The sequence below is a fragment of the Cryptomeria japonica genome, chromosome 11 (assembly GCF_030272615.1).
Source record: "Cryptomeria japonica chromosome 11, Sugi_1.0, whole genome shotgun sequence".
NCBI lineage: Eukaryota > Viridiplantae > Streptophyta > Pinopsida > Cupressales > Cupressaceae > Cryptomeria > Cryptomeria japonica.
In genome coordinates this window covers 553,639,131-553,711,219 of record NC_081415.1, presented here as the reverse complement: position 1 = coordinate 553,711,219, position 72,089 = coordinate 553,639,131, and positions in this window count along the sequence as shown.

Genomic DNA, 72,089 nt, shown 5'->3' with positions numbered 1-72,089 from the left:
AGGAATTAATGCTATCAGGAAGAACGCAACCCTGATTTGGAGGCTTCAAGCTCTTTTGAAGAGCATTTTAGAAATCTTAAATAGCCTGGATCTCTATGAGGCAAAACATATTTGTAGAGAAGCAAACACAGAGGCGAACGCTCTATCAAAAGTTGTAGCTCAAGGAACCTCTATTCACTGGTGGGCACAGGGATATTAGTCTTTTGCTATGTTAGATCGCCCTAGCTAATATGATTGAACAAATAAGGTTTGAGTCTCAGCGCACCAGTGGAATGGAGGAATGCAAAAATCAAATTCAAAAATTCAAAATCTTACCCTCCATTTGGCGGTGAACACCAACGGTTATTTTTTCTTTCCAGACTAACCACTCTTCTAATTTGGGTTGCAAGGTGGGTCTGGGAAGCTGACTAGACTAACTGGCAACATTAATACCAGACCAATGAAAGCCTAGCTGGTGAGCGCTGCCTCTCTGTCCTTGCATGAGCTGTCCGCAGGCTAATCTTTCCATACGCTTTCCTAGGGATTTGGTTTGATATGAGCATTTATTCTCTGCTACCTTCGCATCAGGTTTAATTGCTCGCGTTTTTCCATCTTTGCTCATTGAGTTGTGTGCCTACCTTTCTGAAGAAGACCATTTTTGCTTCTCCTTTTTCTTTGGCTCAACTGGTTGCAGTTTAGCTCTCCTCTTGCTAGTCCTTGCCTTCAGTCGCCATGAATTTAGAACCCCCTTTCAGCTTTACCATGAGCGTCTATCCTAGGCCCGTGTCTTGTTTTGGAGCGGACACCCCCATCTCTCTTGGAGCCTTGACTTGGCAAGTCTCCTTCAGAAAGATCATAGACCTGAGACTCAAGCCTCTCCTCATTCACTCGAACCCTCTGGTTCTTTTGGCAGTCAAATTGATCTAGGGAGTGCGCATCTGAGTAGAGATGAATACCCAAGAGACAACACCTCTATTTCATCCAGATTTGTTGCATCACTGCTAGACCAGAAGCTTTCTAAGCAACTAATTTGGAATCTCACTAGGGAAGTCTTCCCAGCTGAAATCCTTCTAGAGCTCCAGGAAATACTAAATAAGGCCAATCATGACTCTGGTGCGCCCAGACCTAGTGACATAATCCTTTTTAATGCTCATGGTGCCCTCATCAATTGTTACCCATTTCTTCTGGACTTGAAGGATAAAGATTTGAATAGGAATAGGAAGTTTGCTAGTGCAAGGCTGAGCTACCTCAAATGGCATTTTCTAGGGGAAAATCCGGAGGCTGAAGGGCAAGAGGAAATTCTGTTCCTCTTTGCAAGAATGAATGGCTTCCTGCCTATGCTTGTGGAAGATAGAGAACCTAAGCCTGAACAAAGGTGCAGAGGTAGCACCAGCAGTGGTCGCAGGGGCAAGGGTCGTGGTCGAGGTGCTCCAGCAAGTAGGGGATGAGGCCGCCCAAGAAAGCAACATCCTCAACTAGATATTCCATCCACAAGCTAGGCTCTCTATGGATTCCCTTTTGCTTTTTGAATATATAGTTATCCTTGTAAATTTTTATCAGTCTTTATTTTCAGTTTAAAAAACTCTGAATTCAGGTTGATGAACCTGGATATAATTAGTACTTATGCATAAGTTCTGGTTCCAGATTAAAACCCTAAATGGTTCAAGAAATGGCTGAACTCTAAGCTTCTAGGCTATGTTTTTGAAGGGCCCTCTATGATCAAAGGAATAGAGGTTTTTGGAATTTTTTTGAAATGCAGTGATAATCATATGTATTTTCTCAAAATTAATATAAAATTTGGCTCTGCCTTTACCGACCAAAAATAAATAAAATATGTCTTGCAGATAGCTAGAACTAAAAAAACTGAAGATAAAAAATAAATTGACAAAAGACTACAACATAACTAAAGGCAAGTTGTCACAATTGGTTCTTGGACTGATGTTGAGTGTCATTTAGCAATAACATAACTGGAAGTAAAAAAATTTATTTTTGTTTTGGAAGTCTACAAGATTCATGGATAACAAGACTACAACATTGTTGTTGACCTAACAGATTCTATAACATGACATAATTTTTGTAAATCATTGCTACTTCTTAAAAACTTAAATTATGAAAGATAAAAATAATATTGCAAAATATTTCAATTTAATTTAATGAAATCCACAATATTGATCATGACAACATGTCTAGGTGGGATATATAATGCACCAGAGATGTATAAATGCTACTTAGACATATCAATTCTTTTATGCTAGTTTATAATATTTTCTAAAGAATCATATATCTTTATAAATCTACATTTTTTTATGACTTGAATTGAATCTATGGATTATCATAAATTACATTCATATGGCCTTGTTTGTCATTGTTCATTCATTGTGATAGTCATATAAACATTTATCAACCATTATTTGAAACGTCTTTGGTAGATTTAAAACCATTATGCTCCCATTGTGTTGTATAATATATCCTTCCACAACTTGTAAAATTACTAACAAAGAGAACTTTAGCCTCAAATAGGCTCCCTTATTATAGTTAATGAATATACAAGAACTATTCAAACTCTAAACTTGAGAAAGGTGGAGTGAGAACACTAAAAATAGTAGAATAGGAGAGATATAGAGAGAGGAAGAAGTAGAGAGAGATTGAGAGAGATATAGATATATATGGATAGAGAGATGGGTGGGGAAAAATAAAGATATATAGAAATGAATAAATTGTATAAGATACTGAAATTTAAAAAATAACAATGTATTAACAAAGTAAGGTAGACGTGGTACACAATAATATTATTTTGATTATTTATTAGAAATAAACTTGTATGTTTAGATTGAGGATTAAAGCTATTAAATCAATATTTATTTTCTTAAAAAATGAGTAATTTTAAGTCTTATTATTGAAACAATTTAAAGAATCTAAAGCCAAGCTATTGGTAATAGACTACTAAGAATCAAGGAGCTGACACAGTTGATTTTTACTTGTTCCACTTCTATTTCCTAAGCTGCTACTATTTTCCTAGCCTTCAATTTTTCTAACGAAGAATATGAAAATCCTTGGTATTCGAGTTAGCAAAGATGAGAAAGTTGTTTTTATATTATTTTTTTGTTAGTTTTGAGTTGATGTTGTTGATGTAGTAGTGAATGTGGGAGGACATCCCCACTAAAAATGGAAAGAGAGCATGGTTTATAGTCAAAGGTTTGAGTTATTTGGGGCTTAAATTTCTATTGGCAATATCTTCCCTTTTTACTATACCATTCTAATGAGGGGAATGTTGTAGTAGCTTGTTGGGGTCTATGTTGTCAATTATGATTGCCTCAATTGAATATATTTTGTGTGAGTGTGTAGATTATTAATTTGTAGATGTTCTTATCAAATCTGTAATAATTTATTCAAAGAGGCGAAACATAAATAGCATGTTGATACATGGTCAATAATTTTTTCATTCCAATGAAAAGAGGACATGTTTTAACACTTGAGTTACTTTGCAAATTGATCCTTATGATTTGTAATTTGGTATTTTACTTTTTCATGACTCATACTATGCAAATCTTACTAGGCTAGTGCAGTCATGTATACTCTCTTTGCTTCCTTTCTTATGTTGTCCCTTTTATATCGATATTAGAGTAGTGAGATCTTAAATTCCCTAGAGGCATAGCATATCTTGCCCCTTTGATATCTTGATAGGAGTCTTTCAATGCAACTTGGTACTTTGACTTAAGTACTGTTAGTCTCATACTCCCACTAAAGTGTGGGCTAAGTGTAGCATCCTAAATTGAACTCATCTACAATTGTGTCCTCACTTAGACCTCACTTTGGCGTTTTAGATTTTGAGGCCTAATTAAAGTATTGATTCTTCTCACACCACCTATCAAACTTGAATGCTTATTGTATCGATAGTCTCCCCCCAATCTTGGAGCCTTGTTTTCTAGGACCATGCCATTGGGGACCTTGGTCCTAAATTAGGCCTAGTGCCATGCTCCTCTCAATTAGGGCCCATCATGGGGCCTCATAAAAGTCACATAATTTGAGCAAGAACCTAGATCCCATGTTGACATTGTTAGGAACCGGAAGGACAACTAAGAGGGGGGGGGAGGGTGAATCAGCTGTCAATAAATTATAACCCAATTGCAAATTATTCCAACTTAAACCATAGAACTAGTAAACCAAATGTAATGTCGGTAAAATAGCTTAATAGTTATAATAGTACCGATATAACTTAATGCATGAAATAGAAAGGAAAACAATATCCACAATATATGACACAAAGATATTGACGTGGAAACCCAGTAAGGGGAAAAACCACAGTGGGAAACCTTACCCACAATCAGATGATACTACTGTAGATAGTAAGTGTATACTAATGGGATCTGCACATGCAGAAAGGCCAACCGCCTAGAGCTCACCACTCAATCACAAAATAGGAGTCACACTAACTAGAATTGGATGGCTAAATCCAATATCAATGTACTGCTTCAAAGTAGCATCGACAATGTTGGATTCAGGTTCGGTTTAAGCTCTCACAAACACCTTCCTAACCTTCCTTCAGCCTCAAGATAATGTTCATGTGATTCACACAAGGATCTATTTATAAATATTCAATATTCGCACATATAATCATATGTTACCATACCATTACATCTCTCAAATGAGATCTTACATTTATTTATACAAAACCTAAGACCTTAACATGAGGTCGGATCCCTAAAGATATTACATTTAAATCAATTACAAAATAAATCTTGATACAATACAATATGTAGGCTTCAATATACTTACACATTATTAAACCAATAAATCATTTCCAAAATGTGTCGTGCAGATCTGGAACATGATATCTTGTACCGGTCTATAACCTAGACCTATCTGCTGGTAAAAGAAAATATGATTAGACCAATAAAAAAAAACCAAAATCCAAACATCCAATCAATATCTTCGACATAAATAAATGATCTCTAGATGATAACAAGTCATCATCATTGTCGGTGAACCATATAACCTACCGGTGAACATATATTGGTGACTATGCATAAGCCACCAACCATGCCGATGTACACAATCTGTCAGTTCAACAACAAACCAATAAAACCAGAGTGCCAAATCAACAATGCAGATCTCTAGAAGGATAAGTGTTGACATCAATGACAAAACCAATGCAACACATGACGAAGTAATCCATAATACCACAAATCTCCCACTTTGGCATTGCTGGCAATGTTGGTATTTTGGTATGGTTTTGTCATTGATGTCAACACCTACTAAAACACTAGCACTTTGGAGATCCAACAACATTCATCGGCAAGCAAGTAACTATTGCACAGTTACTAGTATATAGTTCACCGGCAGGATATAATGATCACCGGCACTCGGAATTATATGGAAGACACTTGGTAATGTCGAAGACATCATTTGGACATCTCGTCCTGGAGTTTTGTTCATTGGTATATTCATATTTGCATATTTGGTTTTACTAGCAAATAGGTCTAGGGTTACACCGACAGGTTTATGTTTTTGAGATCAGCATGGCACGCTATGGAGATGATTAATTATTGTTGTAAATTCATTAAGCTAACATGTTTAATCGGTTATTGCATCGGATATTATATCGTTTGTAAAAAAATTTTATTGTAATATCTTGTAGAGCCGACCTACTAAAATTGGTCTTAGGTTATGGTATAAATGTAAGATCTTACTTGTAAGATCGAATGTGGAATGCGAAGAAGAATTGTGTGAAGGTATATGCGAGATTAAGTAGAGCTATACATGAAGACATCATTTGAAGGTGAAGCTAGGTTATTGTGAAAGCATATCAACATTACACCAGTACTGAATCTAGCATATGAAGATGCCATTTTGTGTAGTACATTCTTATTGGATTTAACCATCCAATTGTAGTCAGTGTGACTCCCATTTTGTGATTGAGCAGTGAGCTCTAGGTGCTTAGCCTTTCTGCATGTGCAGACTCCATTTATGTACACTTACTATCTGCAGTAGTATCATCTGATTGTGGGTAAGGTTTCCCACCATGGTTTTTCTCCTTATAGGGTTTCCACGTACAAATATTGGTGTTATGTGTTGTGGATGACTTTGTGTTTATGTTTCATGCATTAATGTTTACCGGTATAGCAATTAACTGTTAAAACTGTGTACCAGCATACTTAACTGGTTTACCAGTATTAAGCATTAAGTTGGTTAAGTTGTTTTTGGATTGAATTTAGTTGACAACTGATTCACCCCGCCTTCTCATTTGTCTCTGGGACCTAACAATTGGTATTAGAGCTTAGTCCTCTTTTGCAAAAGTTTAACAGCTTGAGGAGATCCAATGTCTACTAATTATTTCAGGAAGGACAATCCTAAACTTGATGGAACCAACTATGGCATATGGAAGATCAAAATGGAGACACATCTGAATTGCATTGGTAAAGAGGTTTGGGAAGTTACAAAGAAGGGTTATACTAAAGTTGTACCTGGTCAGCCTAGTCCAACTACCTTGACTAAAGATGAGTAAAATGATTTCAAAGCAAGAGAAGCACTTTTGAGCACATTATCAGATCAACAAATCATGGGATTATAAAATAGGTCTACTACTAAAGCTATTTGGAATCATTTGGAAACACTGAATGAAGGAGATTCCACAGTCAAAATTGCAAAACTTGAAAGCTTCCAGGTTAGGTATGAACATCTGAAAATGGAAGAAGATGAAAGGATTTCTGCTTTTATGGAAAGAGAAAATGAAATTGTTTTGGGTATTAAATGTTGTGGAGGAACCTTAAGTGAGGATGAAATTGTTTAAAAAGTTTTAAGAGGATTGCCACTGAAATACAAAATGAAGGTTACTGCTATAAATGAATTGATAACAATGCCTAATACATCAGTAACTAGGGATACATTGATTGGAAAACTTTCAGCTTTTAAAATTGAAGAATTTGATCTTGTTGCTACTATAAAGACAGATTTGGCCTTTAAAGCATCAACATCATCTTCTCCATCATTTGACAAATCAGATTGGAAAACTTTTTATGCAAGAGAACTTGAAGAAAGTAGGAAGGAGAATGAAGAACTTGAAGAACTTGAAGCACTGTTTGCTAGAAAAATGCCTAAAGGTCCAGTTAGAAGTAAGTATAAAGGTAAAGCACCCTTTAAATGTTTTAACTGCAATAAGATTGGTCATATGGCTTCAGGATGCCCTGATAGACATGCTAGACCAAGAGAAGAAGGTAGAAGAATATACAAGCCTAATCCTGAATATCAGAGATACAGATTTAAGAAGAACAAAGACAAATCTTGTTATATTGCTGATGAAGGTGTGACTAATGATTCTGATGAGGATCCGAAAGACAATGGATGGGTTTTTGTTACTATAACAGAAGATCAACCGACACCTACTGCTCAACTAGTAGAACAAGCCCTAGCAGCTAAAGTTGAAGTAAAGGATGAATGGATCATTCACTCAGGATGCTCACATCATATGATAGCTGACAAAGGTAAATTATTGAACTTTCAAGAATACAATGGAGGTTTAGTAAGATTTGGAGATGACAAAGCATGTTCAATCAAAGGTAAGGGTACAATGTCTCTTGATGGTAAGCATAACACTGACAATGTCTACTATGTTGAAGGATTAAAGCATAATCTTTTGAGTGTTGGTCAATTAGTTGAGAAAGGATTTCAGTTAAAATTTAAGAATGGAAAATGCAAAATCATGAATAGAACCGGTTTAGAAATTGCAACCGGTAATCAGACTAGAGGTAATATCTTTCATTTGAATAATAGTGAAAAGACATGCTTGATTGCACATATAGATGAAAGTTGGTTATGGCATAAGAGACTCTACCATGTAAACTTTGATTGCATGGTAAAGATCAGTACTTCTAAGGCAGCTAGAGATCTACCTAAAATTGTCAAACCTCAGAATACAATATGCAAGGAATGTCAATTTGGAAAGCAAGTTAGAGCTAGTTTCAAAAGTATTCCAGAAAAATCTAATAATGCTCTTGATTTGATTCACACTGATTTATGTGGTCTAGCTAGAACTAAAAGCTTACAAGGTGATAGATGTTTCATACTAATTATTGATGATTATTCTAGAATGTGTTGGGTTACTTCTCTCAGAGAAAAATCAGAAGCACTTTGAAAGTTTAAACTGTTTAAAGCAATGGTTGAAAATGAAACCAGTAAGAAAATCAAATGTTTAAGATCAGATCAAGGAGGTGAATTTACATCTAGGGACTTTAATACATTCTATGAAGTGAATGGAATTAGAAGACAACTATCACCACCTTGGACACCATAGCAAAATGGAGTTGTTGAAAGAAAAAATAGAACAATCTTGGATGCAGCAAGAAGTATGTTATCAGAAGCAAACCTATCACATGTATATTGGAGAGAAGCAGTCAACACAACGGTCTATACATTCAACAAAGTTCACATCAAAGGTGAAACCTATAAGACCCCTCATGAAATATGGTTTGGTAATACTCCTACTCCTAAATATTTCAGAATTTTTGGAAGTAAATGTTTTATCAGAAGAGATGAGTATATTAGCAAATTTGATCCTAGAACTGATGAAGGAATATTTCTTGGTTATTCATCTAAGAGGAAGGCATATAGATGTTTTAACAAGAGATTGCAGAAAATTGTTGAGAGTACAAATGTAAAGATTGATGAACAATTCAAAGGAACTTCAAGGTATATAGACTCTGAACCCGCAACAAAAATTGTGACAAATGAACCTACACTAAATCCACCGATACAAAATGAAGATCTAGTTACCCTGATACCATCTGAGGATTCCACAGTAATTGAAGAACAACAACAAACTAAGACACCCCGATATGTAAGATTGAATCATTCAGAAGATCAAATAATTGGAAACAAATTTAAAGGAGTTATGACAAGAGGAAGATTGGCAAATGAAGAGGTATGCCTTATTTCTCAAATTGAACCATCATCTATTAATGAGGCATGTGAAGATAAATTTTGGATTAAAGCTATGGAAGAAGCATTAGAACAAATTGAGAAAAATAACACTTGGACATTAGTTCCCCGGCCTAGAGATAAAAATGTAATTGGAACCAAATGGGTATCTAGAAACAAACTTAATGAAGATGGTAAGGTTGTCAGAAATAAAGCAAGACTAGTGTGTAAGGGATATTCTCAAAAAGAAGGAGTTGATTACAATGAAACCTTTGCACCGGTAGCTATAATTGAGGCAGTCAGATTATTTTTAGCTTTTGCAGCTCACAAGAACTACAAAGTTTATCAAATGGATATTAAATGTACATTTTTGAATGGAGATCTTGAAGTCTATATTGAACAGCCTGATGGATTTTCATTGACAGATGATAATGATATGGTTTGCAGGTTAAGAAAACCTCTGTATGGACTAAAACAAGTCCCAAGAGCTTGGTATGCAAGATTGGATACGTATCTTTTAAAGATTGGTTTTACTAAAGGAAATGCAGACAACAATTTATATTACAAAATAACTAATGATGACATCTTGATTATAGAAGTATTCGTTGGTGATATAATCTTTGGAGGAGAAGATGGATTATGTAAGGAATTTTCTACTAAAATGCAGCAAGAATTTGAAATGTCTATGATTGGAGAAATAAAATTCTTTTCAGGATTGCAGATTTTACATACTGACAAAGGTATATTCTTGAGTCAATCCAAATACCTAAAAGAGTTAGTAAAGAAATTTGGGATGGAGAACTCTAAACCGGTAAGCACACCTATGACTACAAATGACAAATTATCACAAAGGGATGAATCTACACTTGTTAATCCAACTAGATACAAATCTATGATAGGAGGTTTACTGTATTTGACACAAACCAGACTTGATATTATGAATGCAGTATGTATTGTTTCAAGATTTTAAAGTAATCCTAGAGAAAATCATGAATCAGTAGTAAAAAGGATTTTCCGGTACTTACAAGGCACTATAAATCTTGGATTGTGGTATCCTAGAGATGAAAATTTTGATCTATGTGCATACACAGATGCAAATTGGGCAGGAGATGTGGATGATAGAAAAAGCATCACCGGCGAAGCATTCTTTCTTGGAAAAAGATTAGTTTCTTGGTTGAGTTAGAAATAGAGTTGAACATCTTTATCAACAGCAGAATCATAATATGTTGTAGCAGCAACTAACTGTACACAGGTACTATGGCTTAAGCAAATGTTGAAAGACATAAAGGTAAAATGCAAGGAACTTATTACTATATATTGTGATAACACTACAGCAATTGATATATCTAAGAATCTGGTATTACATTCTAAAAAAAACATGTTTCTATTAAACTAAATTTTCTAAGCAAAAAAGTTGAAGAAAAGGAGATAAAACTGGTTTATGTTAATACTAAAGAACAACTTGCAGATATTTTCACAAAACCTTTGCCTAAGGAGACTTTTGAATATCTCATAGATCAGCTTGGAGTCATACCAGAACCGGTAGAGACTTAGATAGTTGATGATTGTCATCAACCGACAGAATTAAAAGACAAATATTTTATTCCGGTCTTTGATGAGGAAGCTACTTCTCAGGGGGAGTAGTTGGTATATTGAATTGATTGGTATTTTGTATATGAACTTGGTATTATTATAACTTTGGCATTTGATGTCAAAGGGGGAGAGATATCTATGGAAAAACACATTATCTTTTGAGGAGAGATTGATATTGAAAAATTAGGATAACACATGTTGCTCCCAGGGGGAGAGATTGTTGGTTTTTGGTATTTGGCATTTCTGTTTTGGCACTTTGATGGTTTTTCCATCTTGTGTTGGCATCAATGCCAAAGGGGGAGATTGTTGGTATTTTGGTATGGTTTTGTCATTGATGTCAACACCTACTAAAACACTAGCACTTTGGAGATCCAGCAACGTTCACCGGCAAGCAAGTAACTATTGCACAGTTACTGGTATATAGTTCACCGACAAGATATAATGATCACCGGCACTCAAAATTATATGGAAGACACTTGGTAATGTCTAAGACATCATTTGGACATCTTGTCCTGGAGTTTTGTTCATTGGTATATTCATATTTGCATATTTCCTTTTATAGGCAAATAGGTCTAGGGTTACATCGACAGGTTTATCTTTTTGAGATCAGCATGGCACACTATGGAGATGATTAATTATTATTGTAAATGCATTAAGCCAACATGTTTAATCGGTTATAGCATTAGATATTATGTCGTTTGTAATATGTTTTTATTGTAATTTCTTGTAGAGCCGACCTACTAAAATTGGTCTTAGGTTATGGTATAAATGTAAGATCTTACTTGTAAGATCGAATGTGGAATGCGAAAAAGAATTGTGTGAAGGTATATGAGAGATTAAGAAGAGCTATACACGAAGACATCATTTGAAGGTGAAGCTAGGTTTTTGTGAAAGCATATCAGCATTACACCGGTACTGAATCTAGCATATGAAGATGCTATTTTGAGCAGTACATTCTTATTGGATTTAACCATCCAATTGTAGTCAGTGTGACTCCCATTTTGTGATTGAGTAGTGAGCTCTAGGTGCTTGGCCTTTCTGCATGTGCAAGCCCCATTTATGTACACTTACTATCTGCAATAGTATCATTTGATTGTGGGTAAGGTTTCCCACCATGGTTTTTCCCCTTACAGGGTTTCCACGTACAAATATTGGTGTTATGTGTTGTGGATGACTTTGTGTTTATGTTTAATGCATTAATCTTTATCGATATAGCAATTAACTGTTAAAACTGTCTACCGACATACTTAACTAATTTACCGGTATTAAGCATTAAGTTGGTTAAGTTGTTTTTGGTTTGAATTTAGTTGACAACTGATTCACCCCCCCCTCTCAGTTGTCTCCGGGACCTAATAGGCAACACCAGATGGAAAAACATCTAAGTTCCAAAAACAAAATGCAAAAAACCAACAAGCCAACAATCTCCCAAAATAGATGAATACTAGAAACCAAAACCAAAATACATCTGTCCAAGTAGAATGTTCATATCTCTCCCAAAGTACATTATTTTTCCATAGATATCTCTCCACCTTTGGAATCAAATACCAAAGAAGTTAAGAATCAATATCAGAACATAACATCAAACCCAAAAAGGGATTTTTCTGTTAGTCCCTGTCGGTTTGATGTCAATATTTAACATCTAAGTCTCTGCCGGTGGGGAAATTACCCCAAGCTGCTCTCTGAGATATTCCAATATTTCATTAAGAAAAGGCTCTGTAAAGATATATGCAATTTTCTCTTTAGTATTCACATTAACTAATCTCACAAAATTTTCTTCAACATTCTCTTTCAGAAAATTATACTTAATAGAAACATGCTTTGTCTTAGAGTGAAATAATGGATTCTTTGATATATCAATTGCTGTTGAATTATCACAATAAATAATTACCGGTTCTTTGCATTTTACCTTTATATCCTTCAAAATTTGTTTGATCCATAATAACTGACTACAATTAGTTGTTGTTGCAACATATTCTGCTTCTACTGTAGATAATGATGTACAACTCTTCTTCTTGTTGATCCATGAAATAATGCACCGCTACTGGTACTCTTTCTGTCATCTACATCTCCTGCCCAATTTGAATGTGTATATGCACATAATTCAAAATTATCATTATTAGGATACCATAAACCAAGATTTGTTGTTCCTTGTAGGTACCAAAAAATCTTTTTAACTATTGATTCATGATTTTCTTTAGGATTTCTTTGAAATCTTAAAACAATACATACTGTAATCATTATATTAGGTCTGGTTTTAGCCAAATACAGTAAGCCTCCAATCATAGATTTGTACCTTGTCGGATTATAGGAGCCGGATAATCCTTCAATGTCAATTTATCAGTTGTAGTCATAGGAGTACTTACCGGTTTGGAGTTTTCCATACCAAATTTCTTCAAAAGATCCTTCAAGTATTTTCTTTGACATATGAATATACCTCTATCTATTTGTGAAATATACAAACCTAGAAAAAAATTTATCTCTCCAATCATAGACATTTCAAATTCTTCCTACATGTTGTTAGCAAAGTCTTTACATAATCCATCTTCACCTCCAAAAATGATATCATCCACAAATACTACAATAACCAAAATGTCATGATTAGTGATTTTGTAGTACAAATTATTGTCAGCATTACCTTTAGTCTTTTCAAACTTAGAAAAATATTTATCCAATCTACCATTTGAAGCTCTAGGAGCTTGCCTCAATCCATATAAAGATTTCTTTAATCTGCAAACATATCCTCATTATCTGTCAATGAAAATCCATCAAGTTGTTCAATGTAAATGTCTTCTTCAAGATCACCATTCAAAAATGTACATTTTACATCCATTTGATAAACTTTATAGTTCTTATAAGCTGCAAATGTTAGGAACCACAAGGATAGCTAAGAGGGGGGGTGAATCAGTTGTCAATGAATTTCAACGCAATTATAAATTACTTCAACTTAATACTTAATACCGGTTAACCAATCTTAATGCCCGTTAAACATATTAATAGTGAATATCAATATCGCTGAAACTTAATGCATGAAACAAAAAGAGAAACAACATCCACAATACATAACACAAAGATTTTTTACGTAGATACCCTTTAAGGGGGAAAATCACGGTGGAAACCTTACCCACAATCAGATGATACTAATACAGATAGTATGTATATACAAATGGGGTCTGCACATGCAAAAAGGCCAACCACCTAGATCACACTGCTCAAGTGGGAGTCGCAATGACTACAGTAGGATGGTTAAATCCTAGAATGATGTATTCCTTCAAAGTGCATCTGCAATGCTGGATTCAGTACGAGTGTAAGCTCTACTAAACACTTCCAAACCTTCCTCTAACCTTCAAATGATGTCTTATTGATTCGCTCCATGATATACTTATATGATCTTCAATATTCGCTCATACTAGATTATAATACCATACCATGACCATTACATACATCTCGTAAATGAGATCTTACATTTATACAAAACCTAAGACCAAATACTAAGGTTAGATCACTAAGAATATTTCATTCAAATGAATTACAAAATAAGTCTTGATGCAATACAACATTTTGGCTTCTATACAATAACCAATAACAAATCATCTGCATAACGTGTTGTGCTGATCTAGAATAGATAACATGTACCGGTCCATAACCTAGACCTATCTATCGATATCAATAAATATGTCAACCTGGTTAGACCAATAGCCAAATTACCAAAACCAAGTATACAAACCATGTCTTTGACATAATCAACTGATCTCCAGATGATAACAAGTCATCATTAGTGCCGATGAACCATATAACCTATCCGTGAGCATATACCAGTGACTGTGCATAAGTCACTAACCTTACCGATGAACACAATGTGCCAGTTTAACATAACCATAGATCTCTAGAAGGATGCATGTTGACATCAATGAAAAAACTAATGTAACACATCCATAATACCAATAATCTCCCCCTTTGGCATTGATGGCAACACTAGATGGAAAATCATCTAAGTGCCAAAGAAAAATGCCAAAAACCAAAAACCAACAATCTCCCAAGATAGAGATCAATACCAGAAATCAAAACCAAAAAGCAAAGATTCTATATCTCTCCCCAATGAATAATCTCTCCCCCTAGGATAATATTTTTCCATAGATAGCTCTCCCCCTTTGACATCAAATGCCAAATAAATTAAGAAAATACACCCGAACATACAACCACCTACTCCCCTTGAGAAGTATCTCTCCTCCATCAAAGCCCAAAAAAGATTTCTCTGTTAGTTTCTATCGGGTTGATGCCAATATTCAATCATCTATGTCTCTGTCGGTGAGGGTATTACCCCAAGCTTCTCGTTGAGATATTCAAAATTTTCCTTAGGAAAAGGCTTTGTAAAGATATCTGCAATCTGCTCTTTAGTATTCACATAAACCAATTTCACTTCATTTGTTTCAACATTCTCTTTGAGAAAGTTATACTTAATAGAAACATGCTTAGTCTTAGAGTGAAATACCAAATTCTTTGATATATCAATTGCTGTTGAATTGTCACAATAAATGATTATTGGTTCTTTGCATTTTACCTTTATCTCCTTCAACATTTGTTTAATCCATAATGGTTGAGTACAATTAGTTGTTGCTGTAACATATTCTGATTTTGTTGTTGATAATGATGCACAACTCTATTTCTTGCTTATCTATGAAATCAATTTGCTACCAAGAAAGAATGTACCACCAGTGGTACTCTTTCTATCATCTACATCTCTTTCCCAATTTGCATTGGTGTCTACACATAAATCAAAATTTTCATCTTTAGGATACCATAAACCAAGATTTGTTGTGCCTTGTAGGTACCAAAAAATATTTTTTTACTGTTGATTCATGATTTTCTTTAGGATTACTTTGAAATCTTGAAACAATACATACTAAATTAATGGGAGTTGAATCATCCTTCAGTGACAATTTATCAGTTGTAGCCATAGGAGTACTTACCAGTTTAGAGTTTTCCATACCAAATTTCTTTAGTAGTTCCTTCTAGTATTTTGTTTGACATATGAATATACCTTTATCAGTTTGTGAAATCTCCAATCCTAAGAAGAATTTTATCTCACCAATCATAGACATTTCAAATTCTTCCTTCATCTTGTTAGCAAAGCCCTTACACAATCCATCTTTTCCTCAAAAAATGATATCATGAACAAAAACTTCAATAACAAAGATGTCATCATTAGTCACTTTGTAATATAAGTTGTTGTCGGTATTACCTTTAGTGTAACCAAGCTTCAAAATATATTTGTCCAATCTAGCATACCAAGCTCTAGGAGGTTGCTTCAATCCATACAAAGCGTTCCTTAAACTGCAAACCATATCTTTGTCATTTGTCAATGAAAATCCATCAGGTTGTTCAATGTAAACTTCCTCTTCAAGATCACCATTCATAAATGTACATTTTACATCCATCTAATAAACTTTATAGTTCTTTATGAGCTGCAAATGCATGAAATAGTTTGACTGCCTCAATTCTAGCTACCAGTGCAAAGGTTTTATTATTTTCAATTCCCTCTTTCTGAGAATATCCATTACAAAATAATATTGCTTTGTTCCTTATTACCATACCATGTTCATTAAGTTTATTTATAAATACCCATTTAGTTCATATTACATTTTTGTCTTTAGGTCAGGGAACTAATGTCCATGTATTGTTGTTTTCAACTTGTTCTAATTCATCTTCCATTGCTTTTATCCAATGTTAATCTTGGCATGGTTCAATAATAGATGCTAGTTTAAATTAAGAAATTAAGCATACCTCTTCATTTTCCAGTCTTCCTCTTGTCATAACACCTTGATTCTTATTCCCAATTATCTAATTTTCTGAGTGATTAAGTCTTACATACCTGGGTTTATTCTGATGTTACTATTCTTCAGTCACTGTGGAATTTTTTGATGATGTCGGTGTGACTGGATCCGCATTCTATACCACTGCACTCTGTATTGGTTTATTTATGATCATCTCAACTATTGGTTCAAATCTACAGACCTTGAATTTCCTCTAAAGTGTTCATCTATCTTCACATTAGCACTCCCAATGATCTTTTGCAATCTTTTATTGAAACATCTATATGCATTTCTCTTAGATAAATAACCAAGAAATATTCCTTCATCACTTCTAGGATCAAATTTACCAACATACTCATATCTCCTAATATAACATTTGCTTCCAAATATTCTGAAGTACTTAAGAGCAGGAGTATTACCAAACCATAGTTCATAAGGGGTCTTACCGGTTTCACCTTTGATGCGAACTTTGTTGAAAGTGTAAACCGTTGTATTTACTGCTTCTCTCCAATACATGTGAGGTAGATTAGCTTCCAATATCATGCTTCTAGCTATTCCCATAATAGTTTTCTTCTTCCATTCCACAATTCCATTCTGTTGGGGTGTTGATAGTTGTCTTTTTATTCCATTTACTTCATAGATTATATTAAATTCCTTAGATGTAAATTCACCTCCTTGATCAAGATCTCAAACATTTTATTTTCTTATCGGTTTAATTCTCTACCAATGCCTTGAATAACTTGAATTTTCCAAAAGCTTCTAATTTCTCCCTGAGAAAAGTAACGAAACACATTCTAGAAAAATCATCAATAATTAGCACAAAATATCTATCTCCCTGTATACTTCTTTTTCTTGCTGGACCACATAAGTCATTATGAATTAAGTCAAGAACATTATTGGATTTCTCAAAAATACTCTTATAAGTTGTTCTAACTTGCTTTCTCATTTGACATTCCTTACATACTGGATTATGAGGTTTCACAATCTTAGGTAAATCCCTTACTGCCTTAGTTGAACTAATCTTTACAATGCAATCAAAATTTACATGACAAAGTCTCTTATGTCATAACCAACTTTCATTAATATAAGCAATCAAGCATGTCTTGTCACTCTTATTCAAATGAAAGATATTACCTTTAGTCTGATTATCGATTGCAATCTCCAATCCAGTTTTGTTTCTGATTTTGCATTTTCCATTCTTAAATTGTAACTGAAATCCCTTTTCAACAAATTGACCAACACTCAAAAGATTATGCTTCAATACCTCAACATAATAAACATTGTCAGTATTGTGCTTACCATCCAAGGATATAGTGCCTTTTCCTTTGATCAAACAAGCTTTATCATCGCCAAATCTTACTAGACCTCCATTGTATTCCCAAAACAATTTCATTAACTCTTTCCATAAAAGCAGAAATTATTTCATCTTCTTCCATTTTCAAATTTTCATACCTGACCCGGTAACATTCTAGTTTTGCAATTTTGATAGTGGTATCTCCTTCATTCAAAGTATCCAATTTATCCACAATATCTTTAGCAGTAGATTGGTGTGATAATCCCATTATTTTCTTATCTAATAATGTGCTTAGGAGTGCTTCTCTTGCTTTGCTATCATTCTCTAAGTCCTTGCTCAAATTTGGTGGATTAGGTTGACTTTAAGTAGGACCAACATAGCCATTGTTAGTAAATTCCCATATATCTCTTCCAATGCAATTTAGATGTGTCTCCATTTTGATCTTCCATATACCGTAGTTAGATCCATCAAGTTTCAGACTGTCCTTCTTGAAAAATGTTAGCTGCCATAAGATCTCTTCGAGCTATTAGGCTTTTGCAAAAAGAGGACTTAGCTCTGATACCAATTGTTAGGAACTGGAAGGACAACTGAGAGAGGGGGTGAATCAGTTGTCAATGAATTTCAACCCAATTATAAATTACTTCAACTAAATACTTAATGGTGGTAAACCAATCTTAATGTCGGTTAAACATATTAATAGTGAATATCAATACCGGTGAAACTTAATGCATGAAACAGAAAGAGAAACAACATCCACCACACATAACACAAATATTTTTAACGTAGAAACCTTGTAAGGGGAAAAACCACGATGAGAAACCTTACCCACAATCAGATGATACTACTACAGATAGTATGTGTATACAAATGGGGTTTGCACATGCAGAAAGGCCAACCGCCTAGAGCACAATTCACAACTAGGAGTAGAAATGACTACAGTAGGATGGTTAAATCTTAAAATGATGTACTTCTTCAAAGTGAATCTGCAATGCTAGATTTAGTATTGGTTTAGGCTCTGATAAACACCTTCAAACGTTCCTCTAACCTTCAAATGATGTCTACTTGATGCACTCTATAATATGCTTATATGATCTTCAATATTCACTCATACCAGATTGTAATACCATACCATGACCATTACATATATCTGACAAATGAGATCTTACATTTATACAAAAGCTAAGACCAAATACTAAGCTCGGCTCACTAAGAATATTACATTCAAATCAATTACAAAATAACTCTTGATGCAATACAAGATGTCGGCTTCAATACAGTAACCAATTAAAAATCATCTCCATAACGTGTTGTGTTGATCTGGAATAGATAACATGTATTGGTTCATAACCTAGACCTATTTGCCGATAACAACAAATATGTCAACCCGATTAGACCAATAACAAAAACACCAAAACCAAGTATCCAAACTATGTCTTCGAGATAATCAAGTGATCTCTAGATGATAAAAAGTCATCATCAGTATCGATGCACCATATAACATGTCGATGAGAATATACCAGGGACTGTGCATAAGTCACTGACCATACCAGTGAACATAATGTGCCAGTTTAACATAACCATAGATCTCCAGAATTATAAGTGATTACATCAATGACAAAACTAATGAAACACATCCATAATACCAACAACAAATGCAAGAAATAGTCTAACTGCCTCAATTCTAGCTACCGGTGCAAAGGTTGCATTATAATCAATTCCTTCTTTCTGAGAATAATCTTTACAAACTAATCTTGCTTTATTTCTGATTACCTCACCATCTTCATTACGTTTATTTTTAAATACCCATTTAGTTCCAATTACTTTTTTGTCTTAGGTCGGGGAACTAATGTCCATGTATTGTTCTTTTCAATGTTTTCTAATTCATCTTCCATTTCTTTTATCCATTGTTTATCTTGACATGCTTCAATAACGGATGCTAGTTCAACTTGAGAAATTAAACATACCTCTTTATTTGCCAATCTTCCTCTTGTCATAACACCTTGATTTTTGTTTCCAATTATTTGATTCTCTGAATGATTCAATCTTACATACCTGGGTTTATTCACATGTTGTTGTTCTTCAGTCACAATTAAGTTTTCTGATGATGCCGGTTCAGAATCTACAAACCTTGAATCACCTCTAAAATGCTCATCTATCTCACATTAGTACTTTCAATGATTTTCTACAATCCTTTATTATAAAATCTACATGCCTTGCTTCTAGATGAATAACCAAGAAATATTCCTTCATCACTTCTAGGATCAAATTTGCCAATAGACTCATCTCTCCTAATATAGCATTTGCTTCCAAATATTCTGAAGTATTTGAGAGTAGGAGTATGTCTAAACCATAGTTCATAAGAGGTCTTACCAGCTTCACCTTTGATGTGAACTCTATTGAAAGTGTAAACCGATGTACTCACTGGTTCTCCCCAGTACACACATGAAGTATATTTGCTTCCATTATCATGGTTCTCGCTACATCCAGAATAGTTTTGTTCTTCCTTTCCACAACTCCTTTCTGCTGGGGTGTTTGGGGTATCGATAGTTGTCTTTTGATTCCATTTACTTCACATAATGTTTTAAATTCCCTAGATGTAAATTCTTCTCCTTGATCAAATCTCAAACATTTGATTTTCTTACCGGTTTCATTCTCTACCATTTTCTTGTATATGTTGAATTTCCCAAAAGCTTCTGATTTCTCCTTGAGAAAAGTAACCCAACACATTCTAGAATAATCATCAATTATTAGCATAAAGTATTTATCATGCTAAAGACTTCTTGTTCTTGCCGGGCCACACAAATCAATATGAATTAAATTAAGAATATTATTGGATTTCTCATAAATGCTCTTAAATGTTGTTCTAACTTCCTTTCCCATTTGAAATTTCTTACATACTAGATTATGAGGTTTCACAATCTTAGGTAAATCCCTTACTACCTTAGTTGAACCGATCTTTACAATGCAATCAAAATTCACATGACTAAATATTTTATGCCATAACCAAATCTCATCAATGTGAGAAATCAAACATGTCTTATCACTGGTATTCAAATGAAAGATATTACCTTTAGTCTGATTACCAGTTGCAATCTCCAATCTAGTTTCTATTTATGATTTTTCATTTTCCATTCTTGAATTGTAACTGAAACCCTTTTTCCATTAGTTGACAAGCACTCAAAATATTATTCTTTAAACCTTCAACATAATAAACATTGTTAGTATTGTGCTTACCATTCAAATAAATAGTGCCTCTTCCTTTGATTAAACAAGCTTTGTCATCTCTAAATCTTACTAGAGCTCCACAAAATTCCCGAGATGACAAGAATTTTCTTTTATCACCAACCATATGGTGCGAGCATCCACTATCAATGATCCATTCATCCTTTTGTTCAATTTTTGTTGCCACTGCCTACTATACCGGTTTGACAATAGTTGTCGGTTGATCTTATTTTATTGCAACAAATTCCCATCCATTATCTATTGGATCTTCATCTGAATCATCTATAACACCATCATCTGCATAGTAACATGACTTATCTTAGTTTTTCTTAAATCTGTATCTCTGATATTCAAGGTTAGGCTTATATGTTCTCTATGCTTCCTCTCTTAGTCTTGCATGTCTATCAGGACACCTAGATGCTATATAAATTTTTTTATTGCAATTAAAACATTTGAAAGGTGCTTTACCTTCATACTTACTTCGTACTGGACCTTTAGGCATCTCCCTTGCAAATAGTGCTTCAAGTTCTTCAAGTTCCTCACTTTCCCTTCTAATATCTTCAAGTTCTTTTGCATAAAGTGATTTTCAATCAGATTTTTCAGATGATGATGATGATGATTCTTTGAAAACTAAATTAGGCTTGACAATCGCAACAGGGCCAAATTCCTCAAGCTCAAGTGCTAAATTTTTTCCAACCAATGTATCTCTAGATACTGATGTATTAGGCATTATTCTCAACTCATTAATAGAAGTCACTTTCATTTTGTAAGCTAGTGGCAAGGCTCTTAAAACTTAAGAAACAATTTTATCTTCACTTAAAGATCCTCCACAACATTGTATTCCTAAAAAATTTCATTAACTCTTTCCATAAATGGAGAAATTGTTTCATCTTCTTCCATTTTCAAATTTTCATACCTAACCCGGTAACATTCCAGTTTTGCAATTTTGATAGTGGTATCTCCTTCATTTAATGTTTCTAGTTTATCCAAATAGCTTTAGCAGTAGATTAGTCTTATAATCCCATGATTTGTTGATCTGATAATGCACTCAAAAGTGTTTCTCTTCCATTGCAATCATTCTCCAAGTCTTTAGCCAATCTCGGTGGATGAGGGATATTTGGAGTAGGACCAACATAGCCATTATTTGTAACATCCCATATATCTCTTCCTATGCAGTTCAGATGTGTCTCCATTCTTCTCTTCCATATACCATAATTAGTTCCATCAAGTTTAGGACTGTCCTTCCTAAAAATATTTGTTGTCATAGGATCTCCTCAAGTTGTTAGGCTTCTGCAAAAAGAGGATTTGGCTATGATACCAATTGTTAGCAACCTAAAGGACAACTGAGAGGTGGGGGAGGAGGGGGGGGTGAATTAGTTGTCAATAAATTATAACCCAAATGCAAATTATTCCAACTTAAACCATACAGCTGGTAAACCAAATTTAATGCCAGTAAAATAGATTAACAGTTATAACAGTACCGGTATAACTTAATGCATTAAATAGAAAGGAAAACAACATCCACAATATATGACATAGAGATTCAGTACTGGTTTAAGCTGTAACAAACACCTTCATAACCTTCTTTCAACCTCTAGATAATTTCTACATGATTCGCACAAGGATTTGTTTATATGATCTTCAACATTTGCACATATACTTATATGCTAACATATCATTACATCTCTCAAATTAGATCTTACATTTATTTATACAAAACCTAAGACCTTAACATGAGGTTGTCTCCCTAAAGATATTACAATTAAATCAATTACAAAATAATCCTTAATACAATACAATATGTTGGCTTCAATATAATTACACATTATTCAATCAATAAACCATTTCCAAAATGTGTTGTGCTGATTTGGAACATAATATCTTGTACCAGTCCATAACCTAGATCTATCTACCGGTAAAGGAAAATATGATTAGACCAATAATAAAAACCTCAAATCCAAACATCCAATCCATGTCTTCGACATAACCAAATGATCTTCAGATGATAATAGGTAATCATCACTGTTGGTGAACCATATAACCTGCCGATGAACATATACCGGTGATTGTGCATAAGCCACTAACCATGTTGGTGAACCCAATGTGCTAATTCAACAATAAACCAAGAAAACCAGAGTGCCAAATCAACAATATAGACCTCCAGAAGGATAAGTGTTGACATCAATGACAAAATGAATGAAACACATGACAAAGTCATCCATAATACAAACAGACATACTCCAAAAAAATTATTTTATTTTTACATTGAAAAGTATAAAAGGAGATCTACACCTCTCATTTTAAACCTAACAATCTAATCAATCAATTTATCATCCTACACTCTAAAAAATTAAAAGGAGTAAGCAACCATTCATTCATCAAGTATTGAAGGTGGCATTCATGATCAATGTTTTATGAAGATATCCTACATATAACCCTAATTGCTTTTTGTAAAGACATACACAACTTCATCAAAGTAAACATTATGGTTTTCAATATTATATTTTATATTTAGTCTTTCCCTCAAAAGGAAAGTGTTAGAGTTATCTTTAATTGGCTAATAATTATTTATTTAATTATTAGTCTATTATACTCTACACTTAAGCTAAACTTAGGAATCTTATAATTATTTAGAGTTTTCACTTTTAGGGTTTTGTGTATCCTTTTATAAGGGTTCTCTCTTTGTATTTATCATAATAATTGTAATTATTGAATTACATTCTTGTTGGACAATAAATATGACTCCTCTTTTCTGGATCTCTGAATTTTGGCCTATGTAGCTTTTTTGCTTCTTTCCTTTTGTGATTGGTTTGCATGCAGGTGATTTTTGGGAGCTGTAGAGTTGATTTTTCTTGAACCCCAATATAGTATCAAAGCTCCAAATGTGCATGCCCCTATTCTCTTCATGAGATATTTTGGGCCTTGTTATTCATATTTGTGTATTCGGGGATTTGTGCAGTTGTTTTTTTCCATTTCTAGGGTTAGCATTTTTTTGGTAAATTTTGGGACCAAAAGGACCTCACGGTTGGATTTTGGAGGCCGATTCCATGAATTTTCATATAAAATTCAATATATTTTTGTGACAAGTGTTCTTGAGGCAAAAAAAAAATTAGGCCCCGAGCCCTACGCCTCAAGTCACACAGATCGAAAAAAAATAATTTGTGTGTAGTTTAATGCTTGCCCACATTGACTGGGTTAACATGAACCATTGGGGCCATGTTGGTGGTTACCAATGGTCTCCTAGGTGGTCACCACCCAACCGTCTTTACAGCATCGACCCCACCCTTCCGATCACCATGGTGGTCACAGTAACTACTATCCCTAGGAGCTGCCAGCTGAGAGCCACCCGCTAACAGCTGGATGTCACCAATGCTCTGACCACCACCACCGCCAGCCACCAAAGCAGCCTTGTCATGTGGAGAAGTCATCACTTGTCTATCGCCCAGAGCACTGTCGCCTCAGTGACCACCCCGCTTCGTTGGCTCGCAACCACTGCCATCACCAACTCGGTCATCGGCCACTACCTCCTACCCACGGCCGCCTGCTCCACCTAGTCACCACCGCTTCTCAACCTGGTCACCACCCCTGCACCACTCTCGCACCGCCCAGGAGCCAGTGACCTATTTCTGGTCCCTCCCTTATTTTTTCGGTGAGTGGGATTTTTTTTGCAGGCCGCACATTCTTTTCCTACAAGTTTTTCCAGGAAGATTGGTTTTTTGGTGGTGATGGCCATTCAACCATCAAATTTATGCTAACAATAGTAGTCAGATGTTTGCATTTTGTAGGTAGCCTTCATGCCCCTCTAGGCCTATCTGGAGCACCTTCAGTTTTTTGGCCTTATCTTAGGCTCACGAAGGCATTTTTTGACAAATCTTATATCATCGCAAATCTCTTTCCGAGCTCTATCCTGATCGAGAGGTTTGAATTTTTTTTTTTCTTTTTTGATGGTTTGTTTTTCTGTCAAAGCCAGAAATTCATTTTTGCACTAAGAGAGACATAAATTGAGCATCCAAACTCCATTTTTAAAAAACATATATCATTGGAAAGCTTGTTCTGTGAACTTTCCAGTAATATGAGTTTTATTACCAGATTTTGCTCCAAATACATTTTACTTAATTTTTTTTTCTTTTCAGCACTCTGGTGAATATCTTGGATGTTTTAGGTCCTAGGATCTCTCTTTTTGAGTAGGATGTCTCGTCTTTGGCTGATATTTCCTTATTTCCAATATTATATCTCTTTTGATTATTGTACACCATTTTGTAAGGTTTTTTTAACAAATGCACAGAGATAAAATGCCACTATGCATTGTATACTTGAGATCTTGCACATCTTGTGCCTTATTTTACATGCACTACATTATAAAGTGTCATGGGGGGTGGATTTTTTCCTTTATTTTCCATCTACCTTTGTCATGTCAGTGTTCCTTCCACCACAATAGCTTCATGATGTGTGTGAAGTGAGTGTTCCTTCCACGATACTATGTACTTTTTCTCTGCACCTTCGATGTTACTAGTTCTTCATCACGTAGTTTTTGTTGGCTATTCTTTTCAGTGTACCTATGCCTCTCCCTTGTTATCATTATGGGGGGTTTCTCCTATTGTTCTAATGCTTCCTTGGTTCGATTGATGAACTCTTCAGGCTTTGGTGTTTTATGCCATCTGTATCTTCGAGTTCAATTGTTTACCTTTGTTTTCCATCTGATTTGAGTAGTGTAATTTGAGGGCACTCATGCAGATTACAATCTTCTCTACCTGGTCATGTTCTATTTTATTGGAGGTTCTTCAGATTAGCAGTTACTCTTCGACAATATTTGCAACTTCTTCATGCTTCAGTGGGTTTCTTCATTATCATCCTTTGTTCCTGTTTTCTAGGACATTCTCTTATTTGGAGGCTTCTTCAAACCTTCACTAGTCTTCATCTCTTTTTGGACTAGAGTTTTTTTTTTCCCATGTGGTTTTCTCTATTTCTCTGCCTTATAGAGACTCTTTTGTAACTAGGTACCTCACCAGGTCTAGTTGTGGGTACCCATTATTGCTTTCATGCATTTTTTGTTTACATGTATTCTAGTCCTTAGTTGTTTTTTAGCTACTCACTAAGTTCATCTTAAGGCGGAGTGTTAGAGTTATATTTTAGGAGCTAATAATTATTTATTTAATTATTAGTCTATTCTACTCTATGCTTAAGCTAAATTTAGGAATCTTATAATTCTTTAAGGTTTTCACCTTTAGGGTTTTGAGTATCCTTTTATTGAATTGCAATCTTGTTGCACAATCAATATGACACATCTTTTCTAGATCTCTGAATTTTGGCCTCCATATCTTTTTTGCTTCTCTCATTCTGTGATAGGTTTGCATGCAAGTGATCTTTGGGAGCCATAGAGTTGATTTTTCCTCTCCTCTAATAGAAAGTACTTTACTTGAGCCTTTCATTAAATTCATCTATTAAATTTCATGGTTAATTCAAAAATTGGGGTTTGACATAAGGAAAACCTCTATTACAAATATATTTCCCTTTCTTTATGTGTGCAGGAAATAAGTATGAACTTGTACTTGGGAAATAAGATAGTGTCAATAGTGATGAACATGTGGAATTTTGATAGTGGAAAATTTGAAGGACTAGTGTGAATCTATTTTACGCAACCCTAATAAATTAGACCAAATTATTGGGAATAGATTCGGAAAAACTTCTTTTGCCTAGATCCAAGTTTTTGGCTTAGTAAAATAGCTGTAGCATCTTGTCTATGTCAGATTGGTTCAATACTTCATTATTTTCTCCTAATTTCATAGCCAATATAATACTTCTAAAGAATAAGGTGTAATCATAATTAACCAATTGAATCCAATGAAAATATTAGTCTCTTTCCTATAAGGATTAATCTTAGATTTATTAGGTTTAAATGTCTTTCAATGTATGTGTGTTAATTGGGCTAGTTAGTGGATTTATTATCTTAAACCCCGATTCATAATTTTCACCAGATTACAATTAAAATAAGGAGACAAAGAACAATATTGTTGCAAGGCTTTATCTCTATAGGTTCTAGTAAACAATTTAGCAATATGTCTTTGGTCATGAGAAAAATTACTACACAAATATTGTAATGTCTTCTCATGAGTCAAGGGATCACCTTTTCTATTATACGACTCTAATTAAGGAACCTTCATATGCTCAGGAGGAAGTGTATATATAATTTTATTGAAAAATGGGCTCGCTACATCAAATGTCACAACATAGAAGTTGGATTGACTTATAGAAGCCAATTGGTGTTGTAATAATTTAACAATTTGGGCTAAGTTATTGATGGTTTCTTTGGTGGATGGATTGATATTATACATGTTGTATTGATAGAGGAGCAAGATTTTTGTAAATGAAGTTTGAGAGTAAGGATGTTGAATATTGTGGTAGGTTGGTATGGTAGACGATTGTGAAATAAATAAGAATATTAATTAATATGATTGTCCACATGACTAACATGTGTAGGATTAATAATTTATGTGGAATTACTCATGATACAAGATGTAAATGTAGGCAGATGAGGCAAGGATGCAGGCATAGGAATGGAATGTTTAAATTGACTAGTGGGTTAAGAGTAACCAATTACTTTGGCATAACTTTTAATTGGCATAATATTAGTATCATCCATATGAAAAAGTATACACATATAATGCACACCTATCTTATCATTTTTGCACAATTCTTTTGAATCCTTCAATCAATGGGATTTCCTCCCAATCAAGGTATTGTTGACCCATCCATTGTTGACGATTCTCAAATTCATTGTCAATCTTTTCCAATTGGTCAATAGTAACCCTAGTTAGTTATTTATCCACACCATAAGAAGTATGAGGAAACTGGGGATAAGTGATGTCATTTTTTGGATTAGAGGAAACACCAGCATTCACATGGAATAAATTATCCAATCGAGGGTCCATATCTGTAGTGTTGAAACCTTGGAGTCAATTAATTTTATAACTTCTTCTCATTGAAATATTGTATCTAGGACTAAGGGTAATTAACCTCATGCACAAAATAAAATTTTATGCAAATATTGCAACCTATGCTTAAACAAACATATTCTCTGTAAAACTGATTGATTAACAAATAAATTATACAATTTAAATTATGAACTTACGCACTAGATTCCTTTAAATATGAACATAACATGTCATAAAAATTAAATTTGAAAGTACAAATAAAATACAATACAATCCTGTAGCGTCGTAAATTGTACGCACTCGCTTGGGTGGTACAATTTCACACCTAGTTTAGCACCCGCCTTGGCGCATTTTGCATTTTGCATTGCATATCCCCTTTAGCACTTAATTAATTAAATTAATTAGGTCTAAGGTTCTATTTTATCATCTCCCATATCATAAAGTTGGGCACTTTCATTAAAGTGTGCCCCTTTCATTTTATTCCTCCAATACATCATTTAATCAAAAACCCTAATTAGGTCCTATTTTGAACTTGGGGGCTTGATTTCGGGGGTCAAAACATCTCGAAATCACCTGTAACTTCGGGATTCACTCTAAAATCATCGTATCCGACGACCCTAAAAATTTGGTGAAAAGTTGTTGGGACCATGGCGCCCGGCGTGCAAATGGTCCCGGACATTTTTCCCGAAATTTTAGGAACGCAATCCAATCATAAAATAAAGCTTAACCCCAAGAAATTGGCAGGATATTCAATCTCTAGGATGGCCAAAAGTTGAAATTAAGACCTAGGGTTTCATATATAAGAGCTCTCTTTCTTCATTTGAAAGGATCCAGGAATTTTGGTTTCAAGGACCTTCTATGCAGCGAAAGAGCAGATCTTTGAAGACTTCAACAACATTCAACATCCATCCATCAAGCATCTATCAATTTCATTCATTCATTTAGGGCTTTGAAGACATTGAAGAGCAATAGGGGATTACCGACTGAAGATTGGCTTGTACCCCTCCCTTGGGGTTGGGTATGATTTCATGTTGTTTTCATGTCTTTGCATAAGCTTCATTACATCATTTGTATTCATGCTTTAGATCACTTTGCATCTTGATTTGGAGCACTTACATTATCATTTACAAGCAATTAGGGTTTACTTTCTAGGTTGCTCTAGTTTGCTTACTTGCATTTTAGATCTTGCACACACACAAGGTCTGCACGCACACTACTTTTACAATACAACTTGGCTATTCGTGGAGGTGGAAATCACCGAAGCGGGGGTTTGACTAAGGCAAAACCCTATATAGCCACCCACCACACCTTTTTAGATATAAGTGCAGGTTTCAAAATTCGGACGACGCCACAAGTTGTAGATCCGGGAGAAGCAGGCCGAGACAACACTCCACACCAAGTTTCAGAGAAAAAAAGCTAGGACAGGGGCGTGGGGCACCCTGGTCCTACCAGGATAGGGGCGCTGGGCACCCTGGTCCCTGGGACAGGGGCGCTGGGCGCCCTAGTCCTTCTGTCAGACAACAAGTTTCAGCATTTTGATAGCTTTTCAGGTTGCAAAACAGCAGTTTCCGGAGCAGTTTCAGGGGCAGAATCAGGACAGTGGTGCCCGTGCCCCCATCCCGAACATTTTCATTCATATTTTAACACCGGGTACGCATTTGCATTCTTTTCTTGTCCTTGTGTTTATAGCTTTCCATTGTTTAAGTTCAATTCTGCAATCTTGTTATTAGTTCATACTTGCACTTTGGGGTTAGGGATTGAACTTGCATCATTTTATCTTTCAATTGCAAAAAAGGAATAGAAATCCTAATAGGTAGCTTGTGGATCTCTCTTCCACAAAAAGAAGTAGCCAATTGTGTGATACCTCTAGGCTCTTTCGTATTCCACAAATGTGTGATTGAAAGTGAGATTAGGGCATGTTTGCTTAGTGTCACTTTTTCCCCCACACATTTTGGTGAACCCGACGTGAAATCCAATCTTTTCTAATTCTAACTTATGTTTTCAAATTTGAGTATTTTCAAATTCAAATTTGTATTTACAAGTTTTAATTTCCTACAAGATTCAAAAATTTAGAGGAAATTTTTGCTAAAATCCTAATTTTTCAATTCAAAGTTGAACTTGTGGATAGCTTAATTGGGATCACTAATTTCAAATCTGATTTAGGAACTCATTTGAATCATAAATTTTATTTTCTAAATATACATTCTAAGTGCTTGCATTGGTTAAAATTGAACATTTCCCTCTATTTTGCATATGTTATCATTTGAAAGAGGAAAATTGTTGTCATGATGCATTCATTTGATAATGGGTTAGCTTCCCTTGTTTCAATTTTTCCTTCTCATAAAGAACCTCCCCCCATCTATAACAACATTTTAGTGCCTAAAAGAGTTGCTACCAATCCCTTTGAGACTCTCCCATGCTCTAAGGATGAATATTTTAAGAGTGATCTTGACAATTCTCCTAAAATGTGCCCTTCCTATTTAGCTATCCTAGAGGAAGAGAATGATATCATAAACACCTTTCTTAATGCTACTTCAACTTCCCTACATGATGCCTCTCTAAGTGAAAAGGTATTGATGGACATTGACTTATTTTCTCCTAAAGTTGGTCCTTCCAATGGGGGCATGTTAGTGCAACAAGAGGTTATGAACACTTCTTTCAAAGATCTCCTTCCTAAGCATGAATCTTTGGAGAAATATGTTCATGTTCCTCCTAAAAGACACTCCCTTCATGAGGATCCTTTTGTGAAAGAAGATGACATTATCCCTACATTTCCTAGTGATGGCATTTCCTTTTCCAACAAAATTCCAACTAGAGATGATGAATTAATGATAAATGCTTACCCTTCTCCCAAAGTTTGTCTTACCCATAAGCATCCCTTAGAGAAAGAAGATGAAATAATAAGCAATTTCCTTAATTCTCTCTCCCCTAAAGATCATATTGAACATATTTTGAGGAAAGAGGATGAGTTTAACACATCTATTGATGCTCTCCCTCCTAAGGATGAGGAATTAATAAACAATGTTATCTCCTCTGCCGAAATTAACAATACTTCAAACATTCCTTTCAACAACCTCACTATTTGGGATGAACCATTAGAAGAAGGTGTAGATTATTCTCTACCCCATGAGATAACCCTAGCCAAAGGGGATGAAATCAAGATTGAAAACTCCCTTGAGAGTTTCTCACCTTCCTTGAATCTTAATCATTCTCCCTCTAAAAATAAAGCATCTCCCTCTCCTCAACTTGGTTCTACTCATAAGGAAACCCTAGTTCAAAACAAGATGGTTAACATCTCTTTCAAAGATCTCCCTCTCAAAAGTGAGACTTTAGAAAGTAATTTTGATCCTTCTCCTAGAGAGTTTATTCCCCATGTAGATCCCTTCATGATAGAGGATGATATAACCCTTCCTAGTATTTCTCTACCTACTAGAACATCAATTCCTACCCCTTGTCTCTCTCCTAAAATTGATTTAATCCGTGATAAGATTTTAGTGCAAGAGAAGACTATCAATAATTCTTCCAACACTTTGGTTCATTCCTCTAAACCATCCTCAATCAATTTGATACATGTGAATGAAACACCTAACAAACCTCTCTTCACTGTCCAAGGTGCTTGTCCTTCTCAAAATTCTCAACCTTTAAATAAGCCTATCTTAGTGGTTCAAGGTGGTTATGCTAATGATTCTTTTTGCACTCCTAAGAAACCTATTATTACTGTGCAAGGAGGTTATTCTACTAAGAGCCCTTATGAGTATGCTAAGCAACTGACTAGAGAGAGTTATCATGTGGTTGCCCATACTTATAACACAAGAAACAATAGGCAACCTAATCCTCCTCCAGTTATCCCAACTTCACTTCCTCCTTCCCAACCTATTCTTCCTCAAGCTCCTCATATTTCACAAGTTCTTGGTAAGGAATATGATCTCATAGAACAACTTAAAGCTACCCCAGCTAAGATATCCCTTTGGGATTTGATCCAAACTTCTTCCGCTCATCATGGAATGTTACAAGATGCCTTGAAAGATTTGAATGTTCCTCCACCTAATACATCTAGTAATATAGTGTCTTTGGTTAACTCTGTGATGAATCCTAAAGCTCAAATTGTGTTTACTCAAGATGAGTTGCCTACTAGTGAAATTCAACATCAATATGATCCCTTGATGATTGTGGTTATCATAAATGACACTGCTATAAGACGAACACTGGTAGATAATGGTTCTGGCCTTAATGTGTGTAGCATTAATCTATTGCATAAGATGAATGTGGATACATCCCTTATTGAGCCTGACCCTCGTCCCATTCGAGGCTTTGATAATGTGGCTAAGTCTTCATTAGGTATTATCACCTTACCCATCACGGTGGGACCTATTACTTTGCCTACTCCTATCCATGTTATGTCGGGAAATCTAACATACAACTTGTTATTAGGGAGACCTTGGATTCACAGTATGCAAGCTGTCCCCTCTACATTGCATAGACAAGTTAAATTTATTTATAATAATAAGACATATACCTTGATAGGTGATACTAATTTTCAAGCTTCTTTGCAAACATCTACTTCCAAAGGGAGTTCTTCTAAGCCTTCCTCTTCTAGTGATGACTCGTTAAACAAGATACCTATGGATGAATCATTACCCTCTGATAATGAAAATTCTTTGGATGAGCCTAAAGTTCCTGAAGAAAATTCTTCTCAACTTGAATCTACACATGAAAAGGCTTTTGATCCTGAGAAGGTTCTCGCAGAAGACGATTGGGGATCTCTTGATTTTAATCCCACCTTTGTAGGTGAGTATAGGGTTCCTCCTAGAGAGCTTAAAGTTAAAAAGAAGGAAGAAACTAGAGATCAATCAGTCTTACCTGAACCTATGAGCAATAATTTTGTGGCCGCTTCTCAAACTTCTTCTCCTCACACCTCTAATTCTGAAGAATTTGATTCTTTGTCTTATGAAAAACCACCTTTTCTTTCTGAAATGGCTAATCGTTATGGTCGTGGTTTTCATATTTTGGCTAAGAGTGGCTATAGTGGAAATGGTTGTGGCGCAAATGAACAAGGAATTAAAGTTCCTTTAGAACATAACATGCATGAATATTCATTTGGATTTGGATATAATCTCTCTAAGCCCACCAAAGCATCTAAAAGACCATCTCTCAATGTGAATGCTATATTTAGTAGTGATGATGATCTCACTTCAACTAAATCATCTTCTACTTCTATCAACTCTCATTCCTCTCATAAGGAAATCTTGGCGATGAACAAATCTCTTTATGAATCCCCTCAAATTTCTAAATTCACTTATGAATCTTTATCTCCTATTCATCATAAAGTCCTTTCCTCCAGGGATAAGGCTCTAATAAATTACACTCATCCCTCTTCTAAGATTCCTTGTGACTTTTCTTCTTCAATTTTTATCATTTTATACATGTTTTTGATCTCACTTATAATTGAGCATTCAGCATGTTATATTCAAATACCTCATTCAATCTATCATGTCTTTAAATAACATTAATGGCTAGTATGTTGCTCATCATTATGTGACATTGGTAGCTCATTTACTGGGGGCTCATTGTCATTCATGATGGTACAATTTCAAGTGCAATCATATTTTTGAAGCAACATAATAGCCTAATTTTTCTATGTTATCTCTTGTTCCTATGGGGTAATAATGTGGAAATATTGATCATCTTTTCTTTAGAATCCTCTTTTCCTAGATATGGGAGAAGATGTGTATTCTCTTTCTTATCCTACCCACTTCTTCTGAGGAGCATTTTACATACACTAATGTCTTGCTTGCATGAACTCATGTGATTATGTAGTACATTTTGCTTATGTCTAAAATCTCTCCCTAGAAGATTGTGTAAGTCCTTCTCATTGTCCTTATCCTTGGGAGGCAATGATCTTTCCTTATTTTTATCTAAGGATCCACTTTTTCCTATTTCGTGGATGGTGTGAACTTTATTACTTGATGTTATTCCTTGTATGCATTTGTTGTTGTTTGTTAAAGGATTCTCTCTTATAAGAGGTGTAAGTCCTTGATTACAACCTCTTTTGCACTTGGTAAAATACATCCATAATGAATTCACTCTCCCAATTGGGTTAAAAAGAGTGTCATCCTTCACTAAGAATCACTTTCACCTTGCAAAAGAAGGAAGTATTGCATTCTTATTCTCTTCTTTGTCTTATTCTAGAAGATGTTACATTTGTCTAAGACAATTCCTCTCGGGGATAGGTGTCTTTTGTACAAAGATCTCTTCTCCTCTAAGGATCTCCTTTACACATACTACAAGATATCCCTTTTCAACTATCTTATCCTTTCTTAAAGAGTGCAAAACTCTCTTGCTTGGATCTATTACATAGTTGCATTTTTGGGGTATCTTCTTTTGTGATGAAGGTAGGTATCCTTGTTCTACTTTGCTTATGACATAAACATTACACTTTTTGAGCAATGGGTCATTCTCGGAACCAGAGCACAGACTCTTAGAGCGAGATGTCACGCTTTTTTACTATACATATACAAGTTGTAGCATACTCGGGCATAGACTCCTATGAGGTGCTTCTAACCTCCCTTACACACACATGCACGAGGTTGAGTGGAACTAGCGGCATAAGGCTAGACTTTCTCACTCTCCTCCCTTACATGGATCACCTAGACAGACTCTAGGGGCTAGTTGTCCATGTCCTTTTTTCCCATGGATCACCTAGACAAGATCTAGGGGCGAGAAGTCCATGTTTTCTCTCTCACTATTCTTCTTATGGATCACCAATGTGTGTATTCATGCTTTTTTCCTTTCTTTTCTTCTCTTTGCATTTTGTTTCCATTTACATCCTTCATCTTGTGTTAGAGAACTCTTGAATCCTCACACTCTTTGTTGTGTTGGAATTGAGGTTTAGTCCTCTTTCTTACCAAATGATTCTCCATTAGTTTTTGATCTAATATCAAATCTTCTTGTGAGCATTTGTCATCAATATTCTTTAACAATTCGAAGTGGTAAACATGATACCCTGTTTCAACTCACTAAAACTAGCAAGCCGAAATAGGGGGGGGCATATAGCTACCCTCGAATTTTCATCACCTTCCTTAGTAAGCATTAGGTGATTTTGTAGGTTGTGGTTCCTAACTGTGTACTGCAGATACCGCTGGGGGCTTCGTTCGACAGACTTATGGATATATCCTTTTTCAAATAATGTTTACTTTTCTATGCTTTAGCTTGCATATGCACGTAGTGTTCATATGACCGCTAAAGTGGGGGCTAAATGTAGCGTCGTAAATTGTACGCACTCGCTTGGGTGGTACAATTTCACACCTAGTTTAGCACCCGCCTTGGCGCATTTTGCATTTTGCATTGCATTTCCCCTTTAGCACTTAATTAATTAAATTAATTAGGTCTAAGGTTCTATTTTATCATCTCCCATATCATAGAGTTGGGCCCTTTCATTAAAGTGTGCCCCTTTCATTTTTTTCCTCCAATACATCATTTAATCAAAAACCCTAATTAGGTCCTATTTTGAACTTGGGGGCTTGATTTCGGGGGTCAAAACATCTCGAAATCACCTGTAACTTCAGGATTCACTCTAAAATCATCATATCCGACGGCCCTGAAAATTTGGTGAAAAGTTGTCAGGACCATGGCGCCCGGCGTGCACATGGTCCCGGACATTTTTCTCGAAATTTTAGGAGCACAATCCAATCATAAAATAAAGCTTAACCCCAAGAAATTGGCGGGATATTCAATCTCTAGGTTGGCCAAAAGTTGAAATTAAGACCTAGGGTTTCATATATAAGAGCTCTCTTTCTTCATTTGAAAGTATCCAGGAATTTTGGTTGCAAGGACCTTCTATGCAGCGAAAGAGCAGATCTTTGAAGACTTCAACAACATTCAACATCCATCCATCAAGCATCTATCAATTTCATTCATTCACTTAGGGCTTTGAAGACATTGAAGAGCAATAGGGGATTACCGACTGAAGATTGGCTTGTACCCCTCCCTTGGGGTTGGGTATGATTTCATGTTGTTTTCATGTCTTTGCATAAGCTTCATTACATCATTTGTATTCATGCTTTAGATCACTTTGCATCTTGATTTGGAGCACTTACATTATCATTTACAAGCAATTAGGGTTTACTTTCTAGGTTGCTCTAGTTTGCTTACTTGCATTTTAGATCTTGCACACACACAAGGTCTACACACACACTACTTTTACAATACAACTTGGCTATTCGTGGAGGTGGAAATCACCGAAGCGGGGGTTTGACTAAGGCAAAACCCAATATAGCCGCCCACCACACCTTTTCAGATATAAGTGCAGGTTTCAAAATTCGGACGATGCCCCAAGTTGTAGATCCGGGAGAAGCAGGCCGAGACAGCACTCCACACCAAGTTTTAGAGAAAAAAAGCTAGGATAGGGGCGTGGGGCGCCCTGGTCCTGCCAGGACAGGGGTGCTGGGCGCCCTGGTCCCTGGGATAGGGGCGCTGGGCGCCCTGGTCCTTCTGTCAGACAGCAAGTTTCAGCATTTTGACAGCTTTTCAGGTTGCAAAACAGCAGTTTCCGGAGCAGTTTCAGGGGCAGAATCAGGACAGTGGCGCCCGCGCCCCCGTCCCGAACATTTTCATTCATATTTTAACACCAGGTACGCATTTGCATTCTTGTCTTGTCCTTGTGTTTACAGCTTTCCATTGTTTAAGTTCAATTCTGCAATCTTGTTATTAGTTCATACTTGCACTTTGGGGTTAGGGATTGAACTTGCATCATTTTATCTTTCAATTGCAACAAAGGAATAGAAATCCTAATAGGTAGCCGGTGGCTCTCTCTTCCACAAAAAGAAGTAGCCAATTGTTTGATACCTCTAGGCTCTTTCGTATTCCACAAATGTGTGATTGAAAGTGAGATTAGGGCATGTTTGCTTAGTGTCACTTTTTCCCCCACACAAATCCACAAGTCAATTTTGGAATAAATAATTAGGGTTTTTGTAAATTTAACTAGTAAATTTTTGTAACTCACTTCAAAATATGATATATGATTTCAAATATTAATGTTAAAGCACATACAAATTATATCTAAGACAATACATCAGAAATAAGCTCAAGGAATACTTGGGTTTTCCCAAAATGTAATGGGGTAATTTGGAATTAGAGTTTCACCAAATAAAATTATAAAACCACTAAGAACACAAATTAGCCAAAACATTGAAAGAGCAGTGAATCCAATGGATTAGATAGCCACAATCGAAGTATGAAAAGGGCTAAAATTCTAATTAGATTAATTGGTTATTGTTTGTTACCCTCTTTATACTTGAAATTGGATTTAAAATTGTGAAATTAGGATAAAATAAGGGATAATTGAAGATAAATAACAAAAGAAAACTAGTATAGATATCCCATAGAGATACCAACTAAGATATGGACAAAAGAAGAGAGTCAAAACCTGTTCCTATAAGTTTGAGTTGAATATTTAAGATCGGGTATTAGAGATTTGCCATCATCCTTTAAATTTTTCTTTGTCAAATGTTGACATGTTTGTCATTATCAACTCTATCTAAATCTCTAATTGCAACTCCCGAGTCTATTTCTTATACATATAAAGAGAGGAAAAGCGTTGTGGACAGGGATTTTCCTTAGGTCAAACCTCGGTTTTGGAATTAACCTTAATGAATCTTGTTTGCATCCTCATGCAATGTTTTAGGATGTCTCGTAGAACATTCATAAAAGGTTGATCATGAATGCCATCTTGAATTCATGAACTTGAATTCACTTCTTCTCCAATTCCAGATTAATACTTGGTTTCCTTCTAACCTGAATTGAATATTCTTGAGTGTAATTGAGATCAGAGAAGTTATTAAATAATTATCTTTTGCACCTTTGAACCTCATTAAACCCTCCAAATCTATTAATTTATATACAAGTTATGAACCAACAAAAAAAATGGGAATGCTCTTGATTTTATACACAAATGATTCTTATTTTTCTACCTTTTGTATTTCCCTTCAACCCACTTTGTCATCCTACTTAGGCCAACAATTGCAAACATGACATGTTGTTTAGTCTACCTCTACTTCTCTCATTTTCTTGTGACATGTTATCCTTAGTTCTCATTATCTATTTATGGTGTAGTGTTTTATTTTGTATCCCTTTCCCACTCAAGTCATTATTGATTATTTTCCCACCCTCTCATTACTTTTCTCACATATATTAGTCCTCACATGGTTTCCTTCTACACTTTTTTCTTCATTCATTCAAAATTTGTCTAATGCTGATTATAACTTGCCACTTTTTACTAATGTATGTTTCTTAATGCCATGTCATTTTAGTTATTTTATGTCTATTTGATGTATGAGCACAGGTATATTCATGCCATACCATTCCATTTTTTTGGATGGATAACTATCTCCTACTTCCTATTGCTTGTTGTATTAGGAGTTCTTCTAATGAATTTTTATATATGTTTAGATCTTACACACTATATTTTAATAGAAAAGGATATAATTTACAATCCTTAACATCCTCGTTAGTGAAAGAGAATTTTGGGGGTACTTTTCCATATGTTTAATGTGATTGGGAATGAAGACCAAAATGTGAATATTGTACACTCTGAACGAGGAAACAAATAGAATAAAAGGAGTTTTAATTAAATCGAATGAAATTTGTTATTTATTTCTTTAGGAGTTAAAAAATGAATCAACTTAAAATAGAATATACATTTTTTCATTTGACTCTTAAAACTGAATTATTGTTATTGGACATTAAAGAGTACTTCTATTCTATTCTTTAATTCAAATATCAATCCTAGTGATTTTCTATTTGAAGTTATTATTTTGTTACTGGTCATCCAGAAATATTCTTACTGATCATAAAATATGTGTATGTGTGTTCAATTCAATTCTAGAACAACAAATGTTGAAATGTGGATGTCTTTATGCTCACTGTTATTTTTTTGTGTTAATTATCCATTTTTTTTAAAATCTCAAGTAGATAAAACATTAAAAAAAGAGGAAACTATGTAGAACGTGAGAGTATAAATAAAAACAAAGTAGAGGAGAAATATTTTAATATAAAAATATTAAAATTGAATTTAGATATTTGATTAATAAGTCAATATCCTTGACTTTTAATTTCTATATCTTTTCAAAGGTGTTATGTTGTCTCTATTATTGAACTAATTTTTTGGTTTCTAGCTTCACATCTATGCTAAATTAGATGAAATTATTCACTCTTTCATACGAGGTTTAAACAAAGGTTCCACAAACTTCATTTGAATAGGCTTAGAATATCTATCAGGAGTTTAAAAACAAAGGATAGGTTTGTGATTTTGTTACTCTCCATAAACCACCCATCTTTTCCTTATTATTCCTGATGGCATTAAAATCCCCTACTGTAAAACCTTTCTCCCCTCTAAATTTCACAATTTCTGCCACAACTCTCTTTTCTGAATAGTTGGGATTGGAAAATATACATTAATGATGAAAAAAAATTCATTGCCATGAATCATTCTACATTTCATCAAAATCCAGCTTATTATCTTCCATAATTTAGCCTTCTATTTTGAGTAGATTTCAAATAATTCCTATCCCCCCTAAAGCTCCAACAAATTCCACAAAATAACCTCTCCATTATTTGTAGTTGTTTAAATTATTATTTATTTTATCTCACTTTCTCATCTATGCATGTTGGTGTGACACAAACAAATAAAAAGATCAGTATATTGCTAGAATACCAGGGAACACAATCCCCAAAATAGAACATTAATAAAACCTCTTCCACAACACCACAACACCTAAAACTGTGAGTTTAGAAGACAACACACAAACCTTACAATCATGTCATCCAATTCATAGCACCTAAAACATCAATATGGATAAGTGCATTGTAATTTCTATACTAGCCAAATTCACTTCATATATAGACAAACTATCAACAAATAACTATCGATATCCACATCAACTACAACACTAAGAACCTAAAAATATAGTGTCATGTCCACATAGCATAAAAATCATTTCTAAGTCTGAATATCTCCTCATAAATACTCTTTTATGCATATCACATATCCTCATACTTTAAACATTTTGGAAATAACATTAGTCTAAATAGGAGCGTTTATCCTAACCATCATCATCATGCTACCAATCAACAACTTATTACCATTAAAACATCGCAATAAATATAGACATAAAAGAACAAGAAAGGTGGATATCCAAACTCCAAAGTGATTACAATCAACAATGACTATCTCCTCATTATTTACCCAAACATATTTCACAACCCAGTGCAAATTGTAGGTTGACAACAAATGACAACACTCCCCCCTTGATAGTGTTAGGTCTCGAAGGCAACTAAAAGGGGAGGGTGAATCAATTGTCCAATAAACTTCAAACCAAAACTAACTTAACCAATCTTAATACTTAATACTGGTAAACCAAACTTTAATGCCGGTAGACAGTTTAACAATTAATTGCAGTATTGGTAAAGTTTAATATATGAAATAGAAGACAAATAACATACACAACACATAACACGGTTATTTGTACATGGAAACCCTGTAAGGGGAAAACCATGGTGGGAAACCTTACCCACAATTTGATGATACTACTATAGATAGAATGTGTGTACAATATGGAGTTTGCACATGCAGAAAGGCCAACTATCTAGAGCTCACTACTCAATCACATAATGGGAGTCACACTAACTACAATTGGTTGGTTAAATCCAATGATAATGTACTGCTCAAAATAGCATCTTCATATGTTGGATTCAATGCCGATTTGTTAGGTCCCAAAGACAACTAAGAGGGGGGTGAATCAGTTGTCAAATAAATTCAAACCAAAAACAACTTAACCAACCTTAATGCTTAATACTAGTAAACCAAAATTTATGTCGGTAGACAGTTTATCAGTTAATTGTAGTACCGATAAAGGTTAATGCATGAAATAGAAAGACAATAACCTCCACAACACATAACACCATTATTTGTACATGGAAACCTTGTAAGGGGAAAAACCACAGTGGGAAACCTTACCCACAATCAGATGATACTACTACAGATAGTATGTGTATACAAATGGGGTCTGCACATGCAGAAAGGCCAAGCGCCTAGAGCTCACTGCTCAAACACAAATAAGAGTCACACTGACTACAATTGGATGGTTAAATCCAATAAAGATGTACTGCTCAAAACAACATCTTTCTATGCTGGTTTTAGTACCGGTGTAGTTCTGATTGTCTTCACAAAATCCTCCTTCAACCTTCAAATGATATCTATGTGAAAAGCTCTACTTATTATCACATATACCAAATTATTTCTTCCTTCGCATTCCACACTTGATCTTACAAATAAGATCTTACATTTATACCATAATCTAGGACCAATTTTAGTAAGTCAGCTCTAATAGATATTACAATAAAACATTTTACAAGTAAATCAATAACCGATGCATTAACCGATTCAACATGTCGGCTTGATGCATTTACAACAATAATAAATCATCTCCATAGCGTGTTGTGCTGATCTGGAATAGATAAGCCTGTCAGTGCTTATCTGGGACCTATTTACCGGTAACAACAAATATGCAAATACGAATATACCAATGAACAAATCTCCAAGACAAAGTGTCCAAACGATGTCTTCAACATAACTAGGTATTTTCCATATCATTCCAAGTGTCGGTGAACATTATATCCTGTCGATGTACCAGATACTGGTGACAGTGCATAAGTCACTTATTGCTGATTCTTTAAAGTGTCAGAGTTGATAAGTGTTAATAGTTGTCGATGTCATTGACAAAACCATATCAACATAATGAAAATACCAACAATCTCCCCCTTTGGTATTGATGGCAACACAAGATGGAAAAACCATCAAAGTGCCAAAACAGAAATGCCAAATACCAAAAACCAACAATCTCCCAAAAGAGATCATAGCCAAAAATCAAAATTCAGATACAGAGAGTAATCAATCTCAAAGTAACAATCTCTCCCTAAATGATTAATCTCTCCCAAAAAGATAATGTGTTTTTCCATAGATATCTCTCCCCCTTTGACATCACATACAGATTCAAATACAAAATACCAACAAATTCAATATACCAACTATTCCGCCTGAGATGTAGCTTCCTCATCAAAGCTGGAGTAAAATATTTCTTTGTTAATTCTGCCGGTTGATGACAAACATCAACTGCCCAAGTCTCTACCGGTGGGGGTATAACCCCAAGCTGATCTTTGAGATATTAAAAGGTCTCCTTAGGCAGAGGTTTAGTGAAAATATCTACAATCTGCTCTTTAGTATTCACATAAACCAGTTTTACTTCTTTTGCTTCAACATTCTCTTTCAGAAAATTCAGTTTGATAGAAACATGTTTGGTTTTAGAATGTAATATCGGATTCTTAGATATATCAATTGTTGTAGTGTTATCACAATAGATAGTTATAGGTTCCTTGCATTTTACCTTTATGTCCTTCAACATTTTCTTAAGCCATAATACCTATGTACAATTAGTTGTTGCTGCAACATATTCTGATTCTGTTGTTGATAAAGATTTGCAACTTTTTCTTTTTACTCAACCAAGAAATTAATCTGCTTCCAAGAAAAAATGCTCCGCTGGTGGTGCTTTTTCTGTCATCCACATCTCCTACCCAATTTGCATCTGTGTATGCACATAATTCAAAGTTTTCATCTCTAGGATACCATAAACCAAGATTTGTAGTGCCTTGTAAGTACCAGAAAATCCTTTTTACTGTTGATTCATGATTTTCTCTAGGATTACTCTGAAATCTTGAAACAATACATACTGCATTCATAATATCAGGTCTGGTTTGTGTCAAATACAGTAAACCTCCTATCATAGATTTGTACCTAGTTGGATTAATAGGTGTAGATTCATCCCTTAGTGATAATTTGTCATTTGTAGTCATAGGTGTGCTTACCGGTTTAGAGTTCTCCATACCAAATTTCTTTAGTAACTCCTTCAAGTACTTGGATTGACTCAAGAATATACCTTTATCAGTCTGTGAAATCTGCAATACTAAAAAGAATTTTATTTCTCCAATCATAGATATTTAAAATTCTTGTTGCATTTCAATAGAAAAGTCTTTACATAATCCATTTTCACCTCCAAAGATTTATCATCAACAAAAACTTCTATAACCAAGATTTCATCATTAGTCACTTTATAGTATAGGTTGCTGTCAACATTACCTTTAGAAAATCTAATCTTCAAAAGATACTTATCCAATCTTGCATACCAAGCTCTTGGAGCTTGCTTCAACCCATAAAAAGATTTTCTTAACCTGCAAACCATATATTTGTTATTTGTCAAAGAAAATCCATCAGGTTGTTCAATGTAAACTTATTCTTCAAGATCTCCATTCAAAATTGCACATTTAATATCCATTTGATATACTTTGTAGTTCTTGTGTGCTACAAAAGCCAAGAACAATCTGACTACCTCAATTCTAGCTACCGATGCAAAGGTTTCATTATAATCAATTTCTTCTTTCTAAGAATATCCCTTACACACAAGTCTTGCTTTATTTTTGATTACCTTATCATCTTCATTAAGTTTGTTTCTAAATACCCATTTAGTTCCAATCACATTTTTGTCTTTAGGTCGGGGAACTAATGTCCATGTGTTATTCTTCTCAATTTGTTCTAATTCTTCTTCCATAGCTTTAATCCAATGTTTATCTTCACATGCCTCATTAATTCATGATGGTTCAATTTGAGAAATAAGTCATACCTCTTCATTTGCCAGTCTTCCTCTTGTCATAACTCCTTTATACTTGTTTTGAATTATCTGATCTTTAGAGTGATTCAGTCTTACATACCGGGGTGTCTTCGTTTGCTGATGTTCCTCAGTTATAGTGGAATTTTCAGATGATACCGGTGTAACTGGATCTTCATTCTATACTAGTGGGTTCAATGTAGGTTCATTTGCCAGTATTTTTGTTGCCAGTTCAGAGTCTATATACCTTGAAGTTCCTCTAAATTGTTCATCAATCTTCACATTTGTACTCTCAACAATTTTCTGCAATCTCTTGTTAAAACATCTATATGTCTTTCTCTTAGATGAATAACCAATAAATATTCCTTCATCACTTCAAGGATCAAATTTGCCAATATACTCATCTCTTCTAATATAGCATTTACTACCAAATATTCTGAAATATTTAAGAGTAGGATTAATCCCAAACCATAGCTCATGAGGGGTCTTACTAGTTTCACCTTTGATGTGAACCTTGTTGAATGGATAGACTACTATGCTTACTGCCTCTCTCCAATATACATGTGGAAGATTTGCTTCTGATAACATACTTTGAGCTACATCCAAGATAGTTCTGTTTTTCCTTTCTACAACTCCATTATGCTGTGGTGTCCGGGGTGCTGATAACTATCTTTTGATTCCATTCACTTCACAGAATGCATTAAATTCCTTAGATGTAAATTCACCTCCTTGATCTGATCTCAGACATTTGATTTTCTTACTGGTTTAATTCTCCACCATTGCTTTGAATAGTTTGAACTTCCCAAGCGCTTCTGATTTTTCTCTGAGAAAAGTAACCCAACACATTCTAGAATAGTCATCAATGATTAGCATGAAATATCTATCACCTTGTAAACTTTTAGTTCTAGCTGGACCACATAAATCAGTATGAATTAAGTCAAGAGCATTATTTGATTTTTCTAGAATACATTTAAAAGATGCTCTAACTTGTTTTCCAAATTGACATTCCTTACATACCGGATTGTGAGGCTTAACAATCTTAGGTAAATCTCTAACTGCCTTAGTAGTACTAATTTTTACCATGCAATTAAAATTTACATGACAGAGTCTCTTATGCGATAGCCAACTTTCATCAATGTGTGCAATCAAGAATGTCTTTTCATTGTTATTCAAATGAAAGATGTTACCTCTAGTTTGATTACCGGTTGCAATTTCCAAGCCAGTTCTATTCATAATTTTGCATTTACCATTCTTGAATTGTAACTGAAATCATTTTTCAACTAATTGACCAACACTCAAAGGATTATGCTTTAAACCTTCTACATAGTAAACATTGTCAGTATTATGCTTACCATCAAGAAATGTTGTACCTCTTCCTTTGATTAAACAAGCTTTGTCATCTCCAAATCTTACTAGGCCTCCATTATATTCCTGAAAGTTTAAGAATTTACATTTATCACCAGTCATGTGATGTGAACATCCTGAATCAATGATCGTTTCATCCTTAACTTCAATTTTAGCTGCGAGGGCCTATTCTACCGGTTGAACAGTAGGTGTCAGTTGATCTTTTGTTATAGCAACAAGAACCCATCCATTGTCTGTCGGATCCTCATCAAAATCATTAGTGACTCCTTCATCAGCAAGATAACAAGATTTATCTTTATTCTTCTTAAATTTGTATCTCTGATATTCAGGGTTAGGCTTGTATATTCTTCTAGCTTCTTCTCTTAGTCCAGTATGTCTATCAGGGCATCTTGAAGCCATATGACCAATCTTATTAGAGTTAAAAAATTTAAAGGGTGCTTTACCTTCATACTTACTTCCAACTAGACCTTTAGGCATTTTTCTTGCGAATAGTGCATCAAGTTCTTCAAGTTCTTCATTTTCTCTCCTGCTTTCCTCAAGTTCTCTTGCATAAAAGGATTTCCAATCAGACTTGTCAAATGATGGGGTAGATGATGTTGATGCCTTAAAAGCTAAATCTATCTTTATAGTAGCAATAGGACCAAATTCCTCAATTTCAAAAGCTAAAAGTTTTCCAATTAATGTATCCCTAGTTACTGATGTATTAGGCATTGTTCTCAACTCATTTATAGTAGTAACTTTCATTTTATATACCGGTGGAAATCCTCTTAAAACTTTTGAAACAATTTCATCTTCACTTAAGGTTCCTCCACAACATTTAATACCCAAAACAATTTCATTAACTCTTTCAATAAAAGCAGAAATCCTTTCATCTTCTTCCATTTTCATATTTTCATACCTGACCCGAAAGCTTTCAAGTTTTGCAATTTTGACTGTGGAATCTCCTTCATTCAATGTTTCCAAATGATCCCAAATAGCTTTAGTAGTAGACCTATCTGATAATCCCATGATTTGCTGCTCTAATAATGCACTCAAAAGTACTTCTCTTTGTTTGCAATCATTTTCCTCATCTTTAGCCAAGTTTGGTGGATTAGGCTGATTCTGAGTAGGAGCAGTATAGCCATTCTTTATAACATCCCAGATGTCCTTTCCAATGAAATTTATATGTGTCTCCATCCCAATCTTCCATATTCCATAGTTGGTTCCATCAAGTTTAGGACTGTCCTTCCTGAAATAGTTAGAATACATTTTATATCCTCAAGTTGTTAAACTTCAGCAAAAGAGGACTAGGCTCTGATACCAATTGTTAGGTCCTAGAGACAACTGAGAAGGGGGGGGGGTGAATCAGTTGTCAAATAAAATCAAACCAAAAATAACTTAACCAACCTTCATGCTTAATACTGGTAAACCAAACTTTATGCTGGTAAAGGTTAATGCATGAAATAGAAAGACAATAACATCCACAACACATTAAACCAATATTTGTACTTGGAAACCCTGTAAGGGGAAAAACCATGGTGGGAAACCTTACCCACAATCAGATGATACTACTGCAGATAGTATGTGTATACAAATGGGGTCTGCACATACAGAAAGGCCAAGCGCCTAGAGCTCACTGCTCAAACACAAATAAGAGTCACACTAACTACAATTGGATGGTTAAATCCAATTAAGATGTACTGCTCAAACTAGCATCTTTCTATGCTAGATTTAGTATTGATGTAGTTCTGATTGTCTTCACAAAATCCTCCTTCAACCTTCAAATGATATCTGTGTGTAAAGCTCTGCTTATTCTCGCATATACTAAATTATTTCTTCCTTCGCATTCCACACTTGATCTTACAAATAAGATCTTACATTTATACCATAACCTTAGATCAATTTTAGTAGGTCGGCTCTAATAGATATTACAATAAAATATTTTACAAGTAAATCAATAACTGATGCATTAATCGATTCAACATGTCAGCTTGATGCATTTACAACAATAATAAATCATCTCCAAAGTGTGTCATGCTGATCGGGAATAGATAAGCCTACTGGTGCTTATCCTGGACCTATTTACCGATAACAGCAAATATGTAAACACGAATATACCAATGAACAAATCTCAAAGATAAAGTGTCCAAACGATGTCTTCAACATAGCCAGGTGTTTTCCATATCATTCCAAGTGTCGTTGAACATTATATCCTACTGGTGTACCAGATACCAGTGACTGTACATAAGTCACTTATTACCAATTCTTCAAAGTGTCAGAGTTTATAAGTGTTAATAGGTGTTGACATCAATGACAAAACCATATCAACATGATGAAAATACCAACACGGTTAAGCTCTAATTTTCCTTCTTCAAACCTTCCTTCAATCTTGAATGATGTTTGCATGTATAGCTCTTCTTATATTCACATATACCTTATTACAATCCTTTTCCACAGTCTACCACAAAATCTCATAATTGAGATCTTACATATATACCAAAACCTAAGACCAAATGAGTAGGTCGGGTCACTAAAAGATATTACAATAAAATCAATTACAAATGAATCAATATACAATGCATGATGTCAGCTCAATGTATTTAAAATAATAATAAATCAACTTCATGACGTGTCATGCTGATATGGAATAGATAAGCTTGTCGGTGCATATCCTGGACCTATTTGCCGGTAACAACAAATATGCAAAACCCGATTAGACCAATGAACAAATCCCCAAGACAAAGTGTCCAAATGATATCTTTGACATAACCAAGTAATCTCCAGATGATAACAAATCATCCTCAATGCCAGTGAACAATATAACATGCTAGTGAACTAGATACCGGTGACTGTGCAGAAGTCACTAATCATGTTGGTGAACATAACCAAACATCTCCAAGTGTTTCTCAAGTGTTGACAAGTGTTGACATCAATGACAAAACCATATCAACATATCCAAAATTCCAAGAATCTCCCCTTTGGCATTGATGGCAACACAAGATGGAAAAACCATCTAAGTGCCAAAGCAGGAATGACAAAAACCAAAAACCAACAATCTCCAAAAGAGATCATCAAAATACAGATACAGAGAATAGAAATCTCCCCCTATGAATAGTCTCTCCCCAAAAGATAAAGTGTTTCTCCATAGATATCTCTCCCCTTTTGACATCAAATGCCAAAGAAATAAAACCAAATACAATCAGTTCAAAGAACTTATCACAAATAGCAACTTATCAATTTATCCAACTACTCCCCTTGAGAAGTAGCTCTCCTCATCAAAGCCGAAAAAAAGATTTCTCTGTTAATTATGTCAGTCTGATGCTATGCTCCAACTGTCTAAATTTCTACCGGTGAGGGTATAACTCCAAGCTACTCTCTTAGATATTCAAAAGTTTTCTTAGGAAAAGTCTTAGTAAAGATATCTGCAATCTACTCTTTAGTATTGACATAAACCAATTTCACTTCTTTTGCTTCAACATTCTCTATCAGAAAATTGAATTGGATAGAAACATGTTTAGTTTTTGAGTAAAATACCAGATTCTTTGATATATCAATTGTTGCCATATTATCATAGTAAATGATTATAGGTTCCTTGCATTTTACCTTTATGTCCTTCAACATTTGCTTAATCTATAATACCTATGTACAATTAGTTGCTACTACAACATATTCTGATTCTGCTATTGATAAAGATGTCCAACTTTGTTTCTTGCTCAACCAAGAGATTAATTTGTTACCAAGAAATAATGCTCCACCTGTGGTGCTTTTTCTATCATCCACATCTCCTGCCCAATTTGCATCTGTTTATGCACATAAATCAAATTTTTCATCTCTAGGATACCATAAACCAAGATTTGTAGTGCCTTGTAGATACCAGAAAATCCTTTTCATTGCTCATTCATGATTTTCCTTAGGATTACTCTGAAATCTTGAAACAATACATACTTCATTCATAATAACAGGTCTTGTTTGTGTCAAATACAGTAAATCTCCTATCATATACTTGTACCTAGTCAGATTAACAGGTGTTGATTCATCCTTCAAAGATAGCTTATTAGTTGTAGTCATATGTGTGCTTACTAGTTTAGAGTTTTCCATGCCAAATTTCATAAGCAATTCCTTCAAGTACTTTGATTGATATATGAATATACCTTTATTAGTCTGTGAGATCTGCAATCCTGTAAAGAATTTTATCTATCCAATCATAGACATTTCAAATTCTTCCTGCATCTTATTAGAAACGTTTTTACACAATCTGTCTTCTCCTCCAAAGATTATATCATCAACAAAAACTTCAATAACCAAGATGTCATCATTAGTTACTTTGTAATATAGATTGTTGTCAGCACTACTTTTAGTAAAACCAATCTTGAAAAGATATTTTTCCAATCTAGCATACCAAGGTCTAGGAGGTTGCTTCAATCCATATAAATCTTTCCTTAACCTGCAAACCATATCTTTGTCATCTGTTAGAAAAAATCCATCAGTTTATTCAGTGTAAACTTCTTATTCTAGATCTCCATTCAGAAATGCACATTTAATGTCCATTTGATATACTTTATAGTTCTTGTGTGCTGGAAAACCTAAGAATAATCTGACTGCCTCAATTCTACCTACCAGTGCAAAGGTTTCATTGTAATCAATTCCTTCCTTATGTGAATATCCCTTACACACTAATCTTGCTTTATTTCTGATTACCTTACCATCTACATTAAGTTTATTTCTGAATACCCATTTAGTTCCAATTACATTTTTGTCTTTAGGCCGGGGAACTAATGTACATGTGTTATTCTTTTCAATTTGTTCCAATTCATCTTCCATAGCTTTAATCCAATGTTTATCTTCACATGCCTCATTAATAGTTGCTGGTTCAATTTGAGAAATAAGACATACCTCTTCATTTACCATTCTTCTTCTAGTCATAACTGCTTGATATTTATTCCCAATTATCTAATTTTCAAAGTGCTTCAATTTTACATACTGGGGTGTTTTTACTTGTTGATGTTCTTCAGTCACTGTGGAATTCTTAGATGATGTCAGTGTGACTAGATCAACATTCTGTACTGGTGTGCTCATAGTAGGTTCATTTGTGATTATCTCAACTGTCGGTTCAGAGTCTATAGACCTTCTAAACTCTTCATCAATCTTCACATTTGCACTTTCAATGATTTTCAGCAACCTCTTATTAAAACATCTATATGGCTTTCTCTTAGATGAATAACCAAGAAATATTCCTTAATCACTTCTAGGATCAAATTTGCCAATATACTCATCTCTTTAATATAGCATTTACTTTGAAATATTCTAAAATATTTAAGAGTAGGAGTATTACCAAACCATAGTTCATGAGGGATCTTACCGGTTTCTCCTTTGATGTGAACTCTATTGAAGGTATAAATAGTTGTATTGACTACTTTTGTCCAATACACATGAGGTATATTTGCTTCTAGATGCATCCAAAATAGTTTTGTTCTTTCTTTCTACAACTCCATTCTGTTGGGGTGTCGAAGGTGCTGATAACTGTCTTTTAATTCCATTCACTTCATAGAATGTATTAAATTCCTTAGATGTGAATTCACCTCCTTGATCTGATCTCAAGCATTTGATTTTCTTACCGGTTTCATTCTCTACCATCACCTTGAATAGTTTGAACTTCCCCAAAGCTTTTGATTTTTGCTTGAGAAAAGTAACCCAACACATTCTAGAATAGTCATCAATGATTAGCATTAAATATCTATCTCCTTGTAAAATTCTAGTTCTTGCTGGACCACATAAATCAGTATGAATTAAGTCAAGAACATTATTGGATTTTTCTGGTACACTCTTAAAAGTTGTTCTAACTTGCTTTCCAAATTGACATTCCTTACATACCGGATTGTGAGGCTTAACAATCTTAGGTAAATCTCTTACTGCCTTAGTTGTACTGATTTTCACAATGCAATCAAAATTTACATGACACAGTCTCTTATGCCATAGCCAACTTTCATCAATATGTGCAATCGAGCATATCTTCTCATTGTTATTCAAATGAAAGATATTACCTCTAGTCTGATTACCGGTTACAATTTCTAAACTAGTTCTATTCATGATTTTGCATTTACCATTCTTGAATTGTAACTGAAATCCCTTTTCAACTAATTGACCAACACTCAAAAGATTATGCTTCACACCTTCAACAAAGTAAACATTATCAGTATTGTGCTTACCATCAAAAGATATAGTTCCTTTTCCTCTGATCAAGCGAGCTTTGTCATCTCCAAATATTACTAGACCTCCATTGTATTCCTAACAGGTTAAGAATTTACTCTTATCACCAGTCATATGATTTAAACATCCGGAATCAATAATCCATTCATCCTTATCTTCAATTTTAGCTGTCAGGGCCTACTCTACTAGTTGAATAGTAGGTGCCATTTGATCTTCTGTTATTGCAACAAAAGCCCATCCATTGTCTGTCGATTCCTCATTAGAATCATCAGTAACTCCTTCATCAGCATAGTAACATGATTTATCTCTCTTCTTCTTAAATTTGTACCTTTGATATTTAGGGTTAGGCTTGTATGTTCTTTTAGCTTCTTCTTTCAATGTTGCATGTCTATCACGACACCTAGAAGCCATATGACCAATTTTATTATAGTTAAAACATTTAAATGGTGCTTTACCTTCATACTTACTTCCACCTTGACCTTTAGGCATTTTTTTTGCAAATAGTGCTTCAAGTTCTTCAAGTTCTTCATTCTCCTTTCTAATTTCTTCAAGTTCTCTTGCATAAAAGGCTTTCCAATTAGATTTTTTAGATGATGATGTTGTTGTTGCAGATGATGATGATGCTTTGAAAGCTGGATCTCTTTTAATAGTAACAACAAGACCAGATTCCTCAAGTTCAAAAGCTAGAAGTTTTCCAACCAAAGTGTCTCTAGATACTGATGCATTAGGCATTATTCTCAATTCATTAATAGCAGTTACTTTGATTTTGTATTCCGGTGGCAAAGCTCTTAAAACTTTAGAAACAATTTCATCTTCACTTAAGGTTCCTCCACAACATTGTATTCCCAAAACAATTTCATTCACTCTTTCCATAAAAGCAGAAATCCTTTCATCTTCTTCCACTTTCATATTTCCATACCTGACCCAGAAGCATTCCAATTTTGTAATTTTGACTATGGTATCACCTTCATTCAATGTTTCCAACTTATCCCAAATAGCTTTAGCAGTAGATATATCTAATAATCCCATGATTTGCTGATCTGACAATGCGCTCAAAAGTGCTTCTCTTGCTTTGCAATAATTTTCCTCATCTTTAGCCAAGGTTGGTGGATTAGGTTGACCTTGAGTAGGAACATTATAGACATTCTTTGTAACATCCCATGTGTCCTTTCCAATGCAATTCAGATGTGTCTCCATCCTAATCTTCCATATACCATAGTTGCTTCCATCAAGCTTCGGACTATCCTTCCTGAAATAGTTAGTAGACATTGGATCTCCTCAAGCTATTAAACTTCCACAAAAGGAGGACTAAGATCTGATACCAATTGGTAGGTCCTAGAGGCAATTGAGAGGGTGGGGTGAATCAGTTGTCCAATAAACTTCAAACCAAAACTAACTTAATGAAACTTAATACTTAATACTGGTAAACCAGACTTTAATGCCGGTAGACAATTTAATAGTTAATTGTAGTACCGGTAAAGTTTAATGCATGAAACACAAAGACAAATAACATACACAACACATAACACAATTATTTGTACGTGGAAACCCTATAAGGGGAAAAATAACGATGGAAAACATTACCCACAATCAAATGAGACTACTACAAATAGTATGCGTGTACAATATGTAGTCTGCACATACAAAAAGGCCAACTACCTAGAGCTCACTTCTCAATCACATAATGTGAGTCACACTAACTAACATTGGATGGTTAAATCCAATGATAATGTACTGCTCAAAATAGCATCTTCATATGCTGGATGCAGTACCGATTAAGCTCTGATTTGCGTTCTTCAAACCTTCCTTCAATATTGAATGTTGTCTACATGTATAGCTCTTCTTATATTTTCATATACCTTATTAAAATCCTTTTCCACACTCTACCACATAATCTCATAAATGAGATCTTACATATATACCAAATGACTAGGTCGGCTCACTAAAAGATATTACAATAAAATCAATTACAAATGAATCAATATACGATATGTCGGCTCAATGCATTTACAATAATAATAAATCATCTTCATGACGTACCATGCTGATCTGGAATAGATAAGATTGTCGGTGCATATCCTGGACCTATTTGCCTATAACAAGAAATATGCAAACCTGATTAGACCAATGAACAAATCACCAAGACAAAGTATCAAAATGATGTCTTCGACATAATAAAGTAATCTCTAGATGATAATAGATCATCCTCGATGTCGGTGAACTAGATACCGATGACTTTGCATAAGTCTCTGATCATGCCGGTGAACATAACCAAAGATCTCCAAGTGTTTCTCAAGTGTTGACAAGTCTTGACATCAATGACAAAACCATATCAACATATCCAAAATACCAACAGATAGTAAGACAACTCAAAAACATCAATGTCAACACAACAATTGTATAATCTCTTCTTAAAATTGGTGTTGATCGGTTCTTTGAAGTTGGAAAGGGTCAAATGCTTAGATCATTTAATATCTCTTATATCAATATGTTGGACTTCTTGCCACCTAAATATCTAAGCACTCCATAGATGATGTTGGAAGATCTAAGAATTCCACAAATAAATATTTGGTGATCCCATAATAAATTGTATATTCCATTTTATTTAAAAGAGAGACATTTGCCTTGAATCGTAATTATATTTATCTTGAATATTCTTTCTTATTATTGGTTTCATCACAATTTATGGGCAAACTAAAAATTTAGGTGCATGGATTTCGTAGTTGTTGAAGAGAATGTTTGAGTAACAAATGTTTTGCTAGCATATATTCTTTTCCATTTTATTCAGTATGATGACATGATCCATCTCAATTGTAGATTCAAATGTACGAGGATGATGATTGTTTAAGGTAAAAGAAAGATATTCATAAATTTCTCATTACATAGGAATTCAAATTATGTTTTTATCCCTTTTCACCAATTTTACTTTGTCCATTATTTTGTGTCAAGCTTGCTTTAGACAATTTGTGAGTGAGATTAAGGGTATTATTTGAATTCAAACCAAACATTTGAGAAAGTATTTGCTTACTCATCAAAATATTAAAGCCAAGGGTTTTTTATTTATTAAAATTATTAATATGATGACAATATTTAAACATCTTCATTTATGGTCTACACGTAAAATGTCGATAATCAAAATAGATAAAATAATATAAAATTATAACTATTAGTTAGTAAAAGCATTCACACATATTCCATTGCATTTACTTTGGAAATAAACGACCAAGGACAAATATAATAGAATGAATATTAGCAATTACTTTTCTATGATGAATACATATTCTACATTCATTATTTTTAAATAGCTTCAAGTCCAACCTATGAATTATAATATTATTAATAGAATGATATTTGTCTCTATATATATGTGGGTTGTTAGATAATGGTACATATGAAAATAGTAATGTAGTATTAAATTGTTGATATTTGGGAAATTTGAACTATTCTTCTTCTTAATTTGCAACATTGACTATGATAAAAAATTGAATAGAAAACATAAATAAATAAAAATATATTTGTGGTGATTAAATTAGAATAGTTATAGATAGGCGTTCTCCCTCTCTTTTAATATGTCTTTTTTTACAAACCATTAATTATGCCTTATTTTCAATGAATTTTTTTAATCTTTTTATTGCACCCCATGAGTCATAAATGTTTAAAGAATTTTCTTTCATGTTGTACTTAATCTAATTGGATCATTAGAGAATATGTGTTTTTCTAGAGCATTGGTAGAAATAATGGTTAGGGTTTGTGTTGCAACATATCATGAATTTGTTGTTGCATTTTACCATCTCCCTTCAAGAGTGTAAAATACATTGAGCCCAAATTTAGGAGAGTTTAATTCTTTGGTTTTTTTTAAAGAAGATGAAATAAAAAATATTTGTAACATGTTGTGTGTTATCTTTGATAAAATAAAAATTGATTTATTTGTGTAATTGCAACATACCATGAATTTATTGTTGCATTTTGGAATCTCTGTTCAAGAGTACTAAAGTAGAGAGTTTGTTGTAGTTAGTAGTGTTGATCATTCATCCCAATTGTATGAGTTCTCTCATTTTCCTACCACTAAGCATGCAGTTTCATTAATTGGTCCTACCTGTCTTGAATTGAGAGTGGATTAGAAATATAAGGGGAGGTTTGGTCACTTGAACCTATATATGGTTCAGTTATCCACAAAGCTTTTTGAGACATGTTTTGATACTTGTTCAACTAAAACTTCTTCAAAGCTTAGTTTATTTAAGTAGGTTGATTGTAGTACCCCTACCCTAATCAATTTCTAATCTGGGTTTAATCTTGGTTAGTTTATCTTAATATAATGTTATAGTCAGATGTTTGATTTAACGCATAGCTATTGATGTGGTTTCCACACTAGTTATATGCAAGTTGTTTAGTGTACCTATTTTGTGGTATTAATATCGGGCTAACGCTTTCATTAAGTTTATATATGTATGCATGTATGGCTCTTGGTTGCAGGAAATTTCAGGTACAACGCCGCATGAGTACGAGGTTCGTCTTCACCTGGTTTTGCAGGTTTGAGTGTACCTCTTTAATCCTTAGAGTTGGTTTAGGTGGTCGTAAGACCCTAGTTGACCTTCGTCATGCTCAAGTGAGCATCGTCAGCCGTCGTCGGTGTTCCCTTTTTGTTTGGGTTTGCGAGTCGTCTGTTTGGTCGACCTTCTCGGTTTGCGTGCTTGGTGTGCATGGTTAAATTGATTAATTAGTCCTTAGTAATTATCTTGATTAAATATGTATTTGTGCATTAGAGTTTAATGGGCTAAATTAATTGGGATTTCGTTATGTGATTTTCGTTGATATGAATTGCTTATTTTAAATTGGGAGTGAGCTCGATTAAATGACTAATTTTGAATATTAAATGCATTTTCAATATGCTGTTGAAAAAGGAAAGTTTTGTATTTAAGTGCAATAGATTTAATTGTATTCTGTTGGCTTATTTGATCAGAAAGGTTAAATTGAATTAAAGGAAGAAATCGAGTTTGAATTGAAAAGCAAGTTAATTTGTTGCTATAGCTAGAAAGGAATTAATTTTGAGAATTAGTTTTCGAAGATTATTTTTAAATAAAAATTTTAATTCCAAAAATGGAATTTTGGTCAACTCTTCCATATAACCCAAAATTTGGGGAAAATTTTAGAGGATGGACATTTTGGAGAATTTTTGGTTGGAAAGAAATTTTGGAGATGAAATTTGGGGATTTTGGATGGAGAAGGAGGGTTTTGGTAGCTGGAGATTGGGACTCTTCAGCAGATCTTGCCAGGAACGCGAGATCAGGTAGGATCTAATCCTCAATTTTAGTTATTGTTTAAAATGGAAATGGGGGTTTGAATGTTTTCATGCTGTCTTGGTTTCAGATTCTCCATTGAATGCCAAGATTATGAACTGATATTGTAAATTAATTAGTTTGGCTAGAAATGTTTTTGAGGTGTTGTTATTCCTCATGCCCTTTTTGGGTGTTTGAAACCGCTTTTGTGTTTGGAATGGATGAATACCATCAACAACTTGATACCAAAACAAATTTCGTTGAAACCGGATTTTATTATAACCAAAATTTATAAACAAATTTCGTTGTTGTTTCAAAAAATATAGGAGAAATTTTGAACTGTGTTTTATATTATTTAGCGTTGTGTTAAACGCATATTAATGGAGCCTGTACGTTGTTTATTTGACTGTGGGTTGGGGTTTGGAGGGCGGGGAGCGGAGCTCCACCCGCTCCTCCTCCCCTCCCCCGCACGTTCCCCTTTCTCCTCCTTCCTCGGCCTTGGTGGTCCACGTTTGTGCGTTGCCCGCGGCTCACGGCGGTGGCCGCAGGGTGCCGCGGTTCCTGCGGGCACCACCGTGGCACCGCTCGTGCGCTTTCTCCGCCTGCGGCTAGGGTTGGGCGCCCAGCCATTCCAGTTGGGAGGTGGGCCCCACCCTCGCCTCTTATTTTAAATGCATTTTTTTTTTAAACATAGTTTATAAAATGGTTTTTTTTAATGTGTTTTTTTTTATATTTCAAAAAAAAAAAATGCATACGATATTTAATATCTTTTTAATGTAAGTTATCTTATTGTTAAGTGGAAATTAGTTCTTAATTATGACGATGGTGGCAATATCTTGATAAATGTTAATTTGGATATTAATTAATTTTATAATGGAATTTATAAGTTAATTATTATTCAATTTCATTTTGTGGCTTATGCACTTTTCTAATTAAGTTCTAAAATTGATAATTTCGTCATCGAATATTAATTGGCTATACTTTGGACCAATCTTGGATTAATAAGTTTATATCTTACCTTCTAGCTGATTAGAGCATTTGGCTAATTGACGTAGTATTGTTTAAAAATAATAGAGAATAATATGTTATTGGAAAATCGTTGAAATACGATGGAGTTACTAATTGATGATGTTAAATATTATCGTAGAACATATCATTTGAGTAATTGAGAAGTAAGTGAAATATTTATCATTAGAAATTGAAATGATATGCTTTTGGAAATGATTATCTCTTCTTAGACTCTCTTTTTATAATTATATTTCCGTGATCCGTATAATGCATCTGGGCTTGAGAAATAATACGAAACTGTAGAGGTCGGTTTTGGACCAGTATGTTAATGATGTTTGTTGGAGATTAAATATCTTATTTTAGCTGATTAATGGTTGTCTGAATTTTATTAATATGAATTTGGTTTAAAAAACTCATTATGGCTTATTATGTCTGTTCGATGCTTTGAACCTTAGAGAGTTAGAAAACCAGGAATAACCTATTCCTAGATGAGGCAGATAACTGTAATCTGATATAGATCTTGTAGAAAACTTGATCGATGTTTAAGGTTTAGATCAATTCGGAAAGATTGCATCTGTTGAATATTGTCTTTTCTGATTATTGCCTATGCGAGTTTAATTTCTGTATTCACTTTTGATTATGAAATGGCAAGTCGTGCTTTGTTTGTTAGGACCCTGTCCTATGGAATGATTTGGGGTACCTGTTTTAGTCCTCTGTTCCGAGTTGACTGTTGTGTTGTGGTAGTGGCGTATTTGGTCATATCCTCTTTGTGTGAGTCGAATGATGATTTGTGGTTGACCATTGTTGGTTGGGTCTCTAGTTAGAGTACCGTCAGTAAGTGATTACTTTTGAGTCGTGTTTGACCTGATGATTGTTTCTCTCTTCTTGAACTCCGTTTGTCAGACCATGCATATTCCTTGGTTTTTGAGTTCGTCTGAGTTTGGTCTAGTGTCGTATGGGAAAGTGGCTTTCGATTGGGGGCCGCGCCCAAAGTGGCTACTGGGTAACCCGTCGAAAGTGAGTCTAATAAGTGATAACCTAACAATAGATTAGAATGTAATCTCTAAGTAAGATAAATGTGCCTCACACATGGGACGAGTGCTAGCATAGACTCGACATGTTGTGAGAAGGCCTGAAATGGCAAACCATCATCCTTGTCTTCACGAGAGGATGTGTGGGTCCACATGAGGCTTGGATGGGCCGAAAGCTCGGATTAGGTTGCCAGGGTGACCCAGTGTATGGGGCCGGGACCTATGAAGACTTGCCATGGTAACCATACCAGGTTGTGTGATGACACTTGTCCCTACGTTCGCTAGTGTGTTGTCGTTTTGTCCTGTTAAGAGTACCTTTGTGGGTCGTCCTTTTGTTTATGCCCTTGTGAGTATTGGTTTCATGTTAGACCTTGGGTGGTGATGACTCAGTTTTATGGATGCTCTCCTGGACCTTTGTATTAGCTTTGATTATGTTCAGCTGGATCCTGTTCTTTTCAGGGATCGTTTATGTATTAATTGACCGATGTGGTCACTTGTATATTGTTTGTATTTCGCCTTGATGGCAAGATTTTAATGGTGTAACCTCTTGTATTCTTATCATTATTAATTATCAGAGGGGTCTTGCAGTTGAGCAGACCTGGAGATGTAGCCCTTTAGGGGTGAACTCCGAGATCATTATGGTGTTATGTGATGTATTCTCTTATGTTTCCTTTATTCAGCTTTATCATGTATGATTAGCTTATGTTAGAATGGTTAAGTGGATAAGATGGAATTAACTTTAAATGTTTATATGTAGTTCTTTCTTGAATGCCATGTTGATCGAATGCATAAGTGGTGTAGATGAGATTTATCGTAGATGCATGTATGTAATCGTCTTTTAAAATGCAATAAGTTGGAATATGAAAGAATGTAACTTAGAGTAATGGAATATATTCTGTTGTTGTTAAGGAAATTAAGTATGCTTGAAAAGATCTCATATGATTTTGATGAAATTCTAGTGTGTTAAGATGTTAGATGTATGGCTTGTAATTTTAAATGAAAAGCTTGAATGAAGATTATGAATAAGATCTTAATGGATGAATCTTTGCTTGTGATTTATATTTCCGTCCTTTGAAAGAAATTATCCTGATTAAGAATTATCTTGTTATTAAGATAATCAGCTTATTGGATTAATTGTGTGAGTTAAGTGAATTGTGAAATTTAAGTAATCTCGTTGGGAAACTCTTTAGGTGTTAGTTGATGTCTTCCGCTATGTAATCTAAATCTTTGATATCTTGTTGTATCTTAATGTGGTGTAACTTTAAAAAAAAAAATTATTGCTCTCTATTCTTGTGTTCTGGCTTAATCCCTTCAGGGTTTCCTAGCGGGGCATTACATTTGGTATCAGAGCCAGGTTGCAAACATTGCGATCTTTGATGTCGCGTGTGCCCTCTATTTGTTTTGAGGTGTATCGACCTTATGTGTATGCTTGTCCTCCTTTTGCATCTGAGTGATTGAGCAGACCTTAGCTTGTGTGTAACGTGTGTGTGTTCACACCTTGTTTTTGCCTTCTTGATGTTGGTGTTTTTGAGTGTTTATATGTGCATTGTGTGCTTATTGATGTCTTGGTCTACGATTACTCTTATTCTGAAGGCGAGTCGTATGTACCTTCCCTTATTGAGTGTTGTACTCTTTAGACTAATCCATTTGGGTTGGTCCATGCTTGTCTTAAATCTGAAAGTGCGAATTGTGTTTGTTTAAGATTATGATCTAGCTTAATGTTGTCCACTTGAAGGACTAGTATGGCAATTATTGAATGCTTATTTTGTAGAAAATTAAATGATTATCACCATTCCTCTCTCTCTCTCTTTCTGGAAATTAAAACGATTAGGATATGTGTAATTATCTTTGATTCGAGTTTTCTTGTTTGCGAGAGAGAAAAGGGTGTGACTTCTTGAACCCTTGTGTGAGCTTTATGACGCTTATGTTTTTAGATTATTAAAGGGGCTATGAGTTTTAAAAAAAAAAATTATTTTGGGTGAATGGGAGAAACTGTATGTGTGCGTTTAAAGAATTCCCATGTGTATGTTGTAGGAGTAGCATGATTAAATTCTACCTTAGTAAGGTGCATTTCTATGCGAATAGTTGATTTATGTGAAACTGCTTGGTTTGTAGAAGAAGTATTAAAAAGAGCATGTTATTGTAGCTTCGAGAGAATATTAATGTGTTTTCCGAAAGATTGTCTTATGTGTCTCATTAAACCAATTTGACTGAAGATTTATTTTAGTTAATGCTCCATTGAACTCGCTTTTGGGTATATGTAATTACCTTAATGTGTTTAGAAAGTGCGAATGAAAAGCTTGTTCGATGTGCATGCATTAATATGTTTTATTTGGGTAATAGCTCTTTGCTTATCTTTGATCGTAATGTGATCTTCTCTAATAGGTTGCAAATTTTGACATGTGTCTATATTGTATTATTATAAGTGAGTGTTCTTAGGAGGTCTTGTAGTATCGAAAAGATTGCTTCTCTTGATCTCTGTTTTGTTTGGAAAACTAGAACCTCCTGTTGCAACCATAACTATTGGAAATGTTTTGTTAGGCTGATTGTCATCCTTCTAATGGTAGCGAAATGAAAACCGTGCAATTAAAATGATAGGCTTATAGTGAGAAATTTTATAATGTAGTGTGATCTTGATTGATCTTGTGTCTTTGTAAGAAATAGTTTGGTTATCAAACTCTCTTTCCCTTCTCCTTGCCTAATCCTAAGATTTTTAGAAATGATATTAAAGAGTGCATTGATTTAAATAGAATGCTTATAAAACATGTGAAATTGTACTATTGCATTTTGGCTTCATAGTGATAGATGAAAGTCTTAAGCTTTAGAAATGAATTTGAATAGTTAGTAATGTGAGTTCGGATGCTTAGTGAGATTCAAGAAAGAGATAGGAATGATGTTATTTCCTTATATAATTGTGAATTGTTAATAATTTCAGTACTTGGATCTAGAGTAAACTTGATTCAGTTATTTATATAGAAAGCATAATTGAAATCTTCCTTGAATAGATGTTAGCGTACCGAAAAGTACTCCCCGTAAATGTGACTAAACCAGTACTAGTGTATTTGTGTGTATTGTAAGAAACCAGTGCTTATCTTATGTGCCCATGGATTGGTGAAGTAATCAACCATGGAGGATATGTTGCTTATGAGTATGGGAAACCATACTGTTTATGTGATGTTGCTTATTTGTTTCCCTGCTGAGTACCAAACCTCGGGTTGTGGGTAACTCAGTATGTTAAGGGGTAGTATTCGAAGTAACCATTCCTTGAATAGTATGGATTAGCGTACGAGTAATGTTGGCACGAAGCGACGTTAGCTTCTCTACTTCGAGGAATGATATGGTTGTACTACTAAACTGTATCAAGGTGTACTCAATACTTTCCCTTTGATGAATCTATCTATAGGTTTATGTGTGTCAGCCTATTCTCTTCCTTTATTTGAGCATTTGGATGGTGATTCTTGTGTATCGTGATGGTATTATTTGGAGGATCCTTTGCCTTGTCTTCATGAAAGGTAGGTTTATTCACATGTGCTGCCAGTTAGTATGTGTTGGTGGGCATGTGGGTGGACCCTAGTCATGTATACCTCTGACTTACGGCGAGTATCCTTCTAGATACATCGCTATGCGGGATGTGACCTGCGCGTGCTTGTTCCGTGAGGTACTCTACCATGTGGGATACGTCCATTGTGTGTGTTCTCCACTTGGGGTATTGCCATGCCGCGTGACGACGTGATGCGGGGTGATGTCGAGGTGCACACCGCCATGCCATGTGGGTAGTGTGACTATGTCGCACCACATGATGAGCTACTGCAATGGCTAGTCAATTGTTCCTCCCTTCCTCGTTGGTGGCTAGATGTTAGTCACATAGTGATGTTATGTGCAGTTGTGATATTCTTATTTATATTTCTTTGGGGATCAGCAATTTATTTTAATTTGACTGTGAAGGTTTAGCCATGATCTTGTGATCTTTTGAACTTTTGATTTGGTGTTGAAATTCCGGATTTTTTTCTTGCCTTACTGTTGGAATTGATGATTTATTATCTTTATTCATCTGTACTTTGGTGGCTAAATTGGTTTATCATTATTGTTTTCGGATGCTGGTCTTGTGTCGAGATGTGAAATTCCTCTCCAAGGATGTATGATACGGATTTGGTAGAGTGTGTGCGAGGAAGTTGTTGTAGGGAACCTTGAGGATGGGGGTATGTGAGGCTGTGTTGCAGCTAGGACCCACTACCTACCTATGTGTGGTGACTATCTCTTGGAGGCTAACCACCTTGCTCAACAAGGGATATTCACAAAGGTCTTGTATGGAAGGTAGCACCGCTATGGTGTGCCTAGCACCATCGAGCCTTTGAGTGAGATATTGGATAATTATGATCTTATTGTCGTTCTGAGATCAGGCATAGAGATGCTCATCGTGCATGTTATCTTTGACCGAGCATTAGACATGCTCACATGTGGCCTTTTCTGTTATGCATTCCAGTTATGTGGATGGTTATTAATTGTATCTTGGAGTAAATTGTGTTAGCTTGTCACTATGTTATGGGACATAGTCATTGGAAAGTTGTTCTTATGCTTGGCAAGTGTAATCAATTGAGTTATTTATGTTGCTCTTATTTATTGAAAGTTAATTTGGTTGTAGAAATTGATATTTAAGCTAGTTCTATGTTATAAAATTTTATGATAAAGATGGATTGGTAAAGGAAATTGATCTTGATGGCATGTTTTCTGGTCATGCTTGGTAGATGATTATGGTAATTGTTGTTTACCTCTTTGTAATGCGTTAATTTGGTTTAATGAAAGGAAGAAAATTCTTGTTTCTCTGCTACGATTGTAGATAATTCCTAGAATATTTTAAGGAATGTATGGTTCTAGATGTATCTTGCCAATGGATTATGGCGTTTGTGAAGGATTTTGCAATGAATATTTCATTTATTTATGGAAAGATTTCTATGTGCAATTTGATCTTAATTGAATGAGTTTCAGGGCTGATGCGTACGATATGTTCTCCATCTAGCCTTACGACTTCTAGGAGTAAGTCGGAACCTAGGGGGGGAGAATGTAGTACCTAGGGTTTATCTTAATATAATGTTATAGTCAGATGTTTGATTTAATGCATAGCTATTGATGTGGTTTCCACACTAGTTATATGCAAGTTGTTTAGTGTACCTATTTCGTGGTATTAATATCGGGCTAATGCTTTCATTAAGTTTATATATGTATGCATGTATGGCTCTTGGTTGCAGGAAATTTCAGGTACAACGCCGCATGAGTACGAGGTTCGTCTTCACCTGGTTTTGCAGGTTTGAGTGTACCTCTTTAATCCTTAGAGTTGGTTTAGGTGGTCGTAAGACCCTAGTTGACCTTCGTCATGCTCAAGTGAGCATCGTCAGCCGTCGTCGGTGTTCCCCTTTTGTTTGGGTTTGCGAGTCGTCTGTTTGGTCGACCTTCTCGGTTTGCGTGCTTGGTGTGCATGGTTAAATTGATTAATTAGTCCTTAGTAATTATCTTGATTAAATATGTATTTGTGCATTAGAGTTTAATGGGCTAAATTAATTGGGATTTCGTTATGCGATTTTCGTTGATATGAATTGCTTATTTTAAATTGGGAGTGAGCTCGATTAAATGACTAATTTTGAATATTAAATGCATTTTCAATATGCTGTTGAAAAAGGAAAGTTTTGTATTTAAGTGCAATAGATTTAATTGTATTCTGTTGGCTTATTTGATCAGAAAGGTTAAATTGAATTAAAGGAAGAAATCGAGTTTGAATTGAAAAGCAAGTTAATTTGTTGCTATAGCTAGAAAGGAATTAATTTTGAGAATTAGTTTTCGAAGATTATTTTTAAATAAAAATTTTAATTCCAAAAATGGAATTTTGGTCAACTCTTCCATATAACCCAAAATTTGGGGAAAATTTTAGAGGATGGACATTTTGGAGAATTTTTGGTTGGAAAGAAATTTTGGAGATGAAATTTGGGGATTTTGGATGGAGAAGGAGGGTTTTGGTAGCTGGAGATTGGGACTCTTCAGCAGATCTTGCCAGGAACGCGAGATCAGGTAGGATCTAATCCTCAATTTTAGTTATTGTTTAAAATGGAAATGGGGGTTTGAATGTTTTCATGCTGTCTTGGTTTCAGATTCTCCATTGAATGCCAAGATTATGAACTGATATTGTAAATTAATTAGTTTGGCTAGAAATGTTTTTGAGGTGTTGTTATTCCTCATGCCCTTTTTGGGTGTTTGAAACCGCTTTTGTGTTTGGAATGGATGAATACCATCAACAACTTGATACCAAAACAAATTTCGTTGAAACCGGATTTTATTATAACCAAAATTTATAAACAAATTTCGTTGTTGTTTCAAAAAATATAGGAGAAATTTTGAACTGTGTTTTATATTATTTAGCGTTGTGTTAAACACATATTAATGGAGCCTGTACGTTGTTTATTTGACTGTGGGTTGGGGTTTGGAGGGCGGGGAGCGGAGCTCCACCCGCTCCTCCTCCCCTCCCCCGCACGTTCCCCTTTCTCCTCCTTCCCCGGCCTTGGTGGTCCACGTTTGTGCGTTGCCCGCGGCTCACGGCGGTGGCCGCAGGGTGCCGCGGTTCCTGCGGGCACCACCGTGGCACCGCTCGTGCGCTTTCTCCGCCTGCGGCTAGGGTTGGGCGCCCAGCCATTCCAGTTGGGAGGTGGGCCCCACCCTCGCCTCTTATTTTAAATGCATTTTTTTTTTAAACATAGTTTATAAAATGGTTTTTTTTAATGTGTTTTTTTTTATATTTCAAAAAAAAAAAATGCATACGATATTTAATATCTTTTTAATGTAAGTTATCTTATTGTTAAGTGGAAATTAGTTCTTAATTATGACTATGGTGGCAATATCTTGATAAATGTTAATTTGGATATTAATTAATTTTATAATGGAATTTATAAGTTAATTATTATTCAATTTCATTTTGTGGCTTATGCACTTTTCTAATTAAGTTCTAAAATTGATAATTTCGTCATCGAATATTAATTGGCTATACTTTGGACCAATCTTGGATTAATAAGTTTATATCTTACCTTCTAGCTGATTAGAGCATTTGGCTAATTGACGTAGTATTGTTTAAAAATAATAGAGAATAATATGTTATTGGAAAATCGTTGAAATACGATGGAGTTACTAATTGATGATGTTAAATATTATCGTAGAACATATCATTTGAGTAATTGAGAAGTAAGTGAAATATTTATCATTAGAAATTGAAATGATATGCTTTTGGAAATGATTATCTCTTCTTAGACTCTCTTTTTATAATTATATTTCCGTGATCCGTATAATGCATCTGGGCTTGAGAAATAATACGAAACTGTAGAGGTCGGTTTTGGACCAGTATGTTAATGATGTTTGTTGGAGATTAAATATCTTATTTTAGCTGATTAATGGTTGTCTGAATTTTATTAATATGAATTTGGTTTAAAAAACTCATTATGGCTTATTATGTCTGTTCGATGCTTTGAACCTTAGAGAGTTAGAAAACCAGGAATAACCTATTCCTAGATGAGGCAGATAACTGTAATCTGATATAGATCTTGTAGAAAACTTGATCGATGTTTAAGGTTTAGATCAATTCGGAAAGATTGCATCTGTTGAATATTGTCTTTTCTGATTATTGCCTATGCGAGTTTAATTTCTGTATTCACTTTTGATTATGAAATGGCAAGTCGTGCTTTGTTTGTTAGGACCCTGTCCTATGGAATGATTTGGGGTACCTGTTTTAGTCCTCTGTTCCGAGTTGACTGTTGTGTTGTGGTAGTGGCGTATTTGGTCATATCCTCTTTGTGTGAGTCGAATGATGATTTGTGGTTGACCATTGTTGGTTGGGTCTCTAGTTAAAGTACCGTCAGTAAGTGATTACTTTTGAGTTATGTTTGACCTGATGATTGTTTCTCTCTTCTTGAACTCCGTTTGTCAGACCATGCATATTCCTTGGTTTTTGAGTTCGTCTGAGTTTGGTCTAGTGTCGTATGGGAAAGTGGCTTTCGATTGGGGGCCGCGCCCAAAGTGGCTGCTGGGTAACCCATCGAAAGTGAGTCTAATAAGTGATAACCTAACAATAGATTAGAATGTAATCTCTAAGTAAGATAAATGTGCCTCACACATGGGACGAGTGCTAGCATAGACTCGACATGCTGTGAGAAGGCCTGAAATGGCAAACCATCATCCTTGTCTTCACGAGAGGATGTGTGGGTCCACATGAGGCTTGGATGGGCCGAAAGCTCGGATTAGGTTGCCAGGGTGACCCAGTGTATGGGGCCGGGACCTATGAAGACTTGCCATGGTAACCATACCAGGTTGTGTGATGACACTTGTCCCTACGTTCGCTAGTGTGTTGTCGTTTTGTCCTGTTAAGAGTACCTTTGTGGGTCATCCTTTTGTTTATGCCCTTGTGAGTATTGGTTTCATGTTAGACCTTGGGTGGTGATGACTCAGTTTTATGGATGCTCTCCTGGACCTTTGTATTAGCTTTGATTATGTTCAGCTGGATCCTGTTCTTTTCAGGGATCGTTTATGTATTAATTGACCGATGTGGTCACTTGTATATTGTTTGTATTTCGCCTTGATGGCAAGATTTTAATGGTGTAACCTCTTGTATTCTTATCATTATTAATTATCAGAGGGGTCTTGCAGTTGAGCAGACCTAGAGATGTAGCCCTTTAGGGGTGAACTCCGAGATCATTATGGTGTTATGTGATGTATTCTCTTATGTTTCCTTTATTCAGCTTTATCATGTATGATTAGCTTATGTTAGAATGGTTAAGTGGATAAGATGGAATTAACTTTAAATGTTTATATGTAGTTCTTTCTTGAATGCCATGTTGATCGAATGCATAAGTGGTTTAGATGAGATTTATCGTAGATGCATGTATGTAATCGTCTTTTAAAATGCAATAAGTTGGAATATGAAAGAATGTAACTTAGAGTAATGGAATATATTCTGTTGTTGTTAAGGAAATTAAGTATGCTTGAAAAGATCTCATATGATTTTGATGAAATTCTAGTGTGTTAAGATGTTAGATGTATGGCTTGTAATTTTAAATGAAAAGCTTGAATGAAGATTATGAATAAGATCTTAATGGATGAATCTTTGCTTGTGATTTATATTTCCGTCCTTTGAAAGAAATTATCCTGATTAAGAATTATCTTGTTATTAAGATAATCAGCTTATTGGATTAATTGTGTGAGTTAAGTGAATTGTGAAATTTAAGTAATCTCGTTGGGAAACTCTTTAGGTGTTAGTTGATGTCTTCCGCTATGTAATCTGAATCTTTGATATCTTGTTGTATCTTAATGTGGTGTAACTTTAAAAAAAAAAATTATTGCTCTCTATTCTTGTGTTCTGGCTTAAGCCCTTCAGGGTTTCCTAGCGGGGCATTACATTTGGTATCAGAGCCAGGTTGCAAACATTGCGATCTTTGATGTCGCGTGTGCCCTCTATTTGTTTTGAGGTGTATCGACCTTATGTGTATGCTTGTCCTCCTTTTGCATCTGAGTGATTGAGCAGACCTTAGCTTGTGTGTAACGTGTGTGTGTTCACACCTTGTTTTTGCCTTCTTGATGTTGGTGTTTTTGAGTGTTTATATGTGCATTGTGTGCTTATTGATGTCTTGGTCTACGATTACTCTTATTCTGAAGGCGAGTCGTATGTACCTTCCCTTATTGAGTGTTGTACTCTTTAGACTAATCCATTTGGGTTGGTCCATGCTTGTCTTAAATCTGAAAGTGCGAATTGTGTTTGTTTAAGATTATGATCTAGCTTAATGTTGTCCACTTGAAGGACTAGTATGGCAATTATTGAATGCTTATTTTGTAGAAAATTAAATGATTATCACCATTCCTCTCTCTCTCTCTTTCTGGAAATTAAAACGATTAGGATATGTGTAATTATCTTTGATTCGAGTTTTCTTGTTTGCGAGAGAGAAAAGGGTGTGACTTCTTGAACCCTTGTGTGAGCTTTATGACGCTTATGTTTTTAGATTATTAAAGGGGCTATGAGTTTTAAAAAAAAAAATTATTTTGGGTGAATGGGAGAAACTGTATGTGTGCGTTTAAAGAATTCCCATGTGTATGTTGTAGGAGTAGCATGATTAAATTCTACCTTAGTAAGGTGCATTTCTATGCAAATAGTTGATTTATGTGAAACTGCTTGGTTTGTAGAAGAAGTATTAAAAAGAGCATGTTATTGTAGCTTCGAGAGAATATTAATGTGTTTTCCGAAAGATTGTCTTATGTGTCTCATTAAACCAATTTGACTGAAGATTTATTTTAGTTAATGCTCCATTGAACTCGCTTTTGGGTATATGTAATTACCTTAATGTGTTTAGAAAGTGCGAATGAAAAGCTTGTTCGATGTGCATGCATTAATATGTTTTATTTGGGTAATAGCTCTTTGCTTATCTTTGATCGTAATGTGATCTTCTCTAATAGGTTGCAAATTTTGACATGTGTCTATATTGTATTATTATAAGTGAGTGTTCTTAGGAGGTCTTGTAGTATCGAAAAGATTGCTTCTCTTGATCTCTGTTTTGTTTGGAAAACTAGAACCTCCTGTTGCAACCATAACTATTGGAAATGTTTTGTTAGGCTGATTGTCATCCTTCTAATGGTAGCGAAATGAAAACCGTGCAATTAAAATGATAGGCTTATAGTGAGAAATTTTATAATGTAGTGTGATCTTGATTGATCTTGTGTCTTTGTAAGAAATAGTTTGGTTATCAAACTCTCTTTCCCTTCTCCTTGCCTAATCCTAAGATTTTTAGAAATGATATTAAAGAGTGCATTGATTTAAATAGAATGCTTATAAAACATGTGAAATTGTACTATTGCATTTTGGCTTCATAGTGATAGATGAAAGTCTTAAGCTTTAGAAATGAATTTGAATAGTTAGTAATGTGAGTTCGGATGCTTAGTGAGATTCAAGAAAGAGATAGGAATGATGTTATTTCCTTATATAATTGTGAATTGTTAATAATTTCAATACTTGGATCTAGAGTAAACTTGATTCAGTTATTTATATAGAAAGCATAATTGAAATCTTCCTTGAATAGATGTTAGCGTACCGAAAAGTACTCCCCGTAAATGTGACTAAACCAGTACTGGTGTATTTGTGTGTATTGTAAGAAACCAGTGCTTATCTTATGTGCCCATGGATTGGTCAAGTAATCAACCATGGAGGATATGTTGCTTATGAGTATGGGAAACCATACTGTTTATGTGATGTTGCTTATTTGTTTCCCTGCTGAGTACCAAACCTCGGGTTGTGCGTAACTCAGTATGTTAAGGGGTAGTATTCGAAGTAACCATTCCTTGAATAGTATGGATTAGCGTACGAGTAATGTTGGCACGAAGCGACGTTAGCTTCTCTACTTCGAGGAATGATATGGTTGTACTACTAAACTGTATCAAGGTGTACTCAATACTTTCCCTTTGATGAATCTATCTATAGGTTTATGTGTGTCAGCCTATTCTCTTCCTTTATTTGAGCATTTGGATGGTGATTCTTGTGTATCGTGATGGTATTATTTGGAGGATCCTTTGCCTTGTCTTCATGAAAGGTAGGTTTATTCACATGTGCTGCCAGTTAGTATGTGTTGGTGGGCATGTGGGTGGACCCTAGTCATGTATACCTCTGACTTACGGCGAGTATCCTTCTAGATACATCGCTATGCGGGATGTGACCTGCGCGTGCTTGTTCCGTGAGGTACACTACCATGTGGGATACGTCCATTGTGTGTGTTCTCCACTTGGGGTATTGCCATGCCGCGTGACGACGTGATGCGGGGTGATGTCGAGGTGCACACCGCCATGCCATGTGGGTAGTGTGACTATGTCGCACCACATGATGAGCTACTGCAATGGCTAGTCAATTGTTCCTCCCTTCCTCGTTGGTGGCTAGATGTTAGTCACATAGTGATGTTATGTGCAGTTGTGATATTCTTATTTATATTTCTTTGGGGATCAGCAATTTATTTTAATTTGACTGTGAAGGTTTAGCCATGATCTTGTGATCTTTTGAACTTTTGATTTGGTGTTGAAATTCCGGATTTTTTTCTTGCCTTACTGTTGGAATTGATGATTTATTATCTTTATTCATCTGTACTTTGGTGGCTAAATTGGTTTATCATTATTGTTTTCGGATGCTGGTCTTGTGTCGAGATGTGAAATTCCTCTCCAAGGATGTATGATACGGATTTGGTAGAGTGTGTGCGAGGAAGTTGTTGTAGGGAACCTTGAGGATGGGGGTATGTGAGGCTGTGTTGCAGCTAGGACCCACTACCTACCTATGTGTGGTGACTATCTCTTGGAGGCTAACCACCTTGCTCAACAAGGGATATTCACAAAGGTCTTGTATGGAAGGTAGCACCGCTATGGTGTGCCTAGCACCATCGAGCCTTTGAGTGAGATATTGGATAATTATGATCTTATTGTCGTTCTGAGATCAGGCATAGAGATGCTCATCGTGCATGTTATCTTTGACCGAGCATTAGACATGCTCACATGTGGCCTTTTCTGTTATGCATTCCAGTTATGTGGATGGTTATTAATTGTATCTTGGAGTAAATTGTGTTAGCTTGTCACTATGTTATGGGACATAGTCATTGGAAAGTTGTTCTTATGCTTGGCAAGTGTAATCAATTGAGTTATTTATGTTGCTCTTATTTATTGAAAGTTAATTTGGTTGTAGAAATTGATATTTAAGCTAGTTCTATGTTATAAAATTTTATGATAAAGATGGATTGGTAAAGGAAATTGATCTTGATGGCATGTTTTCTGGTCATGCTTGGTAGATGATTATGGTAATTGTTGTTTACCTCTTTGTAATGCGTTAATTTGGTTTAATGAAAGGAAGAAAATTCTTGTTTCTCTGCTACAATTGTAGATAATTCCTAGAATATTTTAAGGAATGTATGGTTCTAGATGTATCTTGCCAATGGATTATGGCGTTTGTGAAGGATTTTGCAATGAATATTTCATTTATTTATGGAAAGATTTCTATGTGCAATTTGATCTTAATTGAATGAGTTTCAGGCCTGATGCGTACGATATGTTCTCCATCTAGCCTTACGACTTCCAGGAGTAAGTCGGAACCTAGGGGGGGAGAATGTAGTACCTAGGGTTTATCTTAATATAATGTTATAGTCAGATGTTTGATTTAACGCATAGCTATTGATGTGGTTTCCACACTAGTTATATGCAAGTTGTTTAGTGTACCTATTTCGTGGTATTAATATCGGGCTAACGCTTTCATTAAGTTTATATATGTATGCATGTATGGCTCTTGGTTGCAGGAAATTTCAGGTACAACGCCGCATGAGTACAAGGTTCGTCTTCACCTGGTTTTACAAGTTTGAGTGTACCTCTTTAATCCTTAGAGTTGGTTTAGGTGGTCGTAAGACCCTAGTTGACCTTCGTCATGCTCAAGTGAGCATCGTCAGCCGTCATCGGTGTTCCCTTTTTGTTTGGGTTTGCGAGTCGTCTGTTTGGTCAAAATTCTCGGTTTGCATGCTTGGTGTGCATGGTTAAATTGATTAATTAGTCCTTAGTAATTATCTTGATTAAATATGTATTTGTGCATTAGAGTTTAATGGGCTAAATTAATCGGGATTTCGTTATGCGATTTTTCGTTGATATGAATTGCTTATTTTAAATTGGGAGTGAGCTCGATTAAATGACTAATTTTGAATATTAAATGCATTTTAGATATGCTGTTGAAAAAGGAAA